The sequence below is a fragment of the Medicago truncatula genome, chromosome 1, assembly GCF_003473485.1.
Source record: "Medicago truncatula cultivar Jemalong A17 chromosome 1, MtrunA17r5.0-ANR, whole genome shotgun sequence".
NCBI lineage: Eukaryota > Viridiplantae > Streptophyta > Magnoliopsida > Fabales > Fabaceae > Medicago > Medicago truncatula.
The window spans coordinates 1299656-1358102 of record NC_053042.1 but is presented as its reverse complement, the minus strand read 5'-3'; the positions used below and the strand labels follow the sequence as shown (position 1 = coordinate 1358102).

At 34.0% G+C, this 58447-nt stretch overlaps 4 protein-coding genes across 6 annotated transcripts; 3 read left to right on the top strand and 1 right to left on the bottom strand.

Annotated features, from left to right (window-relative positions):
* Window positions 1-3301: 3301 nt before the first annotated feature.
* On the top strand, window positions 3302-7477 carry LOC112418704 (serine/arginine-rich splicing factor RSZ22A). The gene is made up of 6 exons (XM_024775205.2): window positions 3302-3440; window positions 3626-3737; window positions 4556-4644; window positions 6028-6268; window positions 6639-6755; window positions 7194-7477. The coding sequence occupies exons 2-6, from the start codon at window positions 3649-3651 to the stop codon at window positions 7228-7230; spliced, it is 573 nt and encodes a 190-aa protein (XP_024630973.1). The 5' UTR covers window positions 3302-3440; window positions 3626-3648; the 3' UTR covers window positions 7231-7477.
* Window positions 7478-10661: 3184 nt separating this feature from the next.
* Window positions 10662-26392, top strand: LOC11429623 (DNA topoisomerase 1). The gene is made up of 23 exons (XM_039831818.1): window positions 10662-10935; window positions 11013-11255; window positions 12066-12424; window positions 12656-13307; window positions 13470-13556; window positions 13958-14004; window positions 14693-14802; window positions 14895-14995; window positions 15565-15657; window positions 16298-16381; window positions 17176-17259; window positions 18183-18251; window positions 20512-20571; window positions 21386-21457; window positions 21763-21870; window positions 22070-22146; window positions 22599-22682; window positions 23203-23308; window positions 23406-23495; window positions 24354-24419; window positions 24656-24751; window positions 25886-25974; window positions 26075-26392. Exons 1-23 carry the CDS (start codon window positions 10864-10866, stop codon window positions 26130-26132), a joined length of 2907 nt encoding a protein of 968 aa, XP_039687752.1. The 5' UTR covers window positions 10662-10863; the 3' UTR covers window positions 26133-26392.
* Window positions 26393-29248: 2856 nt separating this feature from the next.
* LOC25481862 (DNA topoisomerase 1) lies at window positions 29249-50449 on the top strand. Of its 3 annotated transcripts, XR_005645334.1 has the most exons (24): window positions 29249-29472; window positions 29579-30136; window positions 30999-31357; window positions 31589-32240; window positions 32408-32494; window positions 32892-32938; window positions 34219-34328; window positions 34418-34518; window positions 35123-35215; window positions 36765-36848; window positions 37785-37868; window positions 38950-39018; window positions 39191-39250; window positions 40278-40349; window positions 42826-42933; window positions 43133-43209; window positions 43662-43745; window positions 45040-45154; window positions 45250-45339; window positions 46004-46069; window positions 46576-46671; window positions 47132-47279; window positions 48686-48826; window positions 49900-50036. XR_005645334.1 is itself a non-coding variant. In XM_039831813.1 (23 exons), exons 1-22 carry the CDS (start codon window positions 29407-29409, stop codon window positions 47228-47230), a joined length of 3177 nt encoding a protein of 1058 aa, XP_039687747.1. In that variant the 5' UTR covers window positions 29249-29406; the 3' UTR covers window positions 47231-47279; window positions 49900-50449. The 3 variants fall into 3 exon arrangements, 2 of the variants coding, with proteins under 2 accessions (XP_039687747.1, XP_039687745.1); XM_039831813.1 differs by lacking the exon at window positions 48686-48826 and having other exon boundaries at window positions 49900-50449; XM_039831811.1 differs by lacking the exons at window positions 47132-47279; window positions 48686-48826 and having other exon boundaries at window positions 29251-29472; window positions 49900-50449.
* A 263-nt stretch (window positions 50450-50712) lies between these two features.
* Window positions 50713-57461, bottom strand: LOC11420860 (U-box domain-containing protein 35). Its single transcript, XM_039831816.1, has 10 exons — window positions 57247-57461; window positions 55794-55903; window positions 55546-55667; window positions 54982-55187; window positions 54819-54882; window positions 54341-54653; window positions 53603-53704; window positions 52943-53371; window positions 51829-52584; window positions 50713-51147 (listed from the first exon to the last, which is right to left on the bottom strand). The coding sequence occupies exons 1-10, from the start codon at window positions 57437-57439 to the stop codon at window positions 51082-51084; spliced, it is 2361 nt and encodes a 786-aa protein (XP_039687750.1). The 5' UTR covers window positions 57440-57461; the 3' UTR covers window positions 50713-51081.
* Window positions 57462-58447: the final 986 nt, after the last annotated feature.

The window sequence follows — 58447 nt, the reverse complement described above, 5'->3', positions numbered from 1 at the left end:
AAGATTAAAAAAAAAAAGCATAATCTATGCTTAGAAAGAATATGACAATACATCAAGCAGGTGTAAATTTTTAGTATGAGAGTATTTAAACAAAGAGGGGATAAAGGATGAAAATTGACACATTCATGGTGTTGGAAATTCAAATTAAAAAATGAACAAAATCATCATGTATTCATAAAACTTGTTTAGGTTTGGTAAAAAAAACAAAATAACTTACTTAGGACATGCACATCATACTTTGAGAATAATGAAACAATTCATGATCATGAAATAAGTTTATTAAGAAAAAATGAAACACTTTGTTATATTCATAATAATGATTGTAATGCTTTTAGGAAGAGCAAAGGTCACATAAGAATTTTACCTTACAAGAAATTTTGTGGTGTGGTCATGGGATGGTTGAGAACAATGGAAGCAATTAGAGTGCAATGATGAAAAAAGAAGAGAGAGAAATGAGTAATGTTTGTTAGAGATTAACTAGGTCTCTAAAATTCTACTAGAGGCTATAAGTTACAAACGTGGATTGTGATCCGATAAATGTTCTAAAAGCTTAATTTAGTTTCCAATCGTTTATTACCTCTCACATGTTTAGTTGCATGACTGTGAACATTAAATTTAGGATTTAGAATGTACTTTACAAATCAATTTTTGTTAAAAAATTTGTCTCTCATTGAGCTCTTATCTTATAGACCCACAAAAAATGCCACCTTCTAGCAAATGATATAGGGCAAGTAAGTGTTTAATGATTCCAACTTATTTGCCTAATTAGATGGTACTACCTATTTAATTTACCTTTTACAATTTTCACATATATTAAAAAACAAGTATGAATATTTTCAAAATATTCTTCTTTGTTTAACTCATACTTCTTATCTACCAAGACACCTTTTCTTTATGAGTAAAAATTTAACTCAGTATTTTAGAGTTTAGAACACTCACACACATAACGATGTATGATCTCTATAAGCCCTATCTAACCTTAGATACACTCACCACGTTTCTGCATGAAGAACATCACACGAGCCAATCTTCTTAATGTAACATTTGATCCACCGTCCATCTGAATTGTGAAAAGACTTCCACACCCTACTATGTCGTTATTCCCCCTTGTCGGCACCATCACTTTAAGCTTGATCTATCCGTCAGGAGGTTTCTTCCAACCTATGTAAATTGTTACCTTTTGTCAAGGATTATGTTGAAGGTGAATATAGGTTCACTCAAATATGTCTTTAGAATATTGTTGAATCAAACTAACGAGGTCATATGGTCATTGAAAATTGTCCTCAAAGATTGCTTTATTTCTTCACGTCTAAAGGAATTAACATGTAGCCATGAAGGTGGTTTGCGATCCATCCTTGGAAGCGCCTATGTGAAGCTTGTTAAGGTTGACAAAAATCTTATTCCTACAATCAAATGAGAAAAAAATTAGTTATTAATTAGATGTAACTAGTCGGATCCACACCATGTTGCATGCCCACAATCTCGCAACACATGGAGGGTGGTTTCATCATCCTCCCGCAACTAGAGCAAAGATGAGAAGTTCCCACTCCCCACTTGCTCCTACAAGTGTTGGTGAGAATTTTGGTCTATATCATTTATTCAATTATATCTTTTATTTAAACTATGATGTTTATCATTTTTATAATATAATTTGAAATTAAATCTCATTAAAATATAAATAATTCCACAACAATAAAAATAATATTTTATTCATTTTTTAACAATCTTCCACTTTAAAGGGGACTTCTTTTGATTTATTTATCAAAACAGTTGATTGTGGTAATATACTAAATTTTATAACGAGAAACGAGACCTTACATTAGATACCGTTCGACATAAGTTGGGAAGCGAATGACTTATTTTTTTATCGTCTTAAAATTGAAAAATTGGTACACCATGATACATAGACTTGTTTTGACATAAACGAGGTCTTCACAAATGGACGGTGAGATTGAACATCTCGGACTATATTGAATAATTAGTTTTAAAAAAAAGAGTTAAATATGTTTTTTATTTCTGTAAATATAACAACTTTTCGTTCTAATTCATTTAAAAAATTTCTTTGGCTTTTATTTTTATGGTGTCCGGATTCAAATCTCAACATTTCAAATATTATGCATTGTCCTTACTAACTTGAACTAAACCCAAGGACTCCTCGACTTTTATAAGGACTAAGGTACCGTTTGGCCCAACTTTTTTTCAGCTTCTCTATATTTTTAAGGAGAAGTTAGGCCAAACACAATATCAATAAAGTACCTTCGAAAAAAAGTTGTTGAATGCTACTTCAAAAATTGAATGGAATGAGCTTTAACAAAAAGTTGTTGAATACTACTTCAAAAAACTACTTCTCCGTAATTTATTTCACAAACACCTCTCTTCAACTCACGCAGGCAACCTTTTCTTTTATTTTTTAATATTATTTTTCAATTTGTTTTTGTCTTCCTTTTTTTTTAACCGGTCCATATTATTTTTTTAAAGAAGGATCAATTTAATTTTATTATTTATTTTTGAAAGAATTTTATTATATTTTTATCACTTATATATTTAATTTTAATATCGTTTAATTATCACGATCTCACAAATATTTTTATTCATGCTGTCATTGAATAACATCAAATATTATTATTCCCTTTCTTCAACCTCACAAATACACACACACATTAGCGTTTAGAGTAATATTTTATGTCTTTATGTCTGTTTTTTTGTTACGCTAATGCGTATAATTTTTTTAGTGTTGCGTAATGCGTACAATTATTATTTTTATAAAATTTTGATTTTAATTAAAAGTACAAGTATAGATGCCTAAAAAAATTATACTTATATATATATTTTACACATTTATATTGTAACAAACTATGCATATCTTTTTCTTATTAAAAAAACTAAACATATATTTTTCAATGACACCAACAATGTAACAAATATAATACCATATAATATAAATTCTTATCTTTTTAAATGACACCAAAAATATGATTATCTTATAACAAAATTGTTGTACAGTATAATTGGAAAAAAAAAATTATTCTCTAGTTTAGCTCAGTTGATATAGACAATGTATAAATATATGCAAGACCGCGGGCTCGAACCCCAGACACCACCAAAAAAATAATAAATTCAATGTTTTGTACAATATTTTACCAAACAACTTTTAATTTAAAAATAACTTTAGAACTAAAAAAAAATAAAGAATTCAAACAGCTTTAACTTTTTTCTTAAATAACTTTATTTTAAAGTAGCTTTTAGACTGAAAACACGGTACCTAAAAACATAGTTAACTCTTAAAAAAAAAGTTTTGTATTGAATTTTGATTTGATGGTAATTTTTGTGTAAAGACGAAAATAGACAAGGTGAACGTGTAACATAAGGTTTATAAAGTGCATAACCACTTCACAAAACAAAACAATCGTGTTCTTGCCGCTAGCTAGGGTTTTTCTCAGGTTTCAGATCTCTCCTTTTCTTCTTCCTTTAACCTTCCATTTTTCACTCTAAGCATTCGCAAACCCTCTTATTTCTAGGTTTCATTTTGTTTTACTCACAATTGAAATTCTCATCGATTCCCAAACCAAATTTTCTCTTTCTAGTTTAAACTAATTGAATTTCTCCATATTGTTGTGATTTGTAGGTTTTTTGATCACGAACGAAACGATGTCTCGTGTGTACGTGGGTAATCTGGATTCCAGAGTGTCAGAGAGGGACCTTGAGGATGAATTTCGTGTTTTTGGTGTAATTCGAAGGTAATTCAACAAACATTCATCATTATATCATCAAATTTCGTTTACGTATTTGTAAAGTTTTTTTTTTTTAATTAACCCTGTTGATTTTTCATGTAAAGGATAAATATGATTGCATTGTATTGTGTTTTGTTTTTGTTTGTAATTATCGGTAGAAATAAGAAATTTTGACCTTTTATTTTAGAGAAAAATATATGGAAATAGGGTCTGGTGCCTTTTGATGGTGTGGATGTTTTTGTTTCTTAGTGACTGTTTGGATTGGCTTATTTTGAAGCTTATGAAAAAATAGTTCATGCAAATAAATAAGCTTTCATGTTAAATCATAAGTAAGAACGAAAGTTGTATTTCAATAAGCTGCTTTTTCATACACTACCTTGACAAACTTTATGAATAATACATCAAGCTTATTTATTTGCATAAGCCATTTTGCGTAAGCTCAAAAATAAGTCAATCCAAAGGCACCCTTAATCTTAAAGATGCCATCTTTTTATAATTCAATTTAAGCTTATTTTTGTGTGTTGTGTTGATTATTTTTCATGGATTGAGCTTATCATGTCTTTGATTTCAAATAATTCTGTATGAGAAACACAAATAAACTATTGTTTGTTTTTGGAAGTTTTGAGTGATAAAAATTGTTTTTTTTGTGTGGGCATTGTTGTTTATTTTTTGTGGATTGAGCTTTGTCGTGTCTGTGATTTCAATAAATTATGATTAATCTTGTTTTATAATGTTCAATTTCTCAGGTTTGTTTAGAATGTGTATTTTTTGCTATTGGTTATTTAGAGAATGACTTTCTTTTTCCATCGATGTTGTGTTTGCAGTGTTTGGGTTGCTCGAAGACCACCTGGCTATGCTTTTATTGACTTTGATGACCGCAGAGATGCACAGGATGCTATACGCGATCTAGATGGTATGTGTAGAAGAATTATTAATATGCATTAAAATGCCATATATATTTTAAAGTGTCATGTATATTACTATATGTATATTACTATGACATTATTCTAAACTGCTAATGTATTATTTGTTTTTCCACCATTTTCCGGTCGATATGATTTGTTCACAGCTTTTCCTCAACTCTACGTATTTAAGTCTTCTACTTCTGCATTGTAAATCTCTTATGCAAGCAGCTCTGCAGTAGTGTGGTTTTTTCGTTAGTCTTCGTCAGAGTCTGCTGCTTTGTACACTTTGACTTCATGTAGAGCGAGTTAACAATGTGAACTGAGGATTTGCACTGCTTTGGGGTGTTATCTCGCAAGCTACACTTCTCTTGCATAACGGCTTTATTTTATGAGATGTTTGCTACTGCAATTAACCTGTCGGCGCTACACTTCTCTTGCATAACGGCTTTATTTTATGAGATGTGTGCTACTGCAATTAACCTGTCGGCCATGTGAGTGCTGCCTGTGTTCTGTATATATGTCCCTCTGAGCAAATTGTGCTCTGATAAGCTGTTTTCGATCAGTGGTTAAATAACTTCGGAAAATATTATGGTAACACAATATTGTCTTTACTGAATGAAGAACTTGTTCATAATGATGTGTATATGATATTGCTGTTGTGTTCTCATAGCTCATGCTGCTCAATTTTCTTGAAATTTGGAAAATTTTGTCCTTGATATTATAGCCTTGTGATTTTGTTTGTTTCATGCAAGAACTCTTCATTTTAAAATAAGGTTTGAATATATTTTAAGTGAATATGTGTAAGCTGTGCATAGACATGGACACTGGACACAACACTGACATATACGTCGACACCGGCGATACTTTGAGAAAATGAATTAATTGAATATAAGCATGGCGATACTTTGAGAAAATGAATTAATTGAATATAAGCATGTGTCGGTGTCGGGCTTAATCTCAGAGGTGTCCATGCTTTAGGGTATGTAAGTATTTATCTCAGAGGTGTCTGTGCTTCAGAGTGTGTAAGTATTTATTTGAACAATGTTACACTTGTGCAATTAAAGATCTGAAGATAAAGTAATCCAAGCTTTTCTGTTACCCGTTTAATGGTGCTGATATTTTTTTTTTTATCTCTACCGAGACCTTCAGTTTGAAGACAGTATGTTTGCAGGGTTATAGCGCTATGTTCAACCAATATTTACCTGTCTAATACCTATCTGTGTGAAACCTAACACCAATATGATAATCTTTTTGCTAAATGTTCCTTATAGAAAACGTCAGTTTCAAACACGGTTTCTGTTTTTGTTCTCATAAATCTAGTCACATGGAACAGTTTTCTTATTTATTGGTTTATATTTATTGTGAATTTTCATTTGTATTCTGTGTAACAGGCAAGAATGGATGGAGGGTGGAGCTTTCTCACAATTCTAGAAGTGGTGGTGGTGGCGGCGGCGGCGGTGGAGGTCGTGGCCGCGGAGGTGGTGGTGGCGGTGGTTCTGATTTGAAGTGTTACGAGTGCGGTGAACCTGGCCATTTTGCTCGTGAATGTCGCAATCGTGGTGGTGGTGGTGCAGGAAGACGCCGTAGCCGCAGTCCACCTCGATTTCGCAGGAGTCCAAGTTATGGGCGAAGGTGAGATGGTTCCTATATTTTCATTTGAACCTTTGTGCAATTGTACTGGCACCAATGTTTTATTGTGGTATTTTTCATAATGATCGATCATGCTGTGAAAATTGTTGATTTGCCTACTTTTTGTAATAATGCTCTTGTGGCTTGTGATCTCTATGTTTTTGTTATTCTTAATTATAAATTGAAGTAGTGAAAATTTAAAGTATGAGTTTGCCTACTATTTTTTACCTCAGAATTATGCTCATCTCTGACTTGAGAGTATCCATGTCATTTCTTTTATGGTTGTTAGGTTTTGGTAGTTTCTTATGCTGAGATAATAATTTTTTTCTTATAATATGTTTTGATTATCTTGCCTTTCTTTTGCATGCACCAGGAGTTACAGTCCTCGTGGGCGGTCCCCTAGGCGCCGCAGTGTGTCACCTCGTGGGCGTAGCTACAGCAGGTCACCGCCTCCTTACCGTGGGCGTGAGGAGGTGCCATATGCTAATGGGTTAGTTATGCTCACCCTTAAATTTTTCTTACTAAGCCTAGTTATTATTGTCACTATTCGGACAGCCCTGTTTTTTCAAGGAACATTTTATTTTATGATGTCAGTGTTTTGCTTAATTTGTTGTTTAAAACAACTATATTTCTTGAAAATTTAGTCTAATCTGTATTTCAGAAATGTCACCAAGTTAAAATGGGAATTTGCCTTGGGTATCTTCTGCTGCTATCTTTTGGCGAAGACCCCAAGTTTCTTATGAACATACTTTTCCCGCTTAATAAGCATATATACCATTATTATGTTTGTATATTAAAGGTTATGACAAGTAAACATGATATAGTTGCAGGCTGCATGTGATTTATGTTAATTTTGCTTGACTTACAAAGTTAATCTTTGCTTGTAGTGTTTGTATTGACACGATGTTTCCAAATAATGTATATGCAGAAATGGCGTTAGGGACCGACGCCGAAGCAGAAGTTAATTTTGAAGAGTCAGTGAGAGCAATTATTGTGGGAATAGTGAGATTTTGGTCATTTATTGGTGCACAGAATATGAATCTGTTTTGTTTGGGTTATGACCTGAGTTTTACTGTTGTATTGGATCAGTTACTTGATTGATGTCTCAACTAGGGTTTCCTGTATCTTTGCTGAATACTTGTAGTTTCATTGCAGATAAGATAACCGTCTATTTTAAGTAATTGCTACCATTTTCCAGATCTTTCTAAAGCATATGCTTGTCTCATATGGTGTTATTTTGGTTCTGCTTTGCTTTGTTGATTTTTTGTGCTTCATTTAATGGCTAGAAGTCACCGTCTTTCATCAATTTCTGTTTGAAGTTGATGCTAGCTCGCTATGTACGTCACCAGCCTCATTCTAATTGGAAGGTTTTTCCTCTTAATTTTATAAGGGTTGACTGCCTGCATCTAGTTCTTCTAGCAGAATACCTGTATCTGTTTCACAGAATCTTGGCTTCTGATATCAATCTAGGTCTCAAAGGGGAAGTGTTTTATCCTCGTGGATAAGTGAAGATCTAATCTAATAATCTAATAATATTAAATGGCCACTCACTGATGTCACTGTGATTCCTTTTATCAATTGAAAGCTTAAAGTCCCTTTCTCTACAGATAAATAACTTCCGTAAAAGTTCTACGTATTTGCCCTCTGCATTAGTGTCAAAAAACTTTCGGAGTCTTTAAATCTCATAGTAAATTGGGATCCACGAATATTGTTCACACTTGCTCCTTCCAATCATTGAAGACAAACCCATTTATTTGACAGCTCCAAAACATGCTCTCTATCATCATATGACCCTGATCAACATTCCTGCGAAATAACCTCAAACTTATCCAATCAATTTGATCATAACCCCCACCAACCTAATTTACCCTTTGTTTTTCTCTTCATGTATAGTCGAAGGAAAAAAGCATGTCTCGACAAATAGAAAACTGGGGAAACAATAAACATCGAGAAAAGTAATTAGAAGGAAAAAAGTACCAGCAAAAAAATAAACAATCAAAGTGGGCGATAGTGGAATTCCATAAGGGCAATTTAACGTCATTGAAAGAATATGTTGAGTCTCCTTTTAAATCTTTCATATAAAAGAGTGTCTTTGGGACACTCATTGGCATTCCCTATTAAATTAAGTGTTTAGGCGTTGTGCTAAGAGTTTGATTTAGAATCTTAAGAGAAAATATTTAAATATAATTCATAATTTCTATCAAATCTCAACACCAAGTTTCCCTTCAAACCGTATAAACAGGGTAAAATTGAAGTTAAACGTGCATATGCCGAACTCACCAGTCCACCACCACAAGCAACACTTGCCACGAACCATTTCAATCTTACATTTGGATCCTCTAAATTTTGATCATTACCTTTCTGTAACTTTAGGTCTTAAGGAGAATAGAAAGTGAAGAAATATACATGCAAGGAAGATATTAGAGAGTACATAAGAGACGAAATAGATAGAAAGTAGGGTGAATTCCCAGCCTCAAGTTAGAGGATTCTTATCCTCCATTCTTCAATGTATCACGTGACTTCACTTATAAGCAGCTACTCTCGCTTCATTTTCAGGTGTGGTTTTGTAGATGAATTTTGCTCTTACTCAAATGTTGTATTGATTATTTAAATTTGTATTTTGTCAATTTTACTCTTACTCCCCCCCATAACATTGGTTAGAATAGTTGAAAAGTTCAAAGCTGATTTAAAGATAATCCCCTCCTCAAATAAAACTTCAATGTGACAATTTTTATGTTTCTTAAACGTTGAACGTAACTAAATAGTCAACTTTAAGTTATGTCACTAAAAATAACTTTATTTATAAGAATTCCAGACATTGTTTATAGTTTTTATAAGACACAATTTTATATTAAACTAAATAACATAATCAAATCTAGTGAAAATTTTATATCAAAAATAGAAAAAAAGAAGTGAACACAGAACATACTGTTAGAAACTAAAATTAGAGAGGTATTTACTCAAATAGAATCCAAACCCCTAGTATAGAAAAATAAATTGAGAAGATCCATGCGGTGAACCCAAATACATGACTTCTATATGGATTGTGTATGACTTTTTCCTTCATTTCATGATCGAACACGAGAATTTGCGGATGAAATCTGAATTGAAACCAAACAACATTCTCCATAAATAACATGGATCCAAAATGAATTAAGAGCCAGTTGAATAAATTTGAATTGAAACCAAATAACTTCCTTTATGTTAACTAGGCATAAAACTGAATGCAAGAAAGAGAACAAATGTTCGTTCATTAATCTGATTAGATTGTGCTGCAACCAACAGTTTCCAACCGTGTTGCATGAATACAAGCGTGCAGCCCTGCAACATAAGGGTTATGTTATTAAAAATTAGATTCTATAGCAGATGTACTTTTTGTAAACAAAACCAGAACAATACAATATATATTAATTTACAAAAATATCTGCAGAAGAATTACAAGATTCTCATCATATAGACCAAAACAAACTAAAGATAAATTAGAATTCTTCAATACTTGCAAAAGAAATATGGGAAAGTCAAATAAGAACTAGTAGTTCATAAATATAACTAATAACCACTGCAAATAAATGCTTAGTGATAACAGACGAAGCATAAAAATCCTGAGAAAATGAACTAGAGGACTGTCTATACTCTACAGCATTAGTCCTCGAAAAATTCTTTGAATTTGAAATTGTAAATGTTCTTCTATGATTACTTCCACGACGTTGATGAATTCCTTGAACGTTAGAGAAGACTATTTTAACTAACGGATTGCAGAAGCAATGACTATTTTAGAATTTTAATACATTGAGAGACTCGTGTAACTACTTGTTACACGTTCATGGACGAAAATGACTATCTACCCTTTATATTTTTGTTTTAAAGAGTTTAATTGATCTTTGTTTGGTGGCAACCTTCGATTTCTATAAGAAGGGTCCCTAATAATTATGACTTCTATCGGGTGGTAAGTAATGTCTGGCCATCAAAAATTGTTTTCATTAGAAATCAAACTCGGATTTTTCTGAACAATTCGTGTGGTGGGAGCTCATTAACCACTTGAGTCCAATCACTTTTAACAATATATTTGAAGCTTTTTAGTCTCACAAATTTCTCTCGATCCAACTAAGGAGGTTGGATTAGGAATTTTAAAAAACAAGTTTGTTTAAATATTTTTAAATTTTGTAAGACTTTAATGAATTTTAAGATTTTCAAAGAGTATTAATATTGACGATTTGTATTTCAAATGATTTATATCGTAAGACTTTAAAATTTTGAAACTACTTTATAGATTTATAAATTTTATGGAATTATTGAAGAGAAATTATTATAATACATATTTTTTTCACAATATTCTCACTACACACTTTTAATAAGATTTGTAGAACGTTGTGATCAATTCATACCATACCTTTAATTCACACGGCAAAGACCGTGTCCATTTAAGTCAAAATCGCGAAAACCTTAACCCTACCGTTGTTTAAAACCTTGGTTGTGTACATGGGCCGCGTTCGAATTCAATCGGGTCATAAGGTATTCTCATGCATGAATGCATGGCACAACGCTTAAACCCTCTTTCTCACCAAAAACCATGAGAATCAAATTGAATTGAATCTCAAATGATTCAATTCCAAAGAAGCTTCTTCACCACCACCACCACCACTCCTTCTCCCTCTCTTCGCAACCTCATGGTTAGGTTTAGGTTCACTCTAATCTCTTCTTAATTTTCATTTAATTTAACTTAATTACTTCTTAATCTCTCTCGCAGTTTCAACTCAGATCATTCCGCAATCCGTTAATCTCGCCGCACGTGAATGTAACTAACTTCGCCCTCCAACGCTGTAACCGCTTTCCGTTTCGTTCATTCAGCTTTATCAGCAACGTAACTAACTTCACTGCTTTGAAGACCGTTAATGGTTTCGGTTTTCGAATTTCGGCGAATGGCATTGGAAGGAGCTTGCCGTTCTCATCTGCAACGCCGGAGAAGAAGAAGAATAAACAGAAGAAAAAGGTAAAAGTTGTTGCTCATTGAGTGTAATAACTAATAACACAGGACACCACACTCACACCACCGGTAATAATAATTTAAAAAATTAAAGTTATTGAGTTGGACACTAGACACGCCTTCTGAAGTGTTCGTGTTACATATATAATTGATGATTTTCAACCTATGAAGCACGAACACAAACACGGAAATGGATATATGGATACGTTGACACCGATAATAATAATTTAAGTAAATGACATAGTTCAACTTAATCACAGTGTCATGCATGTGTTACATAGTTTCCAACAAGAAAATGATGAGAATTATTAGTACAAGGTTTTAAACTGTGGTTTCATAGTTATTTTAGTTATGGAATCGTTGAAACTAGAAAAAAAATTGTGTTACAACTATTGTAAAATTGTTTGTTTAAAAAAAAAAAAACTTTTGTAATGGATAAATAGAGATTTGAGTGGAATGCCATGGAATAAATTATACTGTTCGGATATTTAACGATTGAATGCAGAAAAACACACGTTTAATTTTATTATTCCCCAAATTTGAGTGGAAGAAAAAAGCTAGGTATTCGATGGAATGGGATGGGGTTCGTTCCATCATATCCTATTTTAAAGAATTCAACTATGGTATAGTTTTTACGATTCCATTTCATCCTGTTTGTCAATCTAAACACAGCCTTGGTATAGTGCTTGCAATTTTTTGGGCATAGACCTTCTAGTTCCCAGGGAAAAGGAGCTATTGTAATCTGGTTCGCACTTTGAAACATTGCTATAGTGCTTGGTGTTGTTTTAAGCATTGATGCTAACATGATTTGTTCAGGAGAGTTCGTCCGTTAGCACTTCAAAAGAAACACAGGATAGTTCTGCTTCTACAAGGTTGAAAAAGAAGGAGGTAAACTCTTGCCAGGTTGATCTGGAGAAGCAGCTAGGGAAATTTACGGGAAAACCATTGTATCCACCCGTGGGAAAGTCTGTGATGGTTGTGGAGTCTGTTACGAAGGCAAAGGTTATTCAGAGATACCTTGGTGATATGTATGAAGTCTTGCCAAGCTATGGTCATGTAAGAGACTTGGCTTCAAGGTCTGAATCTGTGCGACCCGACGACGATTTTAGTATGGTGTGGGAAGTTCCCTCATCTGCCTGGACTCACCTGAAGAGCATCAATGCTGCATTGAGCGGGTACATTCTCACATCCACTTACCTTAGTTTTCCAGTAGCATTGGTTGATTATATTAATATAATTCTCTGTGGGTGCACTAATCACAATTGTTCTTCAGTATGATGTTATGTTATTATAGTAAAGCAAATTATTAACGATTAATTGTAATGGATTGTTTAACTTCCATGCTTTTATCCACTAGTGTCTGGCTACCTGTGCGTTAAATTAATTAATTTCATGTTGTTTCACAGAGCAAACAATCTTATCCTTGCATCAGATCCTGATCGTGAGGGAGAGGCTATCGCTTGGCACATAATTGAGATGTTACAACAACAGGGAGCTCTGCATAATAATATTTTTCTGGCTAGAGTTGTTTTTCATGAAATAACTGAGCAATCTATAAAAATTGCTTTGCAAGCACCACGGGAGATTAATGTGAATTTGATTCATGCTTACCTTGCACGGAGGGCCCTTGATTATTTGATTGGATTTAACATTTCGCCATTACTATGGAGGAAGTTACCAAGTTGCCAATCAGTAGGAAGAGTTCAATCTGCTGCACTTTCTCTAATATGTGATAGAGAACTTGAAATTGATCAATTTAAACCCAAGGAATATTGGACTATGGAGGCCATGTTTAATATGAAAGAGCAGAGATTAACCAAGGACTTAACATTTCTTGCTCACCTGACCCATTTTAATTCAAACAAGCTGAATCAATTTTCGATTACTTCTGGTAGGGAGGCAAGGGATGTTGAAAGCAAAATAAACTCTGCAGAGTTTCGGGTTGTTAGCATGAAAATAAGCAAAGTTCAAAGTAATCCTCCAACACCTTATATAACATCAACACTTCAGCAAGATGCTGCAAACAAATTGAATTTCTCTGCAAGTCACACAATGGCGGTACTAATTTTAGTTTATTCCTATCCTATTTACTTGACGTTGACATAACCTTGGCTGTAAACAATATCTTTTTTTCCCTTGGAATTATGATTTAATTATGTTTAAATTTTAGATTTTCTATAATTTCTTTTATCATTAATCTCTATTGAATTTTGAATGCAGCTTGCTCAGAAACTCTACGAGGGAGTTGAACTGCGTAATGGTATAACAGTTGGTTTGATAACATACATCAGAACTGATGGACTCCATGTAGGTATCCCTTTGGTTGCATGAATATGGTGAAAATTTGTGAACTACCCTTTGTGCATTGTATATAAATATTATATTATATTATATATCAATTTCATCATTAATTGTCTACTGAAGCTGACCATGTCATCTCAAAACATATCCTCCTCCTTTTGTGCTGTCTAACTATTTACGGTATTTAACATAGCTTTTATATAACAGTTATGTCATGAATCTTGGCTAATTAAATGTGTTCACTAATCTCCTGTTAATCTTCCATATGAGATTGCAATTTTGATTTTTACTAGTGGGTTCAGACATGTGGATGGAATTTATGTTTATTTGGAGTGTCTTTCTGTCAATCCAATAATCTTGTTTCTGGATGATTGTTTCTATTTTTAACACTCAGTTTTATGTCTTAGATTTCTGATGAAGCTGTTGCCAATATTCGCTCCCTGATCATTGAAAGGTGATGTGTGCATCTCCATACTTATTTCTGTTTATGCCTGCGACCAGAGCTACAACACTACTGAATATAAAAGTAGTTTATTAATATACTCCGTACTAGAAGCTATTTTGCTTATACGGTTTTTACACATTTTGTGTGTGTAAGAATTACATTTCGCCGACAGACATGTGGTCCGTGTTTTGTCAAACTATTGCGTGCAACTATGGATTTCCGGACCGCACAATTGAATGCCGAGACGGAATCTCGAAGAAGTAAGGAAGAAAATACAAGAATCAAAAAACAAGTTGGAGAAATGTGAAGGGGTGAAGCAGTGTGGAGGTGGATTTTAGAAATGAGAGAAGAGGGCATTTCAGTTGTAGGATTTATGTTTCACGTAACGGGATTTTATATGCCAACTATTTGCGAAGTATTATTTCCCTAAAATCTAACTAACAACCACGGAAATATACTTAAGTTGAACCAGAAATTAACAAAAATATCTATATGCATAGTTGTGATGTAAGAAAGTGGTTCGAAGATCAGAATTGTAGTTCTGTTCTATCTACGTTTAAGTTATTTATTGTCACTTTCTTCCCCTGCCAATTTTGTCTAAAGTTGCATAGTCATTTTTATCTCAATTTGAATGCTTATTTTTGTGGTTTAAGCAAGTTTTGATTTTTTGATGTGGTATTAAATTTACTGGGTGCAGCTATGGACACAATTTTGTTGCACAAAGTCCACCGCAGTATTTTAGCAAGGTGAAAAATGAACAAGAAGCCCATGAAGCCATTAGACCGACGAACATACGTAATTTACCATGTAATACAAGATGTGATTCTTTCATAATTATTTTATTTCAATGATGAACCAAGGGCAACAGATAACAACATTATTTCTGGATGACTTGTCAGCAATGCTAGCTGGGGTATTAGATGAAGAATCCTTGAAGCTATACACACTTATTTGGTCAAGAACGGTTTCATGTCAGATGGAACCAGCTAATCTTGAGAAGGTTAGATTATGAAATATCCATCGAGATAAAGTAGAGTGTTTGAAGTCTATTTTTTGAACTAGCTGTTTTCTATAATTTTTGCTTGGATGACTGACTGTAGATTGCTTGGATAATTTTTTAAAACTATCCCTTGATTAAAGTGATTACAACAAAACCAAATAATTTACATAAAGAAAATATGAAGTTCAGGAAAAAGGAAACTAATGATGCTCAGTAATATTCAACATATGCATTGTGTTTCATATCAGTAATTTTCATGTATCTTATTCTTGGGTTCTTCAATTTGAGGTCATATTTTTATCTTTCTTTCACTCATCTTTGTAGTGATCAATTTCCTTTGTTGTATGGAACCTTGGTTTAAAAAAGGGAAAAACTGTTTCTCGGTAAATTCATTTTTCCTAACCATCTTTCCAGGTCTACTTTTGTTAGATTGTGTCTGTCCTAAATAAATATCATTAACATAATATATGATCTTGAAATATAATTTGTGTTCTTTTAAAGTTCACATGCTTCGATCTGATATTATTATGGCTGACCAGATATGTTTCCTAATGTCTTTCCGATTCCAGATACAAGTTGAGTTTGGAAATGTTGATCGGTCTATTATGTTAAGGTCTTCTAGCTCAAGGGTCGAGTTTCCTGGATATCAGGAAGTTTTTACGGTATGGTTAGTTCTTGCAGATAAGTTATATTGTGAGGAGGTGTTATTTATCCTTGTGATGGTTCGCTATCATTTGTCTATCCAGTTGATTGCCCTTTACAAATAACGAGTTTTATTTGTTTATTATACTTATTATTATGATAATTGTTAATTTCCATCAAACTAGTTGTTGTTGACTTGTTATTATTACCATTTTTATTGTTATCGATGGACTATAGTATTATTCTCAATTCATGTATGAGTTAGCTGCAAATGGGAAAATATCTATTACCGGTAGATTTCAAATTTAAAGCTTGTGTAATATTTTGAAGTTCTGCTATATGCTTCAAAGTATACTTTAGCTATATAAAAAACTTAATACTCTTAGAGTCTCCACAGCCAGAAAAAAATTATATTGGATTCAATATGAATTCGATCCTTTCTGTATACGCGAGGTTGTGACAATTTTGTTTTCGACCAATTATTATTATCATTATTATTATTTTTAGGGGAATTATTATTATTATTATTACTACGTTCCTGTTAAGTACCGGTGCTTCAAAATGTTTAAGCTAAACTAGAGAATGCCCACATATACCTCTAAAAGAGTAGGTAGGTAAAACCATGTTCCCAACTTATGTATGGTTATTTTTCACTTCTAGGACATTGTCACTGAAGCTGGACAAGATAGAGATAGCGATGGTTCCAATCATGGTCTAGCTTTTGAGGTTCTTAATTCCCTAAAGGTTATATTTCTGGAAATTTATTGTTGTTTATGCTATTGAAAATAATTTAATGCTTCCCCTTTTATGTGCCAGTCTGTGCCTCATTAGTTTATTTATATACACTGCGTTTCTCGGCTTCCTTACGTTGCTTTGCTAATGGCCAGTGGGTTTTTAAACGGAGGGTCTTGGCATATATACAAACAAGATGGCAAGGGCACTTGTAAATGTAAATTGCAGTAGTTTCTTGTCTTCCACATTCTATTATATTATTTTTCTAGTTTGGGAAAGTCAACTCTTCTAAAAGCTTTTGTCGCTAGGTGGAAGCTGGATAATAAAACTTGCCTCTAACCTTCCTCATGCAATAGTTCTTTGGATTTAAAGTGTGTCTATGTAGAATTCCATTTTACCTTGTGCAGAAATTAAATTTTATTTAAAAGAACAGGGCAGCAATTATTGAACTTTGAGCAGTTAGTCAATAATAGGGGGACTTAATTGCATGTCAAGGATCAACTTTAATCGAGGCTTAGGAACATGATTTTGTCACTGAAATTTGTCTATTCATTTTGCTGATTGTTCTTACCTTGCCTTATGCTAGGTTTGTTATGTATCTTTTTTGTGTTTCCAATCTGTGAATTCCCATTTATGGTGCAGAAAGTTGTACATATCAATCTGAAATGGACTTGCGACATTGGTAGAATAAAACCTATTCCTGATTGCTTTCTTTGTTGACATAATGACTCTTCATTTACGATTAAGTATTTATTGATGCCATGAATTGTGCAACATATTTCCCTTCATTGACTTTTATTATATAGAAAGAGGATCTGTTACATCTTGTTCAAACTGGGGCAAGACAGCACCATACACAACCGCCACCACGTTACTCTGAAGCATCACTGGTAAGATATTTTGTTTCTTTCGTTATGCTTAAAGGAGTATTATAGACCACACCTGTGGTGATTTCAGCCAGCAGTACTGCTCTTTTGTTGTATGTAGAATTTATGCTTGATACTGGAATCCTAACAGCGGGTTATATATAATAATGAATTAATAGAGATTGCATTTTAATATGCCTGGAAGTATGTTAGATACCTCCTCCGAGCAATGCTATTGTTAGGTTCAAAATGTCGATTTTTGTTACCAGATATCGTAATGTCTAGAGGCAATTCTGAATGATGTGCAAGTTGACGAGATTTCATTTTATTGATTTGTAGTATAATCTTTATAGTTTGTCTTAATTAATGAACAACACCCATTTCGTTTAGTTGGAGTATTATCTGACTAAGTTGAACGGTGAACTTTATATTCTATAAATGCTTGCTTTTTGTTTAGTGGATTATCTTTTCCTTCTAACTGTGTACTTTTATGATCAGTCATTGAAATTTGCATCTGTTAATTCATCTGAAGATAGAAAATTGTGCAAAATTAAATACTGTTTTAAACTTATTAATCTTTGGTCTGCTGTTAACTAGTGACATTCCCTCAAATTTTATAACATGTGCTGTCGGCTTGTGCACAGACATGCTACATTAGGAGTTTTGTTATAATGAACTTGTTTCTTATCTGTATGGCAACATATATGCATAAATTGAAATCATTATAATGCAAATATTCGTGATTTATAATTTTAAATTATGTTCTACGTTATCTGAAAAAAGTAGATATATTGCTACATATTGAGTTCAACATGAACTGGAGCTCTTTTAAATATATGCTTTGTGCTGGCAAGGAGGAAATGGAGAGCTTTAATTTCTTTTCTATCTTGTCTGTTTCGTTTTCTCTTTTTAGGATTTCCCTTATGCTATTTGCATGTCATACATAGGTTAAGAAGCTTGAAGATCTTGGGATTGGAAGACCTTCCACATATGCAAGCACATTAAAAGTATTAAAGGTATTTGACTTGGAGACAATCTAATGTCATAACCATACCGGGTCTTTTCTATCTTATATTGCATCAAGGCTAACGATTAAGTTACAAGTCATGATCAAAGATAATTATTTAAGTTGTTCACATTCTTTGTTTATCTGGAGTTTTCTAGAAGGCATAGGCTTTTCTAGAAACTATGGGCTCGATTCATCTAAGAGTCTTTCTCATCCAATTGCAATTCCTATGTATCGACATATTAAGTTGTAACATCAGCTTTTTCATTTGATTCACTATCACTGTTGACTTCTCTCTCATGTGCCACAACCGTTTCAAACTGTCAATGTTATTAATAGCTGATAGTGTTTCTCTGTGGCAAGTGGAAAATCCACCATATTTGTGGATTGTGGGCGTTTTGCTCTACGACAGAGGCATGGCAACTATAATAACAAAAATATAAAATATATATAAAAATAGGCTCAGATAAACTGCAATGTGAAAATAGAAGAGAATTGGAGAACAGAAAAAGAAAAATGCTTGAATTATACAGAATAGGATAGGATGGATAGAAAACCCTGAATAAGTGAATATCAGAGATAACAAAGAGAACAAGGATGAAAGGACAGAGAATAGGGAGCGAAGACTGAGAAAGATAGGAGAACAGATAGCATATAAAGAGAAAGAACAGAAAGAAATATGGAAAAAAAGTGGCTTGCTCATTGGAAAAGGAAGGTTACTAGACAAGGTTTTTGGAGACGCTTTTCGGAGATGGAAGCTTTCGGGATGGAAGGGGAGAGACGTCAGAAAATTTAGAGAGTGATGCTGCTTGAATGAGTTGGATGGCTGAAGAGCCAAAGAGTTGAGTCTTTTATTAGGGTTATGTATTTTCATAGGTTATGAGAATGGGTTGGGTCCATTGCCAATCTCTTTATTCTTTTGGCTTCTTTGCCATCATAGTTGTCAATCCAAGAAGCAGAGCGGCTGATTCTAAAAGTGCTATAGCGCATAGCAGGATGATCATTGACCACTATTCTGGAATATTTTTTCACAAATTTATTAAATAATAAATTCTTAACGATGAAAAATTAAATTCATAAAATTATCATAAGTAGAAATGAAAATCATAGGTCATAACTCATTCTTAAAATTTGAGTTGAGCCAAACTCAACCCCTACAAAACTGACTTGCAATTTGAGGAAGGCCTCCCATTTATAAACTCAGTTTTAGGCCATATCTCTTCCAATGTGGGACTTTCAATACACCCCCTCACACGCAAGACTGAACACTTGGATTGGATTGACTCTGATACCATCTTAAAATTTTGGTTGGGCCAAACTCAACCCTTACCCCTACACTACATAGTCGACTTGTAAGGTGACGGATGCCTTCCGTTTATAAACTCATTTTCATTCCATATCTTATATGATGTGGGACTCAACACTAAGTAGCAACAAGAGCCAATGAAACAATGAAGTAGCTGGACAGGTAAAAAGAAGAAATAAGGAATATCTATTAGCTGGGTGAAAGAACAAGATGAAACAACAAGAATATAAGTCTGCTGGAGAAAAAGAAGAACAAGAAATCAGAAGAAACGTAATAACTTACTGACAGCCGTCAGTAATCTAAAGAAAATAAAGTTTTTCGGTAATTTATATTCTCTCTCAAACACTGGAAACTGTTTAATCAAAGAAATGTTGCCTATGATCTTTGTCCTTTTTAGATGATGTAAGAAGGTTGTGGAGCTTAAGAAGCAGTGGATTAGAGCTACATGTGTAGTTTTTATGTTAACCAGAATTTAGTAATTTTCTTAACATAACATATTGGTTTCACTGCTTCACAAGGTTGAAGTTCTAGCCAAACCGCAGCACCTGACATACGAGAAGCCTTCAGAATATATTAGCAGATACAACCAAAGCCTATTCCCACTAGCTGTGGCTGTTTACATGAATTATGTGACATTATGATGTCCTGTCATGGATCATAAGAACTTATCAATCAACTCATCCATGTCATAGTTTGTGACTTTCAATTTGGTCTTAATTGAGTTCTTGTGACAGGGTAATAGTTATCAATTGGAACAAGATTTATGTATCTAAGATTTTATCTTTTTGTATTCTTCCTACCTAAAACTAAATTAAGTCTCCTTTTGAATTTGCTTGTCACTGCTGTCTCTCACTATTTCAACATGTTTACTGCATCTCGCATGGAAATTTTATGGCATTGCATACGTTAACTGTTAAATATCAGTTTGAAAGAATTATTGGCCCTCATTTGTTTGTTGCTTCAGGACAGAAACTACGTGACAGTAAATAATCGTGTTCTCTCTCCAGAATTTCGTGGTCGTATGGTAAGCTTTGGGCTTGATGTTCTGAATTTATTGTTTTTTAGGATGAAAATACCAGTTCTGTCGTTGTACAATGTTATTAACATGCGGCAAAAGAAGACTTCAGTTGATGTTGGTCTTGCTTTTAGTTGCTTGAAATTTTTAAATCAATTGATTTATATCCTTCACTCTGTAGTTTTTCCCTTGCTATGCATATAGACACTCTAATTTCAGGCTACAACACATATACATATTCACAGATCTATTCCTTTGAATTCTGTTAATAAATGCAATTTATATGATATATGATTGGTTCTGTGCTGTTTTTACCTTTGTCTCTAGTTTTTTTTCTCCCTATTGTCTATACTTTTTTAAATTAAATTCATACTGCAATATTCATTTAAGTCATCATTGCTTTGGGAACATTTCTCCCGTTGTCTTTTATTTGGCCCATAAAAGAAATCCATAAAGCCAGTTTGAATCCTTGTCACCTGCTTCACTGATTTCCATAATGGCTAGGAAATGACATCAGAAAACATGGTGAATTTGCATACTATGCGGATTTCAACAACTTCATATTATTTATGAATTGCTCAGAATTCTTATCGAGCAATAATCCCTCTCCCTCATGAACGAGCCTTATGTATTTAATTCCCCACAAATCTCTTCCGCCCATAAGATGCAGGGGGAATTAGATAATTATATTAATAGATGAGTTCTTTTGGTTTCATATTCTACATGACTTAACTCATGATAAGCTTGCCCATTTTCAGTTAATTTTTGCTTTGTAGAAGTGAGACGTGTGATGAGTTTTATGCCATTTTTGGGTGATATTTAGGTTTCAGCTTTTCTTTCACATCATTTTTCGGAGGTCACAGACTACAGTTTCACTGCTGATATAGAAACTGAGGTATCTACTATGACTGTGTCTCCTCCCCCACTTGATCTCTGCAATGTATTATAGATAATATTTCTTTCAAGTTACACAAAAACATTCGTAGGAAAGCAGGCTTGGGAATATTACATATATTCTTAACATGTTTTGGAAAAATATTTCCAGGTATCATCGATTCCTAGGAATATATTTTACTCATGGATTCCCAGGAATCTGTTTTGCTCCTGCTTTCCCTGTTTTTTATTATTGTCTGAGCTAGGCGGTCATTGTTAATTGACGATCATTTCTTTAATAAAAAATGTGCTTAATTTTTTACTCAGCTTGATAATGTTTCTGCTGGAATAACCAAATGGAAAGGTCTCCTCGGAGATTATTGGATGCGGTTTAAATCAAATTGTGACCATGCTTCCGATATTCCTATTTACCAGGTGTGGAATCTCTCTTCATTGCTTAATGCTTGCGATTTTGGGGTCTTAAATCATGTTTTTTCTTGATATACTCTCTTGGCAATGTTTTCAATGCACTTTGTATGTTTGCATACACTGTTAGTGACCGTGATAGCCTGGAAACAAAATGAGCAGCATATTTTTCATCTTATCTACACATTAATGATTTTTATACTTGCAGGTTGAGAAGATGTTAGAAAAAAAATTTGGGGATTTTTTATTTGGATCTCTCCCAAATAAGAGTCGATCGTGCCCCAGGTAAGTTATGTCACGTTATGGGTAGAAATAGTTAAATATTAATCTCATCATGTGTGCCACACCCTCATGATTCTATGTTTATGCTGCGGTACTTTTGCCATAAAAGAGATGATAACAAGATAAGTGTCTGCACCTTACTGTCAAACTGTTATAGTTTAAGAATTTAAATACTTCTTGGTTATGAAACTTGGTCGACCTTGCATCATCCACTACCGTTTAAAATTCACCGATACAGCCATTCCTAGTAAACGGTATTTTCTGACCCTGTGGAGTATAAATTATATGAAATCACATTTGTAATGTTTTAGTTATACTGGGGTAAATTTTGTGTTTTGAATGTGATTATGCTGATTTTGTTTGTAGAAAAATGGTTTGTTGATTGCGTTCATTATATACTGCCTGATTTGTTTGTCAGATATTCTCTTGATAACTTCTTATTTGACTTGTTTCAGTTGTACGGAAGGCACACTGATATTTAAAGTAACTAGATTTGGTTCTGGCTACTTTATAGGCTGTGATCAACATCCGAGGTGCAAGTGAGTATTATACTCTACATATTTGCTTTGTAGGTTCTAAGTTATAGCCTAACTGTTGTGTGATTTTCACACAATGGTGTACTTGTATGCTACTTTACACATTTGAAAGAATGGTGGGTCTATCCAGTATCATACAAAATGACATGCAATGTTTGAAATTTAGGATATGCATAACTCATGGGTCTTGTGTAAATTTCAAGATTGTTATTATTCTTGTCCTCATTACCACATTTTTGCTTGGTGAAACACTTCATTTTTGGAAATTACAAATTTATTTGTGGTGCTTGTATTTTATGAAAACAGGTACATTTCTAATGCATTATGTTGTGAATAATTTATTTTAACTATTATTAGTAGTAATTATTATTAGTCTTTAAAAAACAAAAGCAGTAATTCTTATTATTAGTAGTGGTTATTTGTATTCAGCCCTTTAGTTTATTAATCTGGCCCATTAGGTTACATTGGCCTATATAAACACATTAGTGGTTGTAAATTATTCAGAAATTTGAAATATATTCAGGTTTCACATATTATATGGTGATGAGGAGAAGGAAGATACACCTCAGCCAAACATCACTATTGGAGAGGAGCCAAAACTCCTAGGCTTTAATAGTTCAAATGAAAAGGTAACCTTGGCCCTGTTGTATGTTTTAATGGACTGGTGTAATTTGACTTGTTTGAACTGCTGAATATTGTGTATAAATGGCATTTCGATTCCCTCAGGTTCTTTTGAAAAGGGGTTCTTATGCAATCTATGTTCAACTCGGAGAAGACAGGAAGGGACACACACCTAAAAGAACAACTGTTCCTTATGTATGTAATACTAACATTTTCAACTCTTTGAGGCAGTTTAGTTTACTTTTTTGGCCATTGATGTGAGGTATTATTATAATAGTTTGTATCAAAGACATGAAGAAGTTTGTATCTCCCATTTTTTTTGCATGCCTGCATATTGTGCAGTCTTCTAATAGTATTATAAGCTTGAATGAAAGATTTTGTAAGACTTGTGGAAATTACAAAGGTGTGCAGTCTTCTAATAGTATTATAAGCTTGAATGAAGGATTTTGTAAGACTTGTGGAAATTACAAAGGTCATCTAGGTACAAATTACATGAGATGCATGTATGTAGTCTTCTTACTTGATAGAAAGGGAAATATGAATGTTAAGACTTCAAAATATGGCAATGCAGTCTTGTGAATAATACTTGATAGTAAACTCAAAATTGTTTCAATTTACAAACCAAGTTTAGCTATTATTTTATTTCATAAACTGTTACTTAACCATATTCTGTCTTCTGGGCCATCTGCTAATCGTATTATGATGTCATTTAGTAAGGGGAGCGCAATTTTTTTTCCACAGGGGGAATCAACATTTTTGTCCAAAATTCTCTGTTCTTGATCTTGATTGTTGAAACCAAATTGGTGGAATTATATCCAATGGCTATGTTGAATAATGTGGCTATTTTTTTAATTTTGCACAAAGTTCTCTCTCCCCTTTTTGAATGTGGCTTTTGAGTTTGTTTGGTGTGCATGCATTTGTGCAACTGCTGGTCTGGTTGGCCCGTTTTTTGTTTTCCAAGGATCATGGGTTAAAAAGCTAATTGTGCAAGTCTGACAAATTATTATATCTTCCAATAAAAAGAAAGAAATCATAGAATTTGTGTTGTTTCAGGTAAAGGATTTGGAGTCTACCACCCTTGAAGACGCACTTGCATTGCTGCAATATCCTTTTACATTGGTAAGTTTCTCAATTCTAGTTGAGCTCCTTGTCATGTTGTTGATTTTGCATGTCAATTTTTGACAGCCCAGTTTATGATGAAATAATTGAGATTTTTATGTATAGTTGTGTTGTAAGACGATCTTGGTGTAGTTAGTAATAATATTTTATAAACAACAAAAGTGCAAGGCAAACTTTCAATCTCTCTCTCTGTTATTGTGTTCCTTAGTCATAAATGTTTTTTTTTTCTGGATTAGGCTAAGCATCCTGAGGATGGACGTCCTGTCATAATAAAGGCTGCAAAGGATGGATATTCTATTAGACATCGATCCACAATTGCTCATGTTCCTAAGGTACTATTGTAGTTTCATTATTTTTTATCAATATTTTATTTCCTTCCGGTCTTTGCAACCACTGCAATAGACTTTATTAGCTAAATTAGAATGCAAGTAAAAGAATTAGTGCTAAGAAAAGAAAATATATAATACTGCTCTTTGTCAACTCATGTCTTTGGTTTTGGAGCATATTCTTGGAGGCAAATAGACATGGAAACAGGCCAGGCCAATGCCTTGAGCAAATTAAATCAGTTCCATTTAATAGGGGCGTCGGGGGTCCCTATTATAGGTTTTAACCTGGGTATAGCGATACCATATTTTGTGTGGGTTTGCATAGGATGAAAGTTCCATGGTACGGTACTGATTCATGAACAGACTGAGTAGAAGATGGACAACAGGTCCAGAAGTGGATGAGGTTTAGGGGGTTTCACTGGATGAATATAGTGACACGGAAGGATAGGTATGATGAGGAGAGGAACCAGATTAGGAGGAAGATTTTCCTGTCATAAATTCTTCAGTTTGAGAATGAGCTGTATCTGGCATAGAGGCCATGGATAATGAGGTTAGATAGTAAGGAAATGCTGTGGGCAGAAGCGCAGAAATGGAATAAACAAATTTAGAAGCAAGAGATGACTGAGATTCATATTTAGGAAATAATCCTGAATAAGGGAATCTTAACTGGTTATAGACCAAATTGTTTGAATTGAATATTTTGCCATTTGTATCCATGCTTTCGTTTATATCTTTTATGGAAAAAAAATAATCTTAGGAAATGCGGCGAGTGATAAGACAATTTGTAAGAGTTATATAGTTTGAGATAGGGATAACATGCTCAGCCAAATATTTTTCAGAAATCATAGCATATTTATGAATAATTTGTAAGTGTAATTAGAAAAAGCAGTGTATTTATGAATAATTTCCAATTCTGAAATGTATAGAGAGCAAACAAAATCATCCTTAGTAATCTGTTTGATCAACAAAAATGTTTGTACTAAACTGCAGTTCAACCGTAGAATCAAATTGAACAATTCAGTAGATGAGAATTGATTTTACTGCATTTGATATATAGCTCAACACCCTTGTGTCCACTACTTATGAGTGCCAATATTTGTTTTGCGAAATTGTATGTGCACTAATTTTGTTGGTATACAGAATATGAAGTCAAGTGCAGTTACCTTGGAAAAGGCCCTTGAACTTCTATCAGGTGAAGATGCGAGAAATGTTGGTGGACCGCACAAACGGTACTCTCGAGTTAAAGATGTTGAAGCTCTCTAAGATTTTGACCTGGATAATTAGCATGACTACAGAGTTTTCACATGATTAACAAGTTAACTTTCGCAGTAAGCTACTAGCTATGTTCGACAATTATGCAAGAGTTACAACTCCCAGTCCCAAATGAGTCAAGGATGATTCATCTATGGGGCCATAAAGTGGAGTTGTGATTTTTGAGACCCATAAAGGATAGAGCATGTATAGTTCAATGAGGAAGAGCAAACATTGTTTTATTCACTGTTGTATCGGTAGAGAAGACCGTAGAGGTCATTATAGATTGGTGGTGGTTTTACCATAAGTACAAAGTTAAGTATTTAGAGAAGATACAATGGTAGTTTGTATTTGTTAGTGATTTTTGGAAGGGAAATTTCAACTAAATAAATTAAATCAGTAGATCTCATCATGTTCATTTGAAAAAGAAAGAGTATTTGAGATTTGTAGGGGATGGCAATTCTTTTTCCCTCCAAAGTGGATGGCATTTGAAACCCGATAATTTTTTTTAATAGACTAAATTAGAAGTTTTAAAAGGTAAAGAACACCAAGAGCATCCACATTGGACATATCCAATTTTTGGTACTTAAGCGGGTTATAAGTGTACGATTCACACTCGTTAATGATTTTTTATTGATAGTAGTTAATAAACACTTTATCCTTCCAACCAAACACCTTAAAAAGATTACTAAATGAATCTCACAAATAATTATATATATTAATAACTTTATATCATTACATTTCAATATTTTAGCATTAAAATGGTATGGGTCCCACATAGAGAAAATAGGCTTAAAGTAGAACCTTACACAATAAGCGTCTTTCTATTTTTCACCACAATAAGGATATGTATGATAACATGCCAATATACGTTATTTTCAGCATATTTTTCAGTTATTTTAGTTATGATTTGACCAAAATTAGAGGAGTTTTAGAACAATTGTCTATGATTTCAGAGATATTTTGTCATATTTTCATATTGAGTCATGTAATTCTAGTTTTCTTGAAAATCAAGCGATTCTTAAGAGTTTTTGATGTAATTCACTTCAAAATCATGTAATTAGGCAAAGCAAAGCACCTCATGAAGAATTGGGAAGACAGTGAAAGAAGATTGAAGAGACCTTTGAAGACATTACAAAGTGGAAAAATTCTATACCAAGTCCCAACACAAGTTTCAAGGAAGAAATCACTAAAAAAATGAAGAAACAAGCAAAAACGCATTGGAAGAAGGTGTTGGGACGAAATTGGATCTTCGCTGAATTATTGGATACGAGGGAGACAAGTTGAACTAACAACACATCCTCATCAAACCTTTCAAAAAAAAACATCATCATCAATTGATTTTCAAGAGATATGTTACATCAAACGTCTGTTTTAGTAGTTTCACACAAATTAAAAAATATTGTTAATTTTATATATGGAAAAGATAAATTACGAGCAATTTTACAAATTGGTAAATATGTTACTCCCTACATCACACAAGTTGTTTGAATTTCACACAAATTAAAAATTATAGTTAATCCTGCACGTGAAAGAGAAATTATAATTTGTTATGCAAAAGTATTATTCATTTTTTATGCAAAAAAGGGAGAAAATCCTTTTTATTATATTAACAAATTAAAAATTATAGTTAATCATGCACGTGAAAAGAAAGATTATGAGTCGTTATACAAAAATATTTTATTATTTTTTATGCGAAAAAGGGAGAAAACCCCCTTGTATTGCATTAACAAAGAAAAGATATAAGGAAGAAAGGGACAACAATACCAAAACCCTTTCAAGTAACAAAACAAAAACAAGCTAAGGGAGCCTTAACTTGTTCATAGCACAATCAACCTTTAGATTCCAATGAACAAATTTGTTCCATTACATCATAAAAAATACAACTAATTGATTCCAATGAGATGTATGTTCCCTTGTAATTATTCTATTCCATTCTCCTCAGTTGGACTCGTTTTAAAATATCCTAAGTTTAAAAGATTAAAATCTCAATCACAGTAGATTTAATCTCCCTATTTTCACTTACTTACGAAATTGATTCCCAATTTTAAAATCACTTAATTTTGGTATGTCTATCAAATTTTTATACTTAAAAATAGTGAATCGACATATTGAAATGACGTGACATATGATACGATTATGTGGAGTAATTGACACTCATGGAATTATAAGAAAACTCATTAGAAACTTTAGTTTTAGAATTTGGTTGTGGATTAAAACTAAAGTGATTTTAAAACGAGGGACCAAAAATTTGATGAGTGAAAGTAGGGTTTGGGAGATTTCGAGAAAGAGAATACAGTAAAGAGAGAACCGAAGAAGAGAGAGTATGTGAATATGAGGGTTTTACTTTTTGGGTTAAATGTTTTTTATCCCTGTAAAATCGGAACCTTCTAAGTTTAATACTTACTTAATTTAATAGTTTTTTTTAGTCCTTGTAGAAAATTTCCGCACTCAGTTTTATTCGATATTAAATTCAAATTTGTTTAATTATGTTTAAACTCTTAAATTTTTGAATAATTTTTTGCTAAAATATTAAAACATTACTAAGAGTTCATCCTCATATAATTATCTCAAAATTTGATTTCTACGTCCAAATTTTTGTTAATTTTAGTGAAAGAACCTTTCGTAATGTTTAAAACTGGTCTAAAAAATTCGTTCAAATTTTTTTAAAAGTCTAATGATGATTAAACAAACTTTGCTTTAGTAAGGACTAAAATTACACGCAAATATTATTTGTAGGACGAAAAAAATTATTCAAATTAATTAAATACTAAACTTAGAAGTTCCAAATTTTATAAGGACAAAAAACATATTAACACTTACTTTTTTAATACTAGAATAAAAAATACTTTTGTTTTTATTTATTCCAAAGAGTCTAGTGACTAAATTCCCATACACTAAGTGCATAAAAGTGAGAAATTACATGTTCAAATTTGTATTTCAAATATTTCTATAACCTTTTATCACTCTCGGTGTATATATTTAACCTTAAATTCTCGGGTTCAAATTAGTAAAAAAATAAATAACACTCATCATAATACTGTAACAAAAGGGTGCAAATTCTACCAAAAAAAAAATTGGGTGAAAAAAAATAATGGCTTTGAGTAAGTTGTTCATCCCCATAAAATTCAAAAGATAACTTTAAAAATACATTTTTATTTTATTTTACCACATTCAATAAATAACTCTAGACATTTTACAAAAAACAAAAAACTCCCAGGCATTTTTCAGCACAAGGATATTAAAGGGCTTAAGAAATCCTCAAAAGTGATTATCACCTTAAACCCTCTTTGTTTCAATAAGACAACCCCTTATCCAATCCAACGCCTCTTGCAATTATCGCCTTAAACCCTCTTTCTCACCAAAAACCCTCAAAAACAATGAAAAACTGAAATGAATCTCTCAAAACAATGATTCAATTCCAACGCAACTTCTTCTCCACGGCAGCTCCTTCTCCTTCTCTTCGCAATCTCATGGTTAGGTTCACTCTAATCTTAATCTCTTCTTAATTTTCATTTTATCTTAATCACTTCATCATTTAACTTAATTACTTCTTTATCTCTCTCTCTCTCTCTGTCTCAGTTTCAACTCAGGTCATTTCACAATCCGTTAATCTCGCCGCCGCAGTTACCGCCACACGTGAATGTAACTAACTTCGCCGTCCACCGCCGTAACCGTTTTCCTATTCGTTCATTCAGTGTTATCAACAATGTAACTAACTTCACGAATTTGAAATCCGTTAACGTTACGTCTGTTAACGGTTTTGGTTCTCCGTTTAACGGTGTTGGAAGGATTTCGCCATTCTCGTCGACTGCGACGGAGAAGAAGAATAAACGGAAGAAAACGGTAAAAGCTGTTGCAGTTCGTGGTAAGGATAAGGATGTGAAATCTAGTGAATCTGTGGTTAAAGATGATGTTAAGAATGTGGATTTAGGGAAAACTGGTTTGAGTGAAGAGATTAAGAGTGATGAAAAGGATTTGAAAGTTAATGCTGTTAAGAAGAAGAAGAAGAAGCCGGTGCGGAGTAAGAAAAAAGACGATGTTAAGATTTCTCCCGCTGTAACTGATTCGGTGGAAGTGGTTGGTGAAGTAGAAGTTTCGAAAAAATCGGCTTCCAAAGGGAAGAAGACTAATTCAAAGGTTAGTATCTGACTATGAAGCATTGATAATAACACATGGCACATTGACATGTAGACACTTGGTAATTAGTTAGTGATTGAATAAATGTGTCGGTGTTGCATTGGACACCGACTTGTGTCAGAGGCACTCAAAATCAGTGTTGTCAATCGCGGATAGCGGAAAATAGTGAATTGTTAAAATTTTGCTACATAATTGTTCTACCGTGCAACTATAGCCGTTATTTGACAACACTTTGTACCAAATAGTGTATCATGGAATAGTAGCGAATTGCCTAAATTCCTCTATGCTATAGTTAAAATGCCGCTATGCAATAGTGCTATAACGCCACAATAGCCGTTATTTGACAACATTTTGTACCAAATAATGAATCGTGGAATAATAGCGAATTGTCTGAATTCTGTTGTGCTATAGTGCCGGAATGGCTTCTATTCAACAGCATTTCTAGAAAATGATGTGTATAATTAGTACAAGGTTTTAAATTGTGATTGCTTAGTTATTATACAATCACTGAAACTAGAACAAAAATTGTGGCCCCAAAGCTGTTGTAGTTAGTACAAGTTTTGTAAACAAATGCTCAATTTTATTATTCGCCTAATTAAAGGGGAGAAAAAACTAGGTATTGGATGGGGTTCGTCCATCATATTCAATTATTATTCTTTTTATGATTTCATTTCGTCCATTTGTCAATCCAAACATAGCCTTAGTGTTGTGGCCAGAGTTGCAGCCACATGCTTGCAATTTTTTGGGCATAAACCTTCTAGTTCCTAGGGAAAAGGAGCTATTGTAATGTGGTTCGCACTTTGAAACATTGCTATAGTGCTTGGTGTTGTTTTAAGCATTGATGTTAACATGGTTTGTTCAGGAGAGTTCGTCCATTAGCACTTCAAAAGAAACACAGGATAGTTCTGCTTCTACTAGGTCGAAAAAGAAGGAGGTAAACTCTTGCCAGGTTGATCTGGAGAAGCCACTAGGGAATTTTACGGGAAAACCATTGTATCCACCCGTGGGAAAGTCTGTGATGGTTGTGGAGTCTGTTACGAAGGCGAAGGTTATTCAGAGATACCTTGGTGATATGTATGAAGTCTTGCCAAGCTATGGTCATGTAAGAGACTTGGCTTCGAGGTCTGGATCTGTGCGACCCGACGATGATTTTAGTATGGTGTGGGAAGTTCCCTCATCTGCCTGGACTCACCTGAAGAGCATCAATGCTGCATTGAGCGGGTACATTCTCACATCCACTTACCTTAGTTTTCCAGTAGCATTGGTTGGTTATATTAATATAATTCTCTGTGGGTGCACTAATCACAATTGTTCTTCAGTATGATGTTATGTTGTTATAGTAAAGCAAATTAATAACGATTAATTGTAATGGATTGTTTAACTTCCATGCTTTTATCCACTAGTGTCTGGCTACCTGTGCGTTAAATTAATTAATTTCATGTTGTTTCACAGAGCAAACAATCTTATCCTTGCATCAGATCCTGATCGTGAGGGAGAGGCTATCGCTTGGCACATAATTGAGATGTTACAACAACAGGGAGCTCTGCATAATAATATTTTTCTCGCTAGAGTTGTCTTTCATGAAATAACTGAGCAATCTATAAAAACTGCTTTGCAAGCACCACGGGAGATTAATGTGAATTTGGTTCATGCTTACCTTGCACGGAGGGCCCTTGATTATTTGATTGGATTTAACATTTCGCCATTACTATGGAGGAAGTTACCAAGTTGCCAATCAGCAGGAAGAGTTCAATCTGCTGCACTTTCTCTAATATGCGATAGAGAACTTGAAATTGATCAATTTAAACCCAAGGAATATTGGACTATGGAGGCCATGTTTAATATGAAAGAGCAGAGATTAACCAAGGACTTAACATTTCTTGCTCACCTGACCCATTTCAATTCAAACAAGTTGAATCAATTTTCAATTATTTCTGGTGAGGAGGCAAGGGATATTGAAAGCAAAATAAATTCTGCAGACTTTCGGGTTATTAGCATGAAAAGAAACAAAGTTAGACGAAAGCCTCCAACACCTTATATAACATCAACACTTCAGCAAGATGCTGCCAACAAATTGAATTTCTCAGCAAGTCACACAATGAAGGTACTGATTTTAATTTATTCCAATCCTACTTCCCTACTTAACATAACCATGGCTGTAATAAGCAATATATGTTTTTCCTGTGGAATTATGATTTAATTAATAATTCTGTTTATTTTTTAGATTTTCTAGAAATTTCATAATTAATCTCTATTGAATTATGAGTGCAGCTTGCTCAGAAACTCTACGAGGGAGTTGAACTGACTAGTGGTATATCAGCGGGTTTGATAACATACATCAGAACTGATGGACTCCATGTAGGTATCCCATTGGTTGCATGAATATGGTGAAATTTTGTGAACTACCCTTTGTGCTTTGTATATAAATATCATATTATATATCATTATATCATTACCTGTCCACTTAAGCCGACCATGTCATCTCAGAATATATCCTCCTCTTTGTATTGTATAACTTTTCCCGTATTTAACATTGCTTTTCATAATAATTATGTCATGCATCTTATTCTTGGCTAATTAAACATGTCCACTAATCTCCTGTTATCTTACTTATGAGATTGCAATTTTGATTTTTACTAGTCGTTTTGCACATGTGAATGGCTTTTATATGGATTTAGAGTGTCTTTCTGTCATCGAAAAATTTTGTTTGTCAATGATCGTTTCTATTTTTAACACTTGGAGCTTTCTTTCTTAGATTTCTGATGACGCTGTTGCCAATATTCGCTCCCTGATCATTGAAAGGTAATGTGTGCATCTCCATACCTATTTCTGCTTATGCTTGCAACTGAAGCTACTAGAAGCTATTTTGCTTATACAGTCTTTTCATGCATTTTTTGCGTAAAAATTACATTTTGCCAACAGACAAGAGGGCTGTGTTTTGTCAAACCTTGGAAGTATGGCTTACCTGAAAAACTTCCACTCCTCACGTGGACAATCACCCAGGCCCAAGCTAGGGTTTTAGGCCTCAAAATTTTGGGTCAAAAAAAGGCCTAAAAAAAGTTTAATTTGGTTAAAAATATTATATATGACAACATAGTTGTATATGTTTCTCTAGTTGAGTTGATAAACGTGAAGGCCCAATATCCTCCTTCTCCTAGGTTCAACTCTTGGTCTAAAGAAAATTAATATTTTTTATTTTATTTTCATAAAATCTTGCGTAATTTTTATTTATTTTAAAAGGCCTCACAAGAAAAGTTGCTTTAGGCCTCTAAACATGTTGGGCCGGCCCTGTAATCACCAATGAACTACGACTTTGGCGGTGCTATCATGCACAATTGTTGGGCCGGCCCTGTAATCACCAATGAACTACGACTTTGGCGGTGCTATCATGCACAATTGTTGAGTGTGGTGGTGAGCTGCAATTTGCAGGAGCAGTCATCACAGTCACAAATCGCACCGGAATTTGCCTGTCGCAACTGCTACATGGGCTTCAATGTAACAAACCCCTTTTACCTCGGTAATCTTCGGCAACTTTCCTGCTACATTTTGGTGTATTCTGGACAGCACCTTCAAATGCTGAGACGGAATGTAGAAGAAGTAAGAAAGAAGAAGGAAGAAGAAAGAAAACACAGGAATGAAAAAAGAAGTTGGAGAAAGATGAGAGTTTACAGCAGTGCGGTGGTGGGTTGAAAAATAAGAGTGAAGAGGACGTTTCAGTTTTAGGGTTTACATTTCAAATAATGGGCTTTTAATATTGCCAACTCTTTGCGAAGTATTATTTCCCTAGTCTAACCAACAACTGTGAAAATATATTAAAATGAAACAGAAAAGAGAATACCTAAAAATTACTCTAACATGTCTAAGTAATAAAATAAAAAAAATGAACTCAAGAAAATTATTTATATGTATAGTTGGGAAGTGTAGTTTGGTTCTATCTAGGGTTAAGGCATTTTTTGTTACATTTTTCCCTTAGCACTTCTGTCTGAAGTTGCATTGCTATTTTTATTTATATTTGAATGCTTATTTTCTGGTTTAAGCAAGTTTTGATTTATCTAATGTGGGTTTAAATTTACTGGGTGCAGGTATGGACAAAATTTTGTTGCACAAAGTCCACCGAAGTATTTTAAAAAGGTAAAAAATGCACAAGAAGCCCATGAAGCCATTAGACCGACCGACATACGCAAGTTACCATGTAATATGTGATTTGCTTTCATAAATATTTTACTTCAATAATGAACCAAGGGCCACAGCTAACAATATTAATTCTTGTTGACTTGTCAGCAATGTTGGCTGGGGTGTTAGATGAAGAATCCTTGAAGCTATACACACTTATATGGTCAAGAACAGTTTCTTGTCAGATGGAACAAGCTGTTCTTGAGAAGGTTAGAACACAATATCTATCGAGATAAAGTATAGAATGTTAGAAGTATGTTTTTTAAACTAGTTTTTTTTTTTTTTTTGAAAATTTTGTTCGGATGATTGGCTGTAGATTGATTTAGAATTCAAACTTTCAAAGTGAAGCAACATTTTTCTACTTTTTAGATGGTAAAAAAATTTCTTAAGGAAGAGAGAAGTATAAAGAATGTGGAAAAGACATACTTCCAAGAAAAGGAAGCAAAACTGCAACCTAGGAAATTGGAACATCCAAACATGTAACAAAGCACGCCAACCTTTCTATTAATGTCCGAAACCACCGTTGGCGCTAAATACACCATGAACCGAACACGTAAGGGTGGCTATTAAATAACCTGTGTCAAATAAAGTCTTGAGTTGCATCGACTAAAGAAATGCAACGAAAGAGCATACCTCAAAATTTGGCCTCTTTGTGCAAGCCAAAACCTCTTAGATTAATTATAGGAGAAACTGATCAAAAAACCAAACAGTTCATTCCAAAAGGAAGTAGATCTAAAATTTATAGTTCACGTGCTTCAATTTGATGTTATTATTCTTGACCAAATATGTTTCCTGATGTCTTTCTGATTCCAGATACAACTTGATGTTGGAAATGCTGATCAGTCTATTGTGTTGAGGTCTGCTAGCTCGAGGGTCGAGTTTCCTGGATACCGGGCAGTGTTTACGGTATGGTTAGTTTTTGCAGATAAGTTATATTGTGAGGTGATGTTATTTAGCCTTGTGATGGTTTGTATATACTAGTTGATTGTGCTTTACAAATAATGAGTTTTTTGTTTATTATACTTATTCCTGCCAAGGCCGGTCCCAAGCCCGGGTAAAAAAAGAGGGTTGTGTCAGGCCTTGACAGCCAACGTAAAACTTTTTAGAATCTCTATGACATGGACAACTTACGAAATAGTGTGAATGCTAGGCCGTTGCCCGGAAGCAACGCGCTGTATAGCTCGAGTGCAGTGTCCAAATATGGTTTATGATAGAACATTATGGCATAATTTGATCCATGTGGCCGACCCCACTCAGTTGGATAAGGCTTAGTTGTTGTTATTTGTTTATTATACTTATACTTATTATTATTATGATGATAATCATTTTTGTTAATTTCCATCTAAGTAATTGTTGTTATTATTATTTTATTGTTATTGATGGACTGTATTATTTTCAGTTCGTTTACCAGTTAGCTGCAATTGGGTAACAAGCTGGTTTTGTAAGGATGAGTTAGATCCAATGTGAAAATCTAAAATGGTATCAAAGCCTATTGTTTTGGACCACCCATCATTTACCTCCACACACCAAACTCAATAGTGCTGGGCATGAGGGGGTATTGGAAAACCAAGTCCCACATTGATTAAAGATAAGGCCTGACTAGAGTTTATAAAGAGTGGCACCCCTCACCTTACAAGCCGGTTTTGTACGGATGAGTTAAACCCAATATAAAAGTCTAATACTCCACATAAAAAAAAAAAAAAGTATATTGAAATGCAGAGATGCTTGTGGTTCTATACTCTGTTGTGGGTATTACTTGATAAAGAGACTTATGGGATTCAGCGTAGTTTACATTGGATTCAATTGAATTCAATCCTTTCTGTATAAATATGCGAGGCTGTGTAGGTTTTGTATGGATGAGTTAGACCCAATATAAAAATCTAATACTCTCCACATTAAAAAAAAAAAAGTATATTGAAATGCAGAGATGCTTGTGGTTCTATACTCAGTTGTGGGTATTACTTGATAAAGAGACTTACGGGATTCAGCGTATTTTACATTGGATTCAATTGAATTCAATCCTTTCTGTATAAATATGTGAGGCTGTGTAGGTTTTGTATGGATGAGTTAGACCCAATATAAAAATCTAACACTCCACATAAAAAAAAAGTATATTGAAATGCAGAGATGCTTGTGGTTCTATACTCAGTTGTGGGTATTACTTGACAAAAAGAGACTTACGGGATTCAGCGTAGTTTACTTCGGATTCAATTGAATTCGATCCTTTCTGTATAAATATGCAAGGCTGTGACACAATTTTGTTTTCGACCAATTTTGTGTAGGTTCCTGTTAAGTACCAGTGCTTCAAATGTTTAAGCTCTAGGTTCATGAATGGTTTTGTATCTCCATCAATTTAAGCTAAAGTAGAGAATGTCCACATATACTGTACCTTTAAAGAGTAGGCCAGTAAAATTGATATTCTTGAGACTTATGTATGGTTCTTTTTCACTCCTAGGACATTGTCACTGAAGCTGGACGAGATAGAGACAGTGATGGATCCAATCATGATCTAGCTTTTGAGGTTCTAAATTCATTGAAGGTAATATATTTCTGGAAATTTATTGTTTCTTATGCTTTTCAAAATGATTTCACGCCTCTCCATTCATGTGCCAGTCTGTGCCTTGTTCCTTTCTTTGTATACACTGCTTTTCTTGGCTTCCTTATGTTGCTTTGCCAATGGCCATTGGGTTTTTAAAAGGGCTGTCTTGGCATATATACAGACAAAACTGCAAGGGCCCTTGTAAATTTAAATTGTAGTAGTTCCTTGTCTTCCACTTTCTATTTTATTATTTTTCTAGTGGGGGTAAGCCAACTCCTCTAAAAGATTTCGTGGTTAGGTGAAGGCTAGATAATAAAATTTTTCCTCTAGCCTTCCGCATGCAATAGCCGCTTGGGTTTAAAGTTTGTCTTGTAGAATTCCATTTTACCTTGTGCGGAAATTAAGCTTTATTTGAAAGAATGGGGCAGCAACCATTGAACACTGATCACTTAGTAAATAGGTTTATAGGGGGGATGTAATTGCATGTCAAGGATCAACTTTAATGGAGGCTCATGAGTGTGTTTATGTCTGAAAGTTGCCTATTCATTTTGAAAGAATGGGGCAGCAACCATTGAACACTGATCACTTAGTAAATAGGTTTATAGGGGGGATGTAATTGCATGTCAAGGATCAACTTTAATGGAGGCTCATGAGTGTGTTTATGTCTGAAAGTTGCCTATTCATTTTGCTAATTGTTCTTACCTTGACTTATGCTAGGTTTGTTATGTATCTTTTTTGTGTTTCCAATCAGTGAGTTCCCATTTATGGTGCAGAAAGTTGTACATATCAATCGCAAACGGACTTGCACCATTAGTAGATCAAAACTAATTCCCCATTGCTTTATTTTTTGACATAAGTACTCTTTATTTATGCTTCGATATGTATTGATGCCGTAAATTATTTAACACCTTTCCCTCATTGACTTTTATTATATAGACAGATGATTTGTTACATCTTGTTCAAACTGAGGCGAGTCAGCACCATACACAACCGCCACCACGTTACTCCGAGGCATCACTGGTAAGTCATTTCGTGTTTTTTTTTTGGATAATCATTGTGTCTTTCGTTATGCTTAAAGAAGTATTATAGACCATGACTGCGCTGATTTCAGCTGGTACTACTCTTTTGTCGTATGTAGAACTTATTCTTGATATTGGAATCCTGACAACGGGTTATTATATATTATGAATAGATAGGTATTGCATTTTAACATGCCTGGAAGTATGTTACATACATCCTTCGAGCAAATGCTATTGCTAGGTTTCAAAATGTTGGTTTTTATGTTACTAGATATCGTACCGTCTTGAGGCAATTCTGAATGATTTGTAGTATGATCTTAATAGCTGGTCTTGAGTAATGAGCAATTCCCATTTCCTTTAGTTGGGTTAACACCTGATTCAATTCAATGGTGAACTGTATATTCTATTAAAGCTTTCCTTTTGTTTATTGGATTTTCTTTTCCTTCCAACAGTGTACTTCTATTATTTCTCATTAAAACTTCAAAATCCTGCATCTCTGTTAATTCATTTGAAGATAGAAAGTCGTGCATAATGAAATACCGTTTCACACTTATTAATCTTGGATTGGCTGTTAACTAGCGACATTCCCTCAAACTTTATAACCTGTGCTGTCAGCTTGTGCACAAACATGCTACATTTGGAGTTTCGTTACAACATATCTGTTTCTCGACTTCCCGGTGAACTATATGTATGGCAACAATGCATATATTGAATTCTTTATCATGTTAATATTTGTGACTTATAATTTTAAATTATCTTTTACAGTATCGAAAATAAATAGATCTGTTGCTACATATTGAGTTCAACATGAACTGGAGCTCCTTTAAATATATGCTTTGTGCTGGCAATATATTGAATTCTTTTTCATGTAAATATTTGTGACTTATAATTTTAAATTATCATCTATGCTATATGAAATAAATATATCTATTGCTACATATCGAGTTCAACATGAACTGGAGCTCTTTTAAATATATGCTTTCTGCTGGCAAGGAGGAGATAGAGAGCTTTGATTTCTTTTGCATCTTGTCTGTTTCGTTTTCTCTTTTTAGAATTTCCCTTATGCTATTTGCATGTCATAGGTTAAGAAACTTGAAGAGCTTGGGATTGGAAGACCTTCAACGTATGCAAGCACATTAAAAGTATTAAAGGTATTTGACTTGGAGACAGTCTAATGTCATAAGCATACCATGTCTTTTCTATCTTATTTCATGTCAAGGCTAACAATTAAGTTACAAGTCATGATTAAAGATAATTATGTTCATTGTTCACATTCTTGATTTATGTAAAGAGTTATGAGGTCTCATTTGTTTCTTGCTTCAGGATAGAAACTACGTGACAGTAAAAAGCCGTGTTATCTCTCCAGAATTTCGTGGTCGTATGGTAAGCTTTGGTCATGGATTTCTAAATTGATTGTTTGCTGGGATGAAATTACCAGTTCTATTGTTGTACTATATTATTAATATGCTGCAAAAGAAGACTTCAACTGATGTTGGTCTTGCTTTCAGTAGCTTGAACTTTTGGAATCTATTGATTTATATCTTTCCTCGGTTGTTTTTCCCTTGCTATGTGTTGTAAATAGTGAAGTTTTACTATTACTTTTAGTAATTTGTAATTGGCCCATTAGTCATTAGTCAGGCCCATTAGGTTAGAGTAGCCTATATAAACACATTAGTGGTTGTACATTATTTATCTCTGAAATATAATATATTCAATTTTCACACTATGCATATCGACCCTCTAATTTCAAGCTACAATACTTGTACATATTCACAGATATATTCCTTTTAATTATGATAATCAATAACAAATGCAATTTATCTGATATATGATTGGTTCTGTGCTCTTTTTACCATTGTCTCCAGTTTTTTTCCCAATTGTCTATACAATTTTAAATTGACTAAATACTGCTATATTCGTTTGATTGATCATTGCCTTGGGAACATTTCTCCTGTTACCTTTATTGTACATGTGGCAACGTTATAAATATGTTGTCTTTTATTAGGCCCATAAAAGAAATCAGAGTCAAGCCAGTTTGAATCCTTGTCATCTGCTTCACTGTTTTCCATAATGGTTAGGAAATGACATTTGAAAGTATGGGTGAATTTGCATACTATGCAGATTTGAACAACTTTAAATTATCAATACATTCCTCAGTATTTTATAGAGAAATAACCCCTCTCCTTCTTCAACGAGCCTTTTATATTTAATTCCGCACAAATCTCTTCTGCTCATGAGATACATGGGGAATGTGATAATTATTCTTTATATTATAAATTAAATATGGGTCCTTTTCGTTTCGTATTGTACATGACTTAACTCAGGAAAAGCTTGTCCATTTTCAATTATCTTTTGCTCTGTAGAAGTTAGATGTGTTGTAATTTATGCCGTTTTTCTGTGTGGTATTTAGGTTTCAGCTTTTCTGTCACATCATTTTTCAGAGGTCACAGACTACAATTTCACTGCTGATATGGAAACTGAGGTATCTACTATGATTGTGTCCCCTCCCCACTTGATCTCTGCCATGTATTTTCAATCATTTTTCTTAAGTTATGCAAAAACCTAGGAAAGCAGGCTTTGGAATATTATTTATATTCTTTACATGTTTTGGAAAATATTCACAGGTATCTTGGATTCCCAGGAATCTATTTTGCTCATGATTCCCCTCTTTTTCATTACCATGAAGGGTGGGAATATTGCATTCTCACGGCAATGAAGATTGAACTCAACCAATTTTTTCACTAAGTTAAATTTTTAAAAAATTTGTAGGAATATTATATTATTACCACACACATATATAAATACGTACATAGGAGTTAGTTATGAATCTTGTCAGAAACGATAGGATCGAAGAGATGAAGATGAAGTTCATAGGAGAAGTAGGCCTTAGAGGTAGAAACAAAGGAATAATCCTTGTAATTCATATTGAATTAGATTGAAAAAGATAACTAGAGAGTACAATAGTGATAGTTATTTATAGGGTGAGTTAGTCTAACTAACTCTTAACTACCTAACCAACCAACTAACCATAGTTTATATCTCAACTAACTATGGTTTATTCTATATACTCTAATAGTCCCCTTCAAACTCAAAGTGGGAAAATTCACCAATTTGAGTTTGAAATACTATGAAAATACACTGGACTAACTATAGGGTAGGAACTAAGTAAAATGTGGTAAACTAAGGAAAACAAAAATAAAACTGATAGAAAACAAAAGAAGCCCAAGATGGAAACCAGGAATCCAGGGGAAGTTGAGTTGTAGCAACACAAAACTCCTTAGTCTTCTGCGTAGTTTCAGGATTGCAACTTCTGAAACACGCTTATGGGACCAAAACAGCTTATCAGAACTCACTTTTCGAAAACCAGATTATCCAAGACAGGATTTTGCAAAACGCACTTTTCGAATCAGCTTTTCTAAATCGTGTTTCTGCAACACGATTATGCAACAAAACATTGAAACGTGAATTAAGCCATGAACAGAAAAATGTGTTTCCAAAACGCGATTGTGGAAGGAATTCTGAAACCAAAACGCGTCCAAATTTTCTTCTTAAAAAATGCACTTCTGTAACACACAATTCCACTAACACGCTGTTGAATTCATTGTCATTTGCGTTCCAGAATCTCTCAATCATAGCAGAATTCATTAGTGTCGTGAAACAAAATACTTCGAACCTTCAAGTGTTTGTTTGAAAACGAGTATGCAACGGCTGTGTTGATTCCGGTGAAACCAATCAAAAGACGATTCTTCCCTCTGTCCCATGGCATTCACCATAGCCGATCGATATCAAAGCTTTTGCACATGAAGAACGTAATTGAAAAAGAACCTGACAGAAAAGAGGGCAATGAACTGCAGTGATTTCCACCAGGATCAAAATTGACAATAGATTCATCATGTAACTGAAAGTACTGAAGCTTGCTGTTGACTGTGATTCCAGCTTCTTCCTGTTTTACGACGAAGAAGAAACTTACGCCGTAAACAGGTCCAGAGCCTAAGAGAACGAAATCGGTGACGAGACTCTTCGAGTTCTTGATTGCTACTTCAAAAACGGTAAACTCAGATTTTCGATTGTTCAGTTTTTCCGATTCAGCAGAGGCGTGAAACAACGAATCAAGTTTATGTGAATTCTTGTTTTCCTCTGAAGCATCAAACACAGAGTTGCGATCAGTGCACCAACGTGAATTAGTGAGAAAGCAAGGAATTTCACCGATCTTGATGGCGATTCCATCAACCGCTGGCTGAAACGAAGCATTCCACGGTGTAGGAACAGAAGCAGAAACTGAATCACCGAAAGTACCGAAAATGAAGCAATCTTGCAAAGTGGAAGAACACGAAGATTCTGATGCAGAAGCTTCAAGATCTTCATCACCAACCGAATCCTCTTCATCACCAACAAAATCCTCCTCATCGTCTTCATGATCACTATATGCGCAATGGTATCGCTCTGATACCATGTCAGAAACGATAGGATCGAATAGACGAAGATGAAGTTCATAGGAGAAGTAGGCCTTAGAGGTAGAAACAGAGGAATAATCCTTGTAATTCATATTGAATTAGATTGAAAAAGATAACTAGAGAGTACAATAGTGATAGTTATTTATAGGGTGAGTTAGTCTAACTAACACTTAACTACCTAACCAACCAACTAACCATAGTTTACATCTCAACTAACTATGGTTTATTCTATATACTCTAATAAATCTTTCTTCAAATATCGGTCCCGGGAATATGATTTTATACTCTCCCCCTCCCCATAAAGCTGTATATTTGTACTACTATTGCAATTGTAATGTGACATCTTGGATTGTTGACTTTTATTTTGCATTTTAAAAATATTATTGCCTCCTTCCCTGCCCTGTAACGTTTTTATTTGATTTTTTGCTTACTGTCCGAGATAGGTGGTCATTGTTATTTGCCTATCATTTCTTCAATAAAAAACTTGTCTCATTTTTTTTTCAGCTTGATAATGTTTCTGCTGGAACAACCAAATGGAAAGGCCTCCTTGGAGATTATTGGACGCGGTTTAAATCATATTGTGACCGTACTTCTGGTGTTCATATTCACCAGGTTTGGAATCTCTCTTCTTTGCTCAATGCTTGCCATTTTGGGGTCTCAAATCACGTTTTTGTTGATATGCTCTCTTGGCAATGTTTTCAGTGCACTTTGTATGTTTGCATCGGCTGTTGGTGACTGTGATAGCCTGGTTTAAAAATGTGGAGCATATTTTTTCATCTTATCTACACATTAATGATTTTTATACTTGCAGGTTGAGAAGATGTTAGAAAAAAAATTTGAGGATTATTTATTTGGCTCTTTCCCAAACAAGAGTCGTTCGTGTCCAAGGTAAGTTATGTCATGTTATGGATAGAAATAGTTAAATATTAATCTCATCATGTGTGCCACACCCTCATGATTCTATGTTTATGCTGCCGTACTTTTTCCGTAAAAGAGATGATAACAAAGATAAGTGTGCGCACCTTACTGTCAAACTGTTAAAGTTTAAAAATTTAAATACTTATTGCTTGTGAAACTTGGTTGACATTGCATCATCCACCACCGTTTAAAATTCACCGATACAGCCTTTCCTAGTAAATGGTATTTGCTGACCCTGTGGAATATAAATTATATGAAATCACGTTTGTAATTTTCTAGTTATACTGGGGTAAATTTTGTGTTTTGAATGTGATTATGCTGATTTTGTTTGTAGAAAATGGTTTGTTGATTGCATTCATTATATACTGCCTGATTTGTTTGTCAGATATTCTCTTGATAACTTCTTATTTGACTTGTTTCAGTTGTACGGAAGGCACACTGATATTTAAAGTAAGTAGATTTGGTTCTGGCTACTTTATAGGCTGTGATCAACATCCGAGGTGCAAGTGAGTATTATACTACATATTTGCTTTGTAGGTTCTAAGTTATAGCCTAACTGTTGTGATTTTCACACAATGGTGTACTCAGGGACGGATGCAGGTTGTAGAATTTGTGGGCTTGTGCCCACACAATTTTTAGAAACAATTTTTTTGGTAGTATAATGTATTAATAGTTGACATTTGATCACATGAATCACACTTATCACAAATCATTTCTATCTTGGCCCACACTTGTCGTCATATATCTCAAACTATTATTAAGAATTAGATGCGAAATCAAGTAGGGGATGACTGGTTAAATGATTGTTTAGTTATTTTTATAGAGACATATCATTCAAAGTTTCCATAATATGAATAATTGTAGATGACAATTATTAATGCTACAGATTTTTATATATAGTGCCCCCACTATTCAAAAATCCTGGATCCGTCACTGGGTGTACTTGTATGCTACTTTACACATTTGGAAGAATGGTGGTTAGTTATGTTTTCTCATCAATGCAAAGAAACCTTAGCTATTGTATAGTTTGATTCTTATGAATCTATGATACAAATAAATAATGAGGTCCATGTGCAATTTATCAGTTGACTTCAAATTGTCAAAAAGGAGCCAGTAGCATGAGCTTTTCATTTTAGTAGAAGCAAGGGTATATGAAAATGTAAGGTTGAGAAAAATATTAATTCTAGTTTTAAGTTGTGTGAAAATTGGAAGCCAAACCATACCATAATTAATACGATTAAACTATTTTGGGTCTATCATAGAAAATGTTTTTAAACTCGAGATCCTATGTAGAATCAGGAGGGGCTGCAGGATTGTAACTGAGTATTGTAACATTGATTATAAATCCTACCTAAAATCCAGTGAAAACAGTTTTTTTCCTGCAGTAGCTACTTTTGCTCATCAAATCACTCATTCAATTCGATGAAGGTATCTCACCTGTGGTCTGGGTTTATGTTGAGAACGGAGAAGACCTCTGGATTTCCTGTTAAGGAGTGTTGATTAGATGGAGAATAATTCAACAGAAGTAAACTTTTAAAAGGGTTTAGTTTTAAATGGTTTGCCATTAGACATGATTCACAAAAGGATTTAATTTGTATACACTTACAGTGTAAACTTTTTTTACACATGCATCCAATCAAATCAAGCTCATGTGGACATTTTAGGAACTAATCGTTCCTAAAAAAAGACATTAATTTGTACACCTGCTAATTTTTAAACTTTTTAGGAACTCCCCTTGCGAAACACTTCATCGTTGGAAATTATAAATTTATGAGTGGTACTTGTGATTTCTGAAAACAGGTACATTGCTAAAAGATTATTATCTGGTGATGAGGAGGAGGATGATACACCTCAGCCAAACAGCACTATGATAGAGGAACCAAAAGTCCTAGGTTTAAATAGTTCAAATGAAAAGGTAACCTTGGCCCTTTCGTGTGTTTTAATGGACTGGTGTAATTGACTTGTTTGAACTGCTAAATATTGTGTATAATGGTATTTCTTTTCCCTCAGGTTCTTTTGAAAAATGGTCCTTATGGAATCTATGTTCAACTCGGAGAAGACGGGAAGGAATACACACCTAAAAGAACATCTGTTCCTTATGTACGCCTTACTAGCATTTTCAACCTCTTTCAGGCAGTTTAGTTAATTTTTTTGGCCGTGAATAGTTTGTATCAAAGACATGGAAAAGTTTGTCTCCCATTTTTCTTTCATTCCCACCTATTGTGCAGTCTTCTAATAGTATTATAGGAAGTTTACATTTTCTTGAATGAAGGATTTTGTAATAATTGTGGATATTACAAAGGTCATCTAGGTACAAGTTACTTGCGATGCAAGTATCTAGTCTTCTTATTTGGTAAAAAGGGAAATATGAATATGTTAGATGCAGAATATACAAGAGATAAATGGGAATAAGAGGGTATATGAATTCTGCACACTTTATTGTTAGCCTGTTATAACATCCAACATGGCAGTTACACAAGTTACAACTGCTATTAAATACAGAAACTGTACACAAATACAAAAACTGTCTAAAATAACCACTCCTCTAGGAATCAGAGAGCCTAGTCTCTCCCAAACCACACCAAATGACAACCGAATGTCTATTATGAGTCATCCCTATTCTATTTATACACAATACACAAAGAATTACAATTGGGCCTAATTTAATTTGGGCCTGCATCTGACAATATGTCTAATAGGCGGCCTACCAACAGAATATTAAGACTTTAAAATATTGTAACTCATAAAATGTGGGTTATTTCAGGTTAAGGATTTGGACTCTACCACTCTTGAAGAAGCACTTGCGTTACTACAATATCCAGTGACATTGGTACGTTTCTCATTTGAGCTCCTTGCGTGTTGATTTCGCATGTCAATTTTTGACAGCCCGGTTTATAATGAAATAATTGAGTTTTATACATATGGTTGTGCTGTATGACAATCTTGGTGTAGTAATAATATCTTATAAACAAGAAAGTGTTTAATTGATTTACACTATCGGCGTAATTTTGTTTTACACATGCATCCAATGATGTATTGTCACATCATTTAATGCGTTAAAAACACATGACTTGTCATACCTCATTAATTGACGTGGCAACACATCATTGGGTGCATGTGTAAAATTTTTATACATTGACCGTATATGTAAATTAAACTCAACAAGAAAAGTGCAAGGCAAATCTTCATTCAATTGAAGCATTACTGTTTAAAAAAGAATATTAAGCTTGCACAGTGAAGTCAGTTATTATTATGCGCAGTGAAGTTAGTAAATCCTCCCCAGTGTTGTGTTCTGTAGTCATTGCTAACTTAGTAAATGTTTTCTTCTGGATTTAGGGTAAGCATCCTGACGATGGAAAACCTGTCATATTAAAGGTCGCAAAGCTTGGCTATTCCATTAGACATGGAAAGACAATTGCTCCTGTTCCTAAGGTACTATTGTAGTTTCATTATTTTTATCAATATTTTATTTCCTTCCAGTCCATTGCGGTGGTTGCAACCACAATGAAAGGAACAATATGTTTCTGAGTTCATGAGTGTTGTTTTAAGTGAATTTGTGTTTCTGTATTTTTTTAAGAAAAAAAAACTAATTTTCAATGTTCAAATCTGAGCCATTTGAATCCTTCATTGCCACATGGCTGATGTCTATGAAAGGAACATGACTAAATGGATGTGAAAAGAAATGGAGGGGATACAGAATTATTTGATCAACTCGTCCATCTGATAATATATTATTTTACTTATTTTGTTATAGCTTTAACACTCGTGTCCACTACTTGTGAGTTTTGACTACCAATGTTTGTTTTGTATATATGTACGAGCTCTAATTTAATTACACCAGTTTTAACTGGGTATGTTCCTTGACTTTTCCCCCCTTTAAATTGGTATCCAGAGTATGAAGCCAAGTGAAATCACCTTGGAAAAGGCCCTTGAATTTTTATCAGATGATAATGTGAAAACTGTTGGTGCGAAGCCCAAAAACGCCAAGTAGTGCTTGCTTGATGTGCCTGTGATTTTCTTTCAACTGATACATTTTGATGGTGAGTATGAGGATAAGTTTTTAAATAATTCCCAATTTTGACAGTGATGGAAATTTTCCTTCCAAATCAATTTGAGCAACCATAGTGTCAGAGCTAAACTGTAGATCAACGATAGAATCAAATTGAGCAACTCAGTAGATAAGATTTGATCAAAGTCAGTATTCTCTTCCTTTAGTCAAGTTCCTTTAATAGATGTCTGCCACTGGCAATTAAAGATTTCAATGACCCTTTCTATGAACGTGGAAGCAGTGCCCCTTCCCCCTGCCATAGCAGCCCTTCGTTGATGTCTTGTACTCCCATCCCCAGCTGCATCACCACCCTAACAACCCACCACTGCGTTGCTAAGGCTTTGTGAGTTTGGAGAAGGAGGGGAGGGCTTTGGGGGTTGAAAAATAGAGGGATATGGAGAAATCTATCACATTTTTTAAAAGAGTAATTTTTTGGAGAATGATAAATTAATGCTTATGATTAATATATTTTTAATTTTAAGAATACTATAACAACTTGATTGAATTTGAATTCATATAAACCCTCCAAAACCCCCCAAAACCCTCCTCCAATACGGTTTTTGAGAGCCCTCAAATGAGGCGGATTTTGTATTTTGAAGAAAAATGAACCCCCAAAACCCTCCCCTTTCAGTGTCCTTTATTTCTTTAATTTGCTCCTTCCTTGTTTCCAAAACTCTCCCCTCCCCTCCAAACTCCCAAACAAAGCCTAAGTCGCCGGCGCCGACACTATTACAGGTTCTATTGAATCCTAAAACAGAAAAAGGAGAAAATGAAATTTTACAAAATAAGAACATGAAGTGGCAGCACATAGGAGACACAACGGTGAGGCAGTGGTGGCATATCATCGAGCAGTGAAATGGCAGCGAGACTGTAAGGGTGAGATGTAGTGGAGAGATGGTGAGATCCCGTGGCGGAGAGACAGCGTGGGGAGACAGAGGAGAGACTGAGATGTCTTGGCGGAGATGATGAAGAGAGACAGAGTGGTGGATACGATGAAGAGAGACAAAGTGGCGGAGATGGCGTGACAATAAGGTTCTGATTCACGAGTGTTGTTTTAAATGAAATGGTGTTTCTGCGTTTTTTTAAGAACAAAAGCTAATTTTCATAGTTTTAATCTGAGCCATTTAGATCCTTCATTGCCATGTGGCTGACATCTGTAAAGAAACCTGATTATATGGATGAGAAAGGAAATGGAGGGGATACAAACTCATTTGATCAACTTTTCCATCTGATAATATATTATTTTACTTATTTTGATATAGCTTTAACACTCTTGTTTCCACTACTTGTTTGTGACTACCCATGTTTGTTTTGTAAATTTGTATGAGCTCTAATTTAATTACACCAGTTTTAACTGGGTATGCTCCTTGACTCCCCCCCCCCTAAATTGGCATCCAGAGTATGAAGCCAAGTGAAATCACCTTCGAAAAGGCCCTTGAACTTTTATCAGGTGATAATGTGACAACTGTTGGTCGGTTCTCAAAAACTAAGAAAGCCTTGATGTGCCTGTGATTTTCTTTCAACTAATACATTTTGATGGTGAGTATTAGGACAATTTTATAAATAATTCTCAATTCTGACTAAATTTCGACAGTGGATGAAATTTTCTTTCCATATCAATTTGAATAACCATAGTGCCAGAGCTAAACTAAAGACCAACTATAGAATCAAATTGAGCAACTCAGTAGATGAGATTTGATCAAAGTCAGTATCCCCTCCATTTAGTCAAGTTCCTTTAACAGATGTCTGCCACACGGCAATTAATGATTTCAATGACCCAGATAAAAAATTTGGAAATCAGTTTATTTTCAGCTTTTTTTTAAACGAGAATACATGTGTTTTAAGAGAGAGAAAAACCCTTTCAGTTTTTATGAACGTGGAAGCAGTGCCACTTACATCTCTGCCATAGCAGCCCCTTGTTGATGTCTTGTACTCAACCATTCCCAGCCACATCACCTTCCTAACAGCCGACCACTGCGTCGCTAAGTTTCCGGCGCCGACACTATTACAGGTTCTATTGAATCCTAAAATTGAAAAAAGAGAAAATGGAATTATACAAAATAATTACATGAATGATGCAAGGATCTCATAGGAACATGAAGTGGCAACACAGAGGAGACATAGCAGTTAGGCATTGGTGGCATATCATCGAGCAGTGAAATGAAACGGAAGCGACCGTGAGATGGCATGGGGAGACAAAGAGGAGTGACTGAGATGTCGTGGTGGAGATGACAGAGTGGATAAGGTTCTGAGTTCACTAGCGTTGTTTTAAATGAAATGTTGTTTCTGCGTTTTTTAAGAAAAAAAGCTAATTTTCGAAGTTTTAATCCGAGCCATTTAAATCCTTCATTGCCATGTGGCTGACATCTGTGAAAGAAACCTGACTATATGGATGGGAAAGGAAATGGAGGGGATACAAACTCATTTGATCAACTCGTCCATCTGATAATATATTATTTTACTTATTTTGATATAGCTTTAACACTAGTGTCCATTGTTTGTGAGTTGTGACTACTAATGATTGTTTTGTATATTGCATTAGTTCTAATTTAATTACATCAGTTTTAACTGTGTATGTTCCTTGTCTTCCCTCCCTTTAATTTGGTATACAGGATATGAAGCCAAGTGAAATCACATACGAAAAGGCCCTTGAACTTTTATTAGGTGATAAAGTGAGAACTGTTGGTCGGCCCAAAGACCCTAAGACTAAAGTTGCAGATGTTGAAGCTTTGTAAGATTTTGACCTGGATAAATTAGCATGAGTTCAGAGTTTTCATGTGATTAACAAGACTAACTTATTGAATAAGCGACTAGCCAAGTTCGAAGATTATGCAACCAGGAGTTGCAACTCAGTCCCAGATGAGCGAGGGAAGATTCTTTTATGGAGCCAAATGAAGATTCTTCTATTGAGCCAATGTATACCAGTAGTTGTTCATCAATTTTGTTCCATGTTATTTTTTGTATATAGGCTGGCCAATCTGATTTATTTGATAGAAGTATAATTGTCCTGTTGTTGTACCAAATGTTGACTTAAGTTATTAAACCCTGAAATAATTTGTTTGACCTAAGGGTTGACATTCTTTTATCCTTAATTTATATTGTAAGGATGATCAAGCCACTCACCATAAATTCACAATAAAGTAGATAGATTATCTTGTCTTTTGTCTTGTACTTTTCTTTCTATTTTTCATCCATCTTTAGGCCTATGGTTTATTTTGGTCTCTTATTTATTATATATTTCAAATTGAGTTCTTATGTTATGAACGTTATATCAACACATTATCTGTTACTAGCTAGTTAGCTTATATGGTAGTTGAGTTGATACTTAATGGGGACTAAATAAAAACAAAAGTAAGATAAGAAAACAACGAAATTATTTTAATACAAGTATTTTTTGCCTTTGCAAAAAAAAAAAAAAATCAAAACAAAAATTAGGAGGGTTAAATTGAATAATGAATAATCTTGAAAATGATGATTTAGGGTATTTGCAAAAGGATTACTTTGGACTGTTATATGTATTATATTAAAATTAAAATACATGCAATGTTACACGGCTAGGATTCGATCCCAGATATACAAGTAGCCAGTCTCTAAAGAGACTTTGGTGTAACTTGACTTAATGTTCTTAGACTAAGACTATATTGCTTTTGCAATCTAATTCGAATTAAAAAAATAATTAAATCAATTTACATGCACAAATTGAGTAATCAAGGCATGCTATACGTTACAATACACACATATCAATTAACCTAAATATTTACACTTCATACTTGGATGGATCTTCTCTTGACCTATCAAAGAGGGCTTGATACATTTCTTGTGCTATTCTCTGAATAAGGAAGTGAAGAACTTGATCCATCCTACAACAACATGACATTTACATTTGTTTAAACTCAATCAAACCAACTATTAACAGTTTAAACTTCAACGTTCACAGAAACATGATAATTTTCCCTCAAAAAGAAAAAGAAACATGATAATTTATTTGTATAAACACATGGCTAGAAGGGTTTGTATTTTCTAGGAAAACATGTAGTTAAGGGATCTTGATAGTTAGTTGAAGATCAAACAACTCATATTCTAACTTCACCGAATCAAATTTAAAATACATCTTGAAATATGAGCCATCCAATTTTCATTAAATGATATTTATTAATGCGCGACTACAGAGAATCCAAACCATGCTCCGATGTAGTCATTATAATTAAAAGCTCAAAAATAGATTAAGATTTGTTTGGGAGAGGGTTCTATGGTGGAAATGGAGGGAAGAGAAAGAGTTCTAGTAAGTTATTCCTTTATCAAGGGAAAGAGTTTTGAGAATTTTTAAAAACCCTCAATAACTCTCATTTACTCTATATTTTGAAGTTACCGACAGGTAACCTAATCTTTCAATTGTTTGAATCTATAGATACTGCTCTAGCCAGAAAATGAGTATTGCATAAGACAAGAAAGTCTTTATTGAAGTTTTTTTGATATTATCTATGTCATCTGAAACAGTGGTTATGCAATGCAAGAATGAATAAGTAGAGAAAGAAACATACCATCTGAAGAGAGACTTGGCTCTGAGTAGAAGGACTTGTAAATCCACTAAACATATAATGGTGATCATTATTTTCAGCAAGTTCTCTTAACCTATTAAGTTCAGGCATAATCTCTTTACCAAGATCAGGTCTATCTTTCCTCCTTAACTCAGCACACCTTATAGCCATCTGAGCAAACCCCATAGCCTCTTCAACTGGCCAATCTGTCAGTCTTGGATCCAACATCTCACTAAATGTTCCCTTCTCAATAGCTCTACCAACATGATGTGTCAATCCCATTGGTGGTCTTGCTGTCAAAATTTGCAAGAAAATTATCCCAAGTGAGTAAATATCAGATTTCACTCCCAACATTCCTGTCTGTTGGTACTCAGGATCTATGTAACAGAATGTTCCGGCAGCCGATGTCATTCGATATTGTGTCACATTGTCTGCTACTGATGGCGGTACTAGTCTTGCCAAACCAACATCACTAATCTTTGCGACGTAGTTGCGGTCAAGCAAGATGTTTGCTGGTTTAAGGTCTCTATGTACTAGTGGCTCAGGTTTTGTTTGGTGGAGGAAGAGTAAGCCTGTGCCTATTTCAGCTGCAATTTTGAACCTTAGCTGCCAAGGTAGTGGGTGAGTGTTTCCCCTACAAAAGAGACAATCATCCAAACTTCCGTTCGCCATGTGCTCATAAACAAGGCAGCCGTATTCCGGACAGGCTCCTAGGAGGAGAACCATGTTTGGATGCCTTATGCAACTTAATACCTCAACCTGCAATACAAGTATGATTTCAAATTGCAGTTCAAGTTATTGTAATAACAAAAGTTAGAAAACCTCTAAAGTTTACAAGTGAGGATGTGTTAGAACAAAAATAAACAGATACGAAGAACGCAAACAGAGAACACAAGATTTGAGTTCGGCCTATTGTGCCTAGTCTCTAACTGCAGAGTGATTGCAGTGATTTTCTATTAGTCAAGCTTAGAGTTACATTACAACTTGTGTTTAAATACTACAGTCTACTATTATTTATTTTAGATGCTCTATCTAACTTTTAGAGAGTTTATGTTGAACACAAAATTGATGAGGTGGTGTCGCATATATGGTTAGAGAGTTTTTATCATATGCTTACCTCTCGTTGAAACTGGGACCTTCCTTGTTGTGCATCAGGACGGAGAACTTTAACTGCGACAGGAGTATGGTCTAGAAGACATTTATAAACGGGACCATAACCACCTTCTCCAATCTTAAGCGAGTCAGTGAAGAAACTCGTCGCAGCTTCAATCTCCTCAATTGCATACCTTCTATACCTCACATCTTGGTTTGTCCAAGAATCAACTACTTTTCTTTTCTCTTCTGATTCTCTTAGAGCTTTCATTTCTGCACTAATTCTCTTTTGTGCTTCAAGTTCTGCTATCCTCCTTTGTGCTTCAGCAGCTTCAATTGCTGCTTTTGATTTTGCCTTTTCCATTTCTGCTACAGCCAATGCAGATTCTTCAGCCATTCTTGCCTCCTCCAATCTCCTCTCTTCTTCTAATTTCCATCTTTGGAGTTCTACAGCCTATGATGCATAATAATTTCATGTTAAAAACAAAAATTCATGCACTTTATTATAATTGATGAATTATCATCTAATCGATTATCTTATTCTCTTTAATCAATTAACAGACCAAAACAGCATATAAGAATTTCAGAATTTACAGTAATCATCACCAATTAAGAAACATCAATAACACATAGTCCTTCAATTTAAAGCAACAATCATCAACCATAAGGTACCAATTTTTCATACCTTCTGCTGTGCCGTGAGTGCTTCTTTACAGGCTGTACTGTACATTTCCATTGTTTGCTTTAGCTCCAACTTCAGTCTTCTCATTTCAGCCTCCACATCATCCTATACTTGCAGCACAAGTTAGTTACAATCAGGAACAATAATTTGATGATACAAATATATATGGTTAACATAAGACAGGAACAATAGTCAACCATTTATCATTGGCCAAAACTATGAGAAAATATCAGTAATCTATGAACCACTGACATAGATCGGACATCAAACTCAATACTAACTCATTGAAACCAGTGTCATTTTGTGTGTCGGACACTGGATACACCTTCAATGTGAAGGGTCAGTTCTACGTAGCTAGGAATACACACTCTTTAAAATTAACTATATTTTTTTCATCAAAAAATCAATTTAATCACTTTTCGAGGAGTTTATTGTTATTTCAAACAATAGACCAATAATAAAAGTGGCACGAAAGAGTGTGTCAAGTAGAGTGTCTTGTCAGCATTTCTCTGAATCTATATAATGTAACCGTGTTAGCTAAATGTCACTTAATATGTAGTCACAACAATAACTTACTGATTTCTTCATCTTTAAGGAAACCATTTAAAAAAATAGCATTTCATGAAAAAATGCATCTAAAGTTGTGAAATATTTTTCCAACCTTTTTTAATAAGATAATTCTTCTAATTAATGCAATTATTGAGCTGGAAATAAAAGTGCAAATTACTTGCTTGTTCTTACCACATTTGATGCAGAAGAAGAAAATCCATCACTATCAAATGAGAAAGATGAGTGATCAGGAGTGCCAATATCAATAGACCTTCTTCCATAATTGTTTGACTCAAAGCTATAGTTTCCATCAGTATCAGAACTATATGATAGCCTAGGGTTGGAAAAGCTTGACTGATCTGGATTGCAGTTGTGGTTATATACAGAAGGGAATAAACGATCCGTACTTGGCCTTCCTCCTGAGCTTACAAAAGATATGTCACCTTCTGGCATAGAAAGTTCTCCATATGACCTATCATTTGGACGTCTCCTAGTGAATGGTGACCTGTCACAATACCATTTTAAATATACCGTCAAAATATAACACCATATGTGACATCACACATTTAAAAAAATACACAAATAAGAAATACTATATTTGACATCAAAGTTTCGATGTTCAAAAATCATTTCTCTGATTTGGATAAGACTTAGTAATAAAGCGACAAACCTGAATGATTCCATCCCATCTTGTGATCTACGTGTTTGCCCTTCAAATGACTTCCTCTCAGGTGCTAATATAAACACATTTCTCAATGAGAAACATAATAAAAATATATGTACAAATATGTAAAAAAAAAAAGTACATGATTACTGAAGAGATTAAATCTAACCTTTAGTTACGACTGGCACACGAGGTTCTGGTTGTTCTGACTTTGGACTAGAATGACTAAGTTGGGATTGTAGAGGTGAAAATGAAGGAGCAGCACGAGAAGCTGATCGCATTGATTGAATTTTTCCTTTACCAACAACATATACTGTACAAAAATCTGGTGCCCCTTTTGATATTGTTGCTGGAATATCTACCACCTTGAACCTTCTGATACCAGAAACTTAACTTTGTAAGTTAAATATGTACATTTAGATATATATATAATATATAAATTCTATAAACTAATTTTGCTTTGTAATATAATATACTCCAAAACACGTAATATCAATATTGTCAACCGCGGATCACCAGTAAATAGTGGTTTATTTAAATTTCGTTACGCAACAATGCAGCTATAACTATTATTTAATACTAATTATCGTATAATAGAACAATAGCGGTTTGTTAAAATTCTGCTCTGCTATAGCACTATAACACCACTATAGCTGATATTTGACAAATCTTCATAATGTGTGGCTGCCTCAAACATAAATTTTAGTTGGAAATGTATGAGATAGAAGAATACTTGAGAAAACCATTTTTGTTGGAACAGCCTAGAACCAAATGCTCAATTGCTGATTGAGAAGTATATTCAATTAAAGCTTTGCATACATCTCCATGTTCTACTACAACGTCCTTGCAGTGTACCTATCAAATAAATAAAAACAGAAAAAATAGAAAATAAATCATTGCCAAATTATAAAACTTTTTTGCAAGTATTTTTTGTAATTTTTTTCCTCTTGTTTTCTATCCTGGGAAAAAAGTGAAACTTACATCTTTTCGCGCACAAAAGACACGATATGGACGGAAAATTTCTTTGGTTTGTTCATCAGGTTCTTTGCCCACCACTGAACCCTGCTCAAGAATGCTATTCATCCCTGCCCCTGCATCAAGACAAAGGCACTTCAAATCAGTAACTTTACCATGTTGTAACACTTCATAGATACTTTGTAAGGAAACTACTATTTCTCTAGAAAAATAGCATCAAAAATTTTTCAAGACACAGTTGACAAGTTTTAATTGCACGATTTATTTATTCACTTCCTATTTTTCAGCCACACCTTCTTGAATTGTGGCAAATAGTGCATTGAGATTGGTTGCTCTTTATTCTTGAAGAATTCTTGATGTTATTTTTCTAGAGATATAGCATTCTCCACTTTGTAAATCATAATAATACTTTGTATTTCAAAAGTCAAAACTATGCATTTTATTTTCCTAAACACCAATTTCATCTTCTGATTAAGATACATGTTTTTATCATGTTAGTTTTATATATTCATTCTTAGTGTATACCCATCAAATTAATTTGTTTGTATCTATATATGTATTCTAGATACGCCAACAAATGTTCCCTATTTTTCCAGCTTTGTGACATTTCCATTTTTCTTGTTAGAATTGCATAAATGATTCAAAAGAGTCATACATGCTCCTAATTTATTTTGAAGAAATGCATGCTCCAATTTTATTACTATTATTACTTCTAAGGCTCAACTCTCATTTAAAAATAGGCCTACGGTAAAATAATAACGGAATTTTTGTGTAGTTAAGCTTTTATTAAAAAATCAGAATCAATAGAACTTCTAAACATGAAACGAAATAAAAAAATTAATAAGTGAAAGAAAGGTGAAATTTACGGAACGGTGTCGTTTGGATTTGTCACTCCTCCGTTGTGGGAAAGGAGAAAACGAATGTATATGCGGAAAAAAATGATTGTTGTGATTCTTTTAATGAAATAGCTTTTCAAATTGACTAATTTTACAAATTGGGGGTGGTTTCATAGCATCAGATTTATGTCTAGAAAGGAGAATTAGAGTCTAGAAAAAACTCAAACGTGTACAGAAAAAAGAAAAAGAAAAAACATATATATATTTTTATTTAAGTGAGGTGTGGATATTAGACTTAATTGTTTTTTTGAGGCCCATAACTTTTAGAAGCCCGGCTTGGTTGTGCTGCTTGCGCACCCCAAGGCCGGGCCTGATTATTACTAATAACAATAACAACAATAATAATAATGCTAGTTACACATGGTAAAAAAAGAAATCAAGTGATTTATGAACTCCAGTCAAAGACGAATCATTCAAGAGAATCTAAATGCCTAAAACAATTCTATGCTAAATTTTACCTATCTCCCGGCCAAATTTTAAATGACCAAAATTCTCATTCCTCTGATAACCGAATGGTTAAAAAAAAACAATAAATAAGGTGTAATAATAGCAATATTACTCACTTGGGGTTGAATTAGAAGATGGTGGTGCTTGTTTAACCTTGACATGGATGAGAACAATAGTTGAACCTTTTGTGGTGAGATGGTCAACGGCCCATTTGAGTGCATTTTGGCTTCCTTTATCTGTGTCTATTGCCACTGCCACTATTCCATTCACCCCATCCTTCCTGTCCCATTGATTCTTTTGCAACCACATTCCTCTCACTTCTTTAATTCTCTATAAAAGAATGAGACCTCCAAAGGGTCTATTTCTTTTTCTTTTCTCTTATTGTTACACTTCTTGGGTTTATTGTGCAATATCATTAATTCACTAAATTTACGTGGCTCTTTTCAAGAGCAATACATGCATGACAAATTTTATTCGTATGAATATTTCTTCTGTCCCTCTTTAAATATTGAGAGACAAAAGGACTTCAATGATTGTGTACTTTGTTACTTGTTTCTTTTGGTGTTTGAAACATTGAACAAACAAAAAGAATAACAAATAATTAATCCTTTTAACTTTAACGACATTTAATTTGTCTACTTTGGTCTTTGTTTCTTTTAGGTTCCTTTTATATAGCTTGAGCTTTTCACGGATGTAACAATAACACAGATTTTGGTTTCTCTCAATTCTCTTACATTGTGAGAGAATGACCAAATTTTGCGGATTACCTTTGACTATGTCTTTCTAAAAAACAAATATAGCAATCTAGGGAAAACGAACATGTACACTTTCTAAAGTACTAGGTAGAAACCATATTAATTCATTGTGCATTCATTTATTTATGAATGCATTATATATATATTTTTGACGCAAGAATGCATTATTGTGATATATATAGGGGAATATATCAACTAAGAGTCGGTGTTATTGTGAGAGTATTAAATACTAACCATCCAATTAAAATAGTTTGGATGATTATGATTTCATGACTTGATACGCTAGCCTAGAATCCTCAACAAGTGGTATCATTTATTTATTTATTTTGAGGGAAAGTGGTATCATTTATTAGAGTGTGATTCACACTACAAGAAAAAAACTTTCTTAGGGGTCAAAAGCTCTCACAAATGATGTAATGCAGCAATAAAATCTAGATTTGTGGATGACTTGTGAGTGCCAAAATTCCTCACATATTCATCACAAACATTGTGGCCGCTGCTTAGTCAGCTACAAATAGGTGTTTTATCAAAATTATATTTTTTATTTTAGACACATAATCCG

Excerpts from the sequence above, each read along its gene's own strand:
- LOC112418704 (XM_024775205.2), top strand. The coding sequence starts at position 3,649 with ATGTCTCGTGTGTACGTGGGTAATCTGGATTCCAGAGTGTCAGAGAGG. Across the intron at positions 4,645-6,027 it reads TGCTATACGCGATCTAGATG|GCAAGAATGGATGGAGGGTG; the intron begins GTATGTGTAGAA and ends TCTGTGTAACAG. Across the intron at positions 6,269-6,638 it reads AGTCCAAGTTATGGGCGAAG|GAGTTACAGTCCTCGTGGGC; the intron begins GTGAGATGGTTC and ends TGCATGCACCAG.
- LOC11429623 (XM_039831818.1), top strand. The coding sequence starts at position 10,864 with ATGATTCAATTCCAAAGAAGCTTCTTCACCACCACCACCACCACTCCT. Across the intron at positions 15,658-16,297 it reads GATATCAGGAAGTTTTTACG|GACATTGTCACTGAAGCTGG; the intron begins GTATGGTTAGTT and ends TTTCACTTCTAG. Across the intron at positions 24,420-24,655 it reads TGCAATATCCTTTTACATTG|GCTAAGCATCCTGAGGATGG; the intron begins GTAAGTTTCTCA and ends TTTCTGGATTAG.
- LOC25481862 (XM_039831811.1), top strand. The coding sequence starts at position 29,407 with ATGATTCAATTCCAACGCAACTTCTTCTCCACGGCAGCTCCTTCTCCT. Across the intron at positions 34,329-34,417 it reads CGACATACGCAAGTTACCAT|CAATGTTGGCTGGGGTGTTA; the intron begins GTAATATGTGAT and ends TTGACTTGTCAG. Across the intron at positions 42,934-43,132 it reads CTGGTGTTCATATTCACCAG|GTTGAGAAGATGTTAGAAAA; the intron begins GTTTGGAATCTC and ends TTATACTTGCAG.
- LOC11420860 (XM_039831816.1), bottom strand. The coding sequence starts at position 57,439 with ATGTGGTTGCAAAAGAATCAATGGGACAGGAAGGATGGGGTGAATGGA. Across the intron at positions 54,883-54,981 it reads TGTGCCAGTCGTAACTAAAG|CACCTGAGAGGAAGTCATTT; the intron begins GTTAGATTTAAT and ends TGTTTATATTAG. Across the intron at positions 53,372-53,602 it reads CACTCACGGCACAGCAGAAG|GCTGTAGAACTCCAAAGATG; the intron begins GTATGAAAAATT and ends TATGCATCATAG.